The 53,462-nt window shown below is 37.1% G+C and overlaps 1 long non-coding RNA gene and 1 pseudogene across 1 annotated transcript; one reads left to right on the forward strand and one right to left on the reverse strand.

Moving 5' to 3' along the window:
- Positions 1-19,075: 19,075 nt before the first annotated feature.
- On the forward strand, positions 19,076-20,182 carry LOC113333984. The gene is made up of 2 exons (XR_003352489.1): positions 19,076-19,356; positions 19,973-20,182. It is a non-coding gene; the product is annotated as an uncharacterized LOC113333984 (long non-coding RNA).
- A 19,232-nt stretch (positions 20,183-39,414) lies between these two features.
- On the reverse strand, positions 39,415-39,595 carry LOC113334272 (annotated as a pseudogene).
- Between the last annotated feature and the right edge of the window lie 13,867 nt (positions 39,596-53,462).

Here is a 53,462-nt window from a genome sequence, read left to right on the forward strand (position 1 = left end):
CTTGAAAAGTGTATGCATTCAGCCTTTTTGCCATTTAACTATACCAGAGAACTGTATATTCGTTTACAAAACCTTCGTCAGGGTTTTCGTTCCATTGATGAATATACAAAAGAGTTCTATGATTTGGTCACTCGGTCAGGTATTACAGACACCGATGATCAGCTTGTCTCCCGCTATATAGGTGGTCTACGTGAGACTTTCCAAGACACACTAAATATGTTTGATTATTTTTCTGTGTCTGAGGTTCACCAACGAGCTCTGCGTTTGGAAAAACAATTATCCCGTAAGTCAATTAGAGCAGCTGTTGGCCGTCCTACTATTACTCCTTCACAGATTGCTTCCGCTCAACAGAATGTTAGTACGTCTCAAAGGCCTGGTCCTAAATGCTACCGTTGTGGTGATCCTGGTCACTTGGCAAACGATTGTCGTAAGGCTGGTCGACCCGGCAAAGCTTTACTTGTAGAGCCGACTGCTGCTGATGATATATTTGCTGATGCGGAGGAGACATCAACTGAGTTCGATGAAGTATTTCTGCCAGGAGACCAAGGTGACTGCTTGATGATTTCTCGACCATCGTTCCTGACGCCGAAGGTTGACACTGACGAGTCATGGCTCAGAAAGAACATCTTCCAGACAACGTGCACCATAGAAGGAAAGTCTGTCGAATGATCATTGACTCAGGCAGCTGTGAGAACGTGGTGTCTGAAGAGGCTGTGAGAAAACTCAAGTTATCGACAGAGAAACATCCTAGTCCGTACTCTCTTCACTGGCTGAGTAAAGGTTCGGAGGTAACTATTTCCAAACGTTGTCTTGTGAAGTTTTCCATTGGTTCTGTATACGAGGATGCTTTGTGGTGTGATGTCGTGGTTATGGATGCTTGTCATCTGCTATTGGGACGACCTTGGCAATACGACAGGGAGGTAATTCACAATGGTAAACTAAACACATATTCATTCTTGTTCAAATCGACTCGCGTCACGTTAGTACCTGCCAAGGAAACTGTGCACAAACCACTCTCTAATCTGGCTTCCAATTTTCTGTCTTGGCGTACGTTTGAGACCGAGAGATGGATGAGGGTATTGTGTTCATCCTGTGTGGCCTTTCTCTTGCATCTGCGTCGACTGTGGCGGTTCCGTCATGTATCCAGGGAGTATTATCGGACTTTGCAGACATTTTTCCCGTTGACCTTCCGGATGGGTTGCCTCCATCTCGAGCTATTCAGCACCGGATAGACTTAGTACCAGGATCGGTTCTCCCTAATCGAGCTCATTACCGTATGAGCCCAAGAGAACACGAGGAACTACAACGTCAGGTAGGGGAGTTGTTAGCCAAGGGTCTCATCAGGGAGAGTCTTAGTCCTTGTGCAGTTCCGGCGTTACTCATTCCTAAGAAGGACGGTTCATGGCGCATGTGTGTGGACAGTCGTGCTATTAATAAGATTACGGTGAAGTATCGTTTTCCCATCCCTCGTCTGGATGATATCCTGGACCAGCTTCATGGTGCTACGATTTTTAGCAAATTGGATTTGCGTAGTGGCTACCATCAGATTCGTATACGGCCTGGAGATGAGTGGAAGACCGCTTTTAAAACTAGGGAAGGACTTTATGAATGGTTGGTGATGCCGTTTGGTCTCTCCAATGCTCCGAGTACGTTTATGCGTGTCATGAATGAAGTATTAAAACCATTCTTGGTCTTACGCCAGCAAAATTTCTTTGCCGCTACAAAGAAGTGTGTCTTCGGTACAGATCGCATTTTGTTTCTTGGATACGTCATATCCAAGGATGGTATTTCCGTGGATGAATCGAAGGTTGATGCTGTGCGTACTTGGCCTTGTCCGCAAACAATCCATGAGGCCAGGAGTTTTCATGGGTTCGCATCCTTTTATAGAAGGTTTATTCCCCACTTTAGCACTATTGCAGCAGCAATCACCGATTGCATGAAGAATGGCAAGTTTTCTTGGACAGATGCAGCTACAGCAAGCTTCCTCTTACTGAAGGAGAAGCTTTGTTCTGCCCCTATACTGTCGTTACCAAATTTTTCTTTACCATTTGAGGTTCATACAGACGCCTCTAAGGTTGGTATAGGTGCAGTCCTCAGCCAATCCAGCAAACCGATCGCATTTTTTAGTGAGAAATTAAATGGCGCTAAGCGTAATTACAGCACGTATGAACTAGAGTTTTATGCCATCATCCAAACCCTTAAGCACTGGCGTCATTATTTGATTCATTCTGAATTTGTGTTGTTTACTGACCATGATGCTCTCAAGCACATCGGCAATCAAGACAAGATGAATGCACGACAAGTTAAATGGGCTAATTATCTACAAGATTTCACATTTGTCCTCAAACACAAGGCTGGAACTCAGAACCGTGTGGCTGATGGTCTCAGTCGTCGACGAAGTCTGCTAACGTCACTACGGACGGAGGTCTTGGGTTTGGAATCGTTTGCTGATTTATACAAGACTGACCCCTATTTTGGTTCAATTCTGGACGCTGTGCATGCTGGCAACAGTACCCAGTTCTCGCTGTTGGATGGTTTTCTCTTCAAGGGAACTCGACTTTGCATTCCTGACTGTAGCTGGCGTTTACGTATCATTCAAGAACTGCATAACGAGGGTCACTTTGGTCGTGACAAGACCTTCCAGTTGGTTTCAACATCATACTTTTGGCCGCGCTTGTTTAAAGAGGTACAACGTTTCGTTTCTCGTTGTCATATCTGTCAGGTATCTAAAGGTTCTACGACAAATGCTGGTCTTTATATGCCATTACCAATTCCGTCTAAGCCTTGGACTGATATTAGTATGGACTTTGTTGTGGGTTTGCCTCGCACTCAACATGGGATGGATTCTATTTTTGTCGTCGTTGACAGATTTTCCAAAATGGCGCACTTTATAGCTTGCAAAAAAACTACGGATGCAGTTCATGTGGCATTTTTGTTTTTTCAACACGTGTATCGTCTTCATGGTCTCCCAGAGTCCATTGTATCGGACCGTGATTCTAAATTTCTTAGTCATTTCTGGAGGTCTCTTTGGAAATTATTGCGTACGGAGTTGAAATTCAGCAGTGCTTATCACCCTCAAACGGATGGGCAGACAGAGGTTGTTAACCGATCTCTTGGGAACATACTTCGCAGCCTGGTGGGTTCTCACACTAAACAATGGGACAAGCATTTGTTTCAAGCAGAATTTGCCTTCAACAGAGCCATTCATAAGAGCACCGGGTTTAGCCCTTTCCAAGTGGTCTGTGGATTTAATCCGCGTTCACCCCTTGATCTTGCGCCTGTGCCAGATTTGCAACGAGTACATGCCACTGCTGATGAGTTGGTGCATCACTTACAGCAGATACATGACGAAGCTGCTCAAAACTTGGTGGCGTCCTCTACGAAGTACAAAACGGCTGCCGATAAGCATCGTCGTCACGTTGAATTTGAGGTAGGTGATTTCGTTTGGGCTGTACTTATTAAGGAACGTTTCTCTACGGGCACATACAACAAATTGGGTCCTCGCAAGATTGGTCCGTTTGAAATTATTGAGAAGATCAATCCTAATGCTTACCGTTTGCGACTTCCCAGTCATATTCATACTGCTGATGTGTTCAATGTCCGTCATCTCATTCCTTACCACGGCGACTTGTCTGATGATGATTTTTCTACCCTGCCTAATTCGGGGGCGAATTTCCTCTTTCCCGGGGAGAATGATGTAGTGCAAGATATGGCAGAATCCTACTTGGAAGGAAGGGATCGACGAAAGAATATCCGTTAAATATTTTCCTATTTGTTATTTTTGTTAGGAAATAAGAGATATCTTGCTAGTATTGGCATGATATTATATTTAGTAGGATTTCCTCTTTATTAGCATTAATCATAAAAGATATTGGCATATCCCATAAGGCCTATATATGGCCACGTTTGTAAGGAAGATCGGCAGATTTTTGAGAAAAGAAAACTCTTCCTTTGAGAAGTTTATTCATTGTGTGATTTCTAGTACTAACATTCTACACCAGTGGAGAATGCAGTTGCTGGACAAGTGGAGACGGACGAATTGTAGTCTGTCTAATAGAGGCTGTGCGATTTGACAGCACCGGAGGGATAGTGTAACGAGTAGAGGAAACTAGAGGTAAAGAAACAGACAAGGGAGAAGGTGAAGTTACCTATGAAGCAGTCGATGCCGGTGAAGGTGATGATGCGGACGCAAAGGAAAAGGTAGTCTCATCAAAAATAACATGACGACTGACGTATATTCTCCCTGTAGGAATATGAAGACACGTATAACCTTTGTGAGATGGACTATAGCCAATAAAAACACAAGGAGAAGAAAGAGGCTCCATTTTGTGAGACCTATACGGACGCAAGTGAGGATAACATAGATAACCAAATACACGAAGATAAGTGTAATCAAGTGGGAGACCAAATAGAGCTTCATATGGAGAGGAATTATTAACGGAAGTCCAAGAGACACGATTCATTAAAATAACAAGCAGTGTAAAACGAATCATACCAATATGAAGACGGCACATAAGCCATATTTAAAATTGTAAGACCAGTTTCATGAATATGACGATGACGACGTTCAACCAAGTTTCTGAAAATGCGGAGTAAGTTTGCGATACTCAGCAACATTGTCAGACTGAAATATTTTTATCTTTCGATTAAAAATATTTTCAACATGCTTTTGGAACAAAAAGAAAATAGAAAAAACAACAGATTTCTGAGATATAGGAAACATCCAAGTAAAACGGTGATGTAGATTTTAGATAACCAAAATTAATGATTAAATGAAACCCAGTTATATCCGCAAGCGCACAGGTCAATATTAATATAGATAGCAAATGCGGTTCGTTCCCACAGGGAGTGTGAAATACTCTACCAACTAATACCAAAAATTAAATAATCAACAAGATAATGTTTTAAGGATTTTTAGAAATTCGGAACAAAATGAAATGATAAATAATTTAAAGATAAACAAAACGAGTGTGGGTTATTAGGATTTTCGGTTTCTACCAATTAATTATGCAAACTCTGCTAATCTTTAAAAGTATATTCCATGCTTTTTCAAATATTATTTCTCCGCTATAGTTGTCTTCGCTTCATGAGTAGTGATTCTAAAGCATTACCTATCTATCCTTGCATACCACGTCTAGGTATTTAACCGAAGCACGCAATATCAATTCAAAAGCATAAATAATCTAGAAAATCACATCAACAATAGAATACCAAGCCAAATGAAGAAAAACTACTAACCAATCAACTCATTATTGAGCATATAAATATAGAGTTTTCATAATAAAATTGGGTTCTACCTAGACCCTAACATAGCTTTAGCTAGCCATGGCTTTCACAAAAAACCATAAAAAGATTAAAATCAAATAGCTAAGAAAAAATGGAGAAGAAAAACTCCAAAATCCTTCTCCTGTCTCTCTTCCCGCTCTGTGGCCGGGCGCCCCCCTGATATATTTTGAAACAACACATAAATGTAGCTCACAAATGAATTCACGTTTTTCTTCTTCGTCGCCACATCACCTCCCAATAGAAGTCTGCCACATGTCATGAAAATATAAATTCACCCAATAATGTTGTGCCGCGTGTCATAATATGACGATACATTGTAAAGTATCACCGAATCTCCACTTTCCATAGTATATGAATTTCATTTAGAAAGCATGATATTTTCTTGCATGTGCTGGGTCCCACCTTAACTGTATTTGCAAAATGACGTCATTTGGCTTCAAATATTCCTTCAGATTCTTTATATAAATATAGCAAGGGAACTTATGTAAGGACAAGATATATTAATCTTTCCTTTTTCTTCATTTGCACGTGGTCATGGAGGTGATATTCTTCCATTCTTATGCTAACAATAATAAAGTCACTCTTGACTAATCTTAAGTGGCATTAGTGTGCTGACATCGACTCGCTTCACCATGTATTAATTGAGATTAAGAATTGTCTGCCCGTTGTGAACTAGTGAGTGCCAACCCAGTGACACTAGCCAACTGAATTTTAATTCTGCCCACGTCTATAGGAATCATGAACTTAATCATGTACTCCTTTTTCCTTGCAAGTTCATAAGGCTCCGTTTATGTTTGGTGCCGCGCAGTGGTGCTGATACATAGGAATACCAGGCCAGCCACATTTACCCATTTTAGTCGCAAATGTCATTTGTTGTTTATTTAACCACTTATTTGTCAGGTGATTGGATTTGTTTGTAATTCCTGTAAAAGCCTTAAAACAATATTATTGGCCAAAATATCGAGTCCTAACTAATATAAATATGGGCATAAAATGTAGCACTTTCGTGCTTATCAAACAGCTATATGCATCAATAAATATGACATAATATTTGTGACCTTCATTAAATAAACTATGTGAGGGTCCCGATACATCCAAGACAATTAAATCTAATGGATTCAAATAAATAGTTGTACTGGATTTAAACGGTAACTTATGACTCCTATGCTCATGACAAGATGAACAAAAACTAATTGTTTGGTTTGAAACCAGAAGAGAAAACTGAGAAATAACTTTGGGAACTGTGCGCATCATTGGATGTCCCATTCTAGCGTGCCAGGATTGTAAACTAGCACGTTCTCCTATACATGCTTTAGGAGATTAAGACGAGTCATTGAGTTGATAAAGATTACCCTTCCTACTTCCGCGAAGAAGAACCTTCCCGGTACATCGATCCTTCACAAGACAAATATTTGGATGAAATTCAAATAAGACATTATTATCAGTATTAAGACGACAAACAGATAAGAGATTGTGAGAGATTTGTGGTGCAAAAAGAACATTTCGAAGATGCAACTTACGATTGGGAGTTCCCAAAATAGAGGAACCAACATTAGAAATTGGTATAGAAGAACCATTACCCAACTGTATTTGGTCAGGACCGGTATACTCAGTTGGAAATCGAATACGAGAGAAATCATTGGTGATATGATCTGTAGCACCACTGTCGGGAGTCCATGAGGGTGACGGTATTAATACAGGTCCATGAGCAGCATATGCGCGCGCTGCAGATGATGGTGGTTGACTCCTAGGTGGACGGAAGCTTCTGTCAAAACGGTTCCAACAACCCTGGGCTTTATGAGTTTTACGCCCACAAAGCTGACAGGGTACTTCAGAACGAGGAGGCCCACGTGGAGGATGTGGTCTGTTATTTCCAGAGAACTGAGATGGAGCAAACGTCGAACTATTTGGTGTTGGAGATACAGTTGGTGTAGCAAAACGTGATGGAGGCTGTCGAGATGGTGCAGCGATTTTAGCCACATGTAGAACATTCAACGTTTTTGTCTGATGTTCCATCCGTAACTCAAAAGTAAGCAGAAACGTAAGAAAGTCCTCAACTGTAAGAGAGCTCATAGTGGCGGTGAGGGATGTAACAATAGCATCATAAGAACTGTCTAAACCAGCAAGAAGACAGTGACAAAATTCTCTGTATGTAACTGTAGTGTTGGCAGCAGCAACACTATCGACTAAATCTCGAGCATGATCAATATATGCTCGCATGGTTTGAGATCATTTCTTAAGTGCATGCAACTCGCAGTGGAGATGATGAATTTGAGCATCGTATTTAGAGGCATATTGAGCTTCAAGAGAGTCCCAGATTTCTTTGGAAGTTGTGAGACGATGAACATGACGAAAAACAGCACGTGTAAGAGACGAGAACAACCAACTTACCAGGATTTTATCCTCTTTTGTCCATGAAGCAAATTCCGGATTGGGAGCGTCATCAGCAAGAACAGGTGCAATACAGGGTTTGTTACCGGTGACATGGCCATCTAAATCATAGCCTTGGAGATAAGGTAGAAACTGAGCGCGCCATAGGGAGTAGTTGTTTTCATCGAGTTTAACTGTGATAATATGGTGAGGTTGAGAAAAGTGATACCAAGCTAGAACTATTGAGGTTTTTGGTTTAACAGAAGAAGAAATAGACAGAGATAGGTTTAACAGAAGACAACTTCTTTTATTATTTTCGTACACAGTTTGTCAAAAGAGATACAAAGTATATATACATAAACTTCCTTGAACAGCAAGGTAAGAGTGTTTCCTAACTAAACTTGATTTCCTAAAATACAGTTTGCTTGACAAACAGGGTATCGTTTGTCATGTTGCAGATGATGAGTTAACATTCATTGACTGACTGTATAATATTTGGTGACCTAAATTTGTGTTGATAGGCGGCTATAATGACATGGACATGTCAAAAGTGGTTTTTTACCATCATGTTTGGAGCCAGACTAGAGTTTACATGTTTAAGGTCTGATAGATCATTACCTCATTAGCCATGGAAAATTTTGCTAGCTTTTGGTGGTAAATGTTTTCAGTACTTCTACCTAGCCCTTCATCAGGTTAACAGCATTACATAATTAATTTGTGCATCAGACTTAAGGACACTTATTGAAAATAAGTACAAGAATATGTTGAGATGTACTATAGTCGTGTAGTGGTACCTAAGTCAGGTTGCAACTCAAGTCAGCCATTTCTATGCAACTTATATGTATGCCTAGGGATAGGTCACCCATAGCCGATGGTGCTTTATTGAATCATATGCACATCTATTTTCCCCATTAAACTCCGTCACAATTCGTTTTCACATGCTGAAATTGGATTACTGCATTCAGATTTCATTTAATTTTACCTAGCAGCTAGGCTATGTTATATGACACATAAAACAAACATGTACAATTATGTAAAAGAGAGTGAACAAGCAAGATAGGCAGCAACAAAGTTCTTCGTAGCAGTAACCCTGTGTTGCAAAAAAAAAGAAGGCAAAATGGACAGTAGGTTAAACGTAATTATTTGTTAGCCTTGGCTTTTGATTAAAGCACCACCAAAAATGACTATTAGCTGGTTGAGCTACTCGAATGAAAACTGCAATCCTTGAGAGGAGTCAAATGAGAACAAATTAATATCTAGCGTAACGATCTTAGGTGGAGGCAATTCAACAAATTTTAAAAGGGTATGATCATTATTTGCATCTAACTTGAAACACTTCATTTACCCACTTGCTGGTGTCGATGGATGTTTCTGGCAAGCACTAGGCAAATTCTAAATTAAAGGAGCTTTATACCCATTTGGTGCTGCCTTATTGAATTATATGTGCAACTATTTTCTAGTAATATACCGAAATTGGATTTCGATATGCATATCCTCAGATTACAATTTCATGATTTAAAAACCAAAGAAAAAGAAAAACTGGCAATGACAGAAGTCATAGAACTAATACACCACTTGAGTCGGGTTAATTGATTGCCATACAGAAAACAAATTGATTAAACCAGCAGATTCAGTTTTTCTTCGAGAGAGGTGAAACTGAATCGTCAATTAGCTAGCCCACAAATGTGGAAACAGAAAAAGAAGACTGGAAAATCTTCAACTAGAAATAATCAGGAAAAACATGTGGATGAAGTAAGACAATCGGAAGAAAATTCAGAAAATTAAGATCTTGAGAGGAGAAATCATTTTGCTAATAGATGATGCTTTTTGTTGATTGCATTGAATTACCACCGCTTGCTTTTGTCATGACTTTGTAATTTTTTTCTTAGGGTTCGTCTCCTTTATCTACAGAGACGATGGGAGGCGCAGTTTTGGGTTCATCTGAAAAAAATCTATACTATGCGACTACTTATAGGGTTAGAGTCAAATTTAGGGTTCATTATTCCCTACTTACGGCTGGGATATGCAGTTGATAATGGAGAACTTTTAAGATATTGACCTCACAGACTTTTAACAGTTGACTGAAGTAGGCAAACCATCCAAACAGTCAAAATGATTATAACGTGGATGTGTCGAAATATTTTAGGGCAAAAAACTCAAAATTTAGGATAAGCAAGAACCTGTAACCTGCATCATTGAATTATCGTCTTATGAATTGCATGTGCTTTCGAAATATTTTAGGGCAAATCTCAGTCAGCAATGATATGGAAAGCACATATGTGGATAGGGTTCCCATCATTAGCTTCAGAATCCTGTCGGAAGAAAATGTGCAATTTAAATTTATGAGCTCATTTTCTTTTTTGTTTTAAAATGCAATTATGAGTTTATTTTTTTAATAAGCACACTTTCTGACCTGATGTTTTGTTCCTGACTGAGATTTGTGTTGGAAAACGATTAATCAAAAAAGATAATTTTTTAAAGTTTTAATAAAAAATTAATATTTATTGTTTTATTTTGTGAATGAAACTTTTTACTCCCACATCGTGGAGTTTCCAATTTTTAGTAGTTTTAAGAAACTATATAAACCTTTTAGTCCCACATCGGAGAGTTTTTCTTCTTAAGTTGTATTTGTCAATTATATAAAGAAATTCACTACTTTTGTAAAATCTATGGGAAAGGGGTTGCTTTATATTTTAGAGGGACCCCTAAGGGAAAATATTTTATAGCATTTCTTAAGAGTTCGCGATTTTCCTTAACAGTTTTTTTCGGAGTTGCCAAGCTCAAGTTGAACATCTACTACATATGCTAGTAGTAATGTGTTTTATCCTGGAGATATCCGTCCTGTGAAGGCTATATCATCACTCTTGAGTGTAGCCGGGCGCTAATGTCTTAAGGGCAACGTGTTGAACACGTGACTCACTCTGTTTTTCCAAACTTTTGCCTTGTTGCTGTTGCGGAGATATGGGGAGCTCATTCGTTTCATCAAATCGATCACTTCCATTATAAAGGAGCTAAGTATCAATAACTTTTGCTTATTTGATTTTTCCTTGTTTTTGATTATTGCACCCAACAATCTTAAGACATTATAATTTGTAATAATCGAAAATGGTTGGTTGGTTTGTGAATCATGGATGTTAATTGTGGAGTGAAAAACAAAAAAATTTTTGGTCAGTGTAGAGTTTCGAGATTATCTCTTAACCTAGAAGGAATTTCGATGAACCCTTTTGACACAACGTAGTAGACATCCTGATAGTTACCCACGTAAAATTTCAGAATTTTTGGAGTTGTAAAAGTATTTTTTTGATATTTTACAAAACAGAAATGTTCCTGAAAAATTCTGACGGGCAAATTTTGTTGTTAACTAAAGTATTTTTTATGGGGTAATCATGAGTTTTTTGATATGGTGGTTCAAACGAAGTTTGTAAATCTAGATATTATCTTCAAAACTCATATTTATCTTCCGTTTCGGAACTAAGGTTTGTGAGATGTGGTGTATTAGGTGATTGGGAAATTACCGTGTCCGTGGTCAGAGTATAAACGAAGATTGTGACATGAAATTGAAAAGGAACATGGCTACCAGGCGCATGTGGATGAACACAAGTCTTCCAAAGGACAAAGGCGGGAATATCAAACACAACTCTAACCGTAGTCTTCATAAGAAAGGTATGTTTCGTAAAACTGAATCCGGCGTTACTTTAATTAAGGGTGATTGTTATGTTTGTAAAATTCCGGCCATACGGTAGTAAAGTGTAGACAACATAAAACCTTAATAAGTAGAAAGTTAATGCTAATTTAGTTGAAAAAATTAGAACGAGTTCATTGACATGATGTCGGAAGTTATTTTAACAACCAATGTGAGAGACCAGAAGGTGGACTCTGGAGCCACAAGAATGTTTGTTGAAACAGAGACCTGTTCACCTCTATCAGAGGATAGGGGATGTCGAGAAACTTTTGAGTAACTCATCTGACAGAGGTTGCATAAAAGGAAAGGTCGAGCATAAGCTCATATCTGTAATACTCTCACATTGAATGAAGTTTTCATGTTCCAAGCATATGCAAGAATCTTGTATCTTGTTCTTGTAGATGGAAAAAGATTTAAGATCTTAATTTGTGGAAAACTTGTTGTAACAAGGCAGTTATTTTTTAAGCAAGAGTTATAGGACTTGGGTCTATATAAGCTTAACGGAAAAATGATGATGTGAACATAGTTGATTCTTGTGCTTTCTTTGTGATTGATTGTTTTATGGTAGCTTGTAACCGTAAACTTATAAGTCAATGCTTAACTGATATAGGCTGCGTACCCAAATTTAGTTTGGACTTTGAACACAAAAGTGAAATGTGAAGAATCAAATTGCTTAAAACCTTTTAGCACAAATGTTCAGAGTAATTCTAAGCCTTAGAATTAATTCAGTTAGGCCTAGATGACATGAGTTCAACCAAATCACTGTGGTAAAAGATGGTTTATAACTTCCGTAGATGATTGTACGAGGTACTGTATTTTATACTTGCTTAGGGATAAGGATGATGCCTTAGAAGCCTTAAGATGTATAAACTTGAAGTTCAAAACCAATTAGAAGCCTTGAACATAAAACTGTATCCTTAAGAAGATGATAATGTCATGTTGATTAGTTCAGGATTACCTGCGGCCTTGTGGGGGGGGAGGCAGTCTGTTAACTAGTATATCCTGAATAGAGTACCCTTAAGGATCAGATAAAACTCCATATGATTTATGGAAGGTAGATGACCTTCTTATGAATGAGTCGAAGTGTGGGGGTGTTTGACTAAGTTTCATTCTCTTCCTAAAAGAACTAGATAGAAACCAAAAATGTTGAGTATACTTCTACATATAGATTTTTGGTTGTGTGTTCTGATTTTTCATACTTTGGTGTGATTTTTCTGACTTTGTTGTGAATACTATTACATAATCTAGGGATGCTGAGTTCTTTGAACATGTTTATTCTTAAACCTGTACCTCATTAGAGATGTGTTGTTGATCCCCTAGATTTATTTTCAAATAGTCAGAACTTATCTTAAAGGAAGATGAAGTTAAGGTTGAGCCTAAGAGAAGTAAAACAATTAGACTTGAGACTTCTTATGAAGCCGACTTCATAACATGCCTAGCTTAGTCTAAGCCCGGACTTGTAAAGAAGCCTTGATATCTACTGAAACCCCATTCTGGTAAGAAGCTTCATTTAGTGAAATGGACTCAGTCCGTCGGAACCTGACTTGGGAGGTTTCCTCCAGAGAGTAAGACCATGAGATGTAAATGAGTCTTTAAGGAAACATTAGGTATATGGAACTGTAGAAAAATATTAGGCTAAGTTGGTAGCTAAAGGCTATAAACTAAAAGAAGGTGTATATTTCCTTGATTCTTATTCACATGTGACGAGATTTACTTACGTTGAGATGCTAATTGTTATTGCGTCATAAACAAATTAGAGATACATCAGATGGATGTTAAGACAGCTTTTTAAAATCGTGAATTAGATAAAGAAATTTACATAGACCAACCTGAGGACTTTGTAGTGAAAGGTTATGATGACAAAGTTTGTAAGTTGAACAAAATTTTGTATGGTTTATAAAATAAGCACGTAAACAGTGACATGGAAAATTTGATCATGTGATAATGTGTAGTGGATTTAAGTTAATGAATCTGACAAGTATATTTACAAGTAACTTGTTAAGGATGCCTGTGTGATTGTATGCTTGTATGTTGATGATATGCTTATACTTGATACAAACATAGATGTGATTAATTCCACTAAAAACATGCGCTGAATGAGAACGTTGACTTGAAAGACTTAGGCCCTGTTGATGTAATCTTAGGGATGAGGATTAGATAATCTAACATATAGTCTTAGTCATTCTCATTATTTTGAATTTGTGCTTAAGAGATACAATCAGTGTGATTGTAAGCCTGCTTGTACTCCGTACGATTATTCTTGTAGACTCAAGAAAAAGGGTAATGGAGTATCTTAACTTGAATACTCAAGAGTTATAGGATGTCTGATGAATTTAATGAACTGTAAGAGTCCAGACATTGCCTATATTGTGAGTAAGTTAAGTAGATATAATTATAGTCCAGAGCAATAGCATTCAGATGCACTGAGTAGAGTATTATGGTACCTAAAATACTCTATTACCTTTTATTTGATTTATCAAAGGTATCTTGCTGTCCTTGAGGGACTTTGTGATGTAAACTGGATAGTTGACTCAGAGGAGTCTAAGTCTACGAGTGGATATGTTTCACTCTAGCATCAGGGTTTGTTTTTGGAAGATTTACAAACAAACATATATTCTCAATTCATTATGGAATCTGAGAGTATTGAGTTAGATAAAGCACGAGAGGGGGCCGAGTGCCTAAGATGTTTTTTAGAAGACATTCCTCTCTGGCATAGGCCTGTGCCAGCTATATCTATACATTGTGTTAGCCAAGATATAATAGCTAAAGCTGAAAATAACTAATCTCAATCGGCGTTATTTCCATTGATTGGATAAAGTCCAAGGAGAATATCGCGCAATCTTTGACGAAAGGTTTATCCCAAGAGATAGTTAGAAATGCATCGAGGGGGAAGGGGCTTAAGCTCATAAATTAAACTTGCCATGAAGGATACTCAACCTTGCTGACTGGAGATCCCAAGATCAAGGTTTCGAATGAGACAACTAATTTGTGGTGGGTAAAGGTAAACACTATCAGAGAATTTTATTCTCTGTCCCTTCCCTATGGTGTAGACGTGATAGTGTGACTGCATGTGAAGGATGACTTTTAAGAAGTCTTAATGAGTTCTATAGTTTCAATTTAAGATTGAAGTGGGGTGTAGCAGTAACACTCTTTATGGAAACTCACCTATCTGAATGAGGAAGTGGGCCGCTTCCTATGAGAATATGAGCTTTGATTCTCTAGAGCATTCTGAGAAACAGGATATGTCCAGGGCCAAATTGGACAAAACGGCACGAGCTTGGAAGCAATCTTGGAGATATCACCCGTGGTTGTTATCGCGAATTACATCAAATGCTAGCAGTTCAAGACATAGTTCACTGTCTCTAGCAAGTAATTCCGGTAATATCTCACTAAGAAAAGGTTCAAGACCTCATGGACACCTCTACCTAAAATGGTATTTCCTACGTTTTTTATGTGATTTTCGTTTTGATGGTTTTGGTATTATTGGAACTTAGGACCTAAAGGTCACTAAGGGTTCACTAGTTCATGCTTTTTCACTTTGGTGAAAAATACCTATAGTCTCACCATAAAGATGAAAGCTCTCAATACTATTATGATTTATGCAATCCATAGTATGACCCTAGGGTCAACACACTTTTGTGTGAGGTAGAGGACGTAGAAATGACTAGTATGATTTCAACATTTGCACGATCAGTCTGTTTGGATTGTGAGGTTGGGATGTTGATTTACCAAGATCTATCTGTGTTTTCATGTTTTATTGAGTTTTCATTCATGTGGGGAATTGTTGAAAAACGATTAATCAAAAAAGATAATTTTTTAAAGTTTTAATAAAAAATTAATATTTATTGTTTTATTTTGTGAATGAAACTTTTTAGTCCCACATCGTGGAGTTTCCAATTTTTAGTAGTTTTAAGAAACTATATAAACCTTTTAGTCCCACATCGGGGAGTTTTTCTTCTTAAGTTGTATTTATCAATTATATAAAGAAATTCACTACTTTTGTAAAATCTATGGGAAAGGGGTTGCTCTATATTTTAGAGGGACCCCTAAGGGAAAATATTTATAGCGTTTCTTAAGAGTTCGCGATTTTCCTTAACGGTTTTTTTCGGAGTTGCCAAGCTCAAGTTGAGCATCTACTACATATGCTAGTAGTAGGTGTAGTAGGGTGTTTTATCTTGGAGATATCCGTCCTGTGAGGGCTATAGCATCACTCTTGAGTGTAGCCGGGCGCTAATGTCTTAAGGGCAACGTGTTGAGCACGTGACTCACTCTGTTTTTCCAAAGTTTGTCCTTGTTGCTGTTGCGGAGATATGCGGAGCTCATTCGTTTCATCAAATCGATCACTTCCATTATAAAGGAGCTAAGTATCAATAACTTTTGTTTATTTGATTTTTCCTTGTTTTTGATTATTGCACCCAACAATTTGTTCATCAAAGTCTCTCTTATTGCTTAATATTGCAGTGTGTCTCAGCTGAATTATTGGTTAGCCTTCGACATGCCTCAAAATTGAATTACATAACAACAGTCATAGTTGTATTCACACATTAGTTTTAGTGAATTATGTTGCGTTGGACTAACAAGAAGCAGTCATGGCGATCACCTGGTTTTCCAAGAACTTTGAGTGGCACCTGGGAAGCATTGTCATTGAGAAAATGAAGTAGATCCGAAGATTTAGCCAAGACAAGGATCTCCGTCTGCGTAAAGAACGGGCAACAACATTAAACATGTCATCGACTAGTAACTAGTTCATCATAAATTCATGAGAAGGCCTTACTGGATCATGAAACTGTTGATGGAAAAACATAGTGCTTGCTTTCAGGGTTAAATTTCTTATTGGATCTCCCCCTCAGCCTCTCCTCTTTTGTTTCACGCTGCTCCAAAATACAACCATAGCTAATTAGTTTTGATCATGGCTTCTGATGTTGATGATTAACAAGCATAAGTAGCATGCTTTAATTTATTTAACTATTTATTTACTTTTTGTTTTGATATAAATCTCTCCAGCCCTGGATCATGAGTGATAAGGTAACTAGAGAAAGGTCACCACGATCGGGGAACAATTAACCCATAGGCAGAACAAATTTGGGAGGTGGAGAACAAAGCGGGAGTTTGAGAGGTTGATCCAGGATTAGAAGCAGGGGAAAAAAATGTAATGTCCTTGACATAAGCCAGAACTTTATACAATGCCCCTGGGTGCTTCGTAAAGCCAACTGGAGTATGCTCGTGGTTCATTTGGTACTTCGTTAAGGCCATAAGAGAATCCAGCATGCCAGCCTCTGACCTTGTCCTTGTTTATATTCTCATCATAGCGTATTTTTTAACTCCTAAAATATCCATCGAGCCTTTCACCATTTTAATTTTCGACTTTGTGAACTTGGGGAATCTTTGCATTGATTTTGGGTACTCACTGTACACAATTGGGTGAAGAAAACTCGGCGGTCGGCTTTTGACTCTGTTAAAGGTTCATAACATGTAAGCTCCAAGAGAATTCTTATCACATCTTTTTGTTTTTCTTTATACTTTTGTCGGTACCTCTGAACTGCAGCAGCATGAGAAAACATGAGATGGCGTGCGGCAATGTATGGTTCAGTTGAGGAATCCCCTTGTGTGCAGTTTCCAAATGGTTCAGAACACCTTCCTGGACCAAATACTCCAATATGGTAACCCAAGGCCGCAACCACTCTTGGTTAATTGAGTGTCGACATCCGATTTTTCACTCTATCATCAGACATGTTAGAATAGAAATCAGCAGTATCTGCACATTCTTTCACAACATTGTGGCTTAATAACCCTTTAAACTTCTTCTCAAGTGCATAAGTAAGATCGTGGTGACACAGATTTGTATATATAGTGATGCGTTTCTTGAACATGTAATTGATCAACCCTTTACACAGATTTGAATCTCCTTTGAGGCCCAACGTATGTAAATTACTCATCCTCGTCGGAAACTTCTTTATATGTGATGTAAAAAAAGTGTAAGGATAATTAACTTCAGTCTTTATATTTACTCCTTGGTTTGTTAGGGTTTTTATAAGTTTATTGCTGCTCATTTTTTCTCTCACTCTCTTTGCTTTGCTTTTCAGCGCCGCCTCCAAAACAGCAGATCGGATCATGGTTTCTAAACTGATCGAAAAGCTACCAATGTCATTAGTCATGCTATCCAAAGTCTTCCTCGTCACCACCGGAAATTATCATGTGATCCAACTCTACACTGCCACCTAAAATATGCAGGTTAACAAAATATTTGCCAATGTAACTCGAAAACTACTACTCTCATTCAAAATTTACTTTATGACCAAAAATCATTACTCTAACCCTAGAAATTGGAATTCGGCGAGTTTGCCGGTTTGACATTTTGATCCATAGGGAGGATTTAGACCTAGAATTTCCTATTGCGACCAAAATCAAATATATGCTTTGATGACTCCAAAATATGTCTTCGGACCTAAAATCCGCACGATTTACCCCATAAATGAAGTTGCCTTTGTGGCCCAACTTATATGCCATGTAAACAAACTGTAAGGCCCGGTTCACTCATTTCTCTTTATGAAACCTATTTTGAGGCATATTGAATTTTTTTGAGGCATACTAAATAATGCTAAAATAGGGTCACTAAATAAAAAACAACATCATCCCTTATCCACTCTTTTTGATAATGACATAACTACCTTTACATAATTGGTGTTAATGATTATGATTAGATTTGATTAGCTAGGAATTTTAAGGATTGATTAAAATTAAATTATTAATGGTGAATTAGTAGATAAATCAAATTTATGTGAGAGAGTTGGGATTTTGAGAGGAAGAAGAAGAAGTGAAAAAAAAACTTGGGTTTTGAATTTTGAGATTTTAGTGATTAGAAGTGACCACAATGTGTGATTCAAATCATAGGTAAACTTCTATACGAGGTTTAATTTCTTTTTATAAGTTGAATCTGTCAAAAAATTGAATTTTTAAAACCCAGATCTACTGAACAGATGAACAGTTCGGCTGAAAAGTTATCAGCCGAACTTCACTCTGTAACTGATGAATTTTGGTTCGGCTGATTCGAACAAAGTCTAGCAAAGTCGAATTTGCCGAACATAGTGTTTCTCTAAATCATACACTAGGTTCGGCTCAAAATTGATACTCCAAGATCAGCCGAACTGATCTTCGGAAAACCTAATTTCATCTTTGAAATCATATTATATCCATGAAACAAACTAAAATCAATCAAAAACAAGATGGGTTTGTTACACATACATTCTAAAATACATGTAAGAGCAATTGAGATCTGGATTTCACACTCCAACATCGCTCACTTCGATTCGTGTTTGCTTTGCTTGATCAATTCCTTGATTGAATTGGAGTTCAAGATGTTTGAGTTTAAAGTTTATTTTGATTTCAGGTTTTTGAGGATAAGGGCACTCTAGTAATTTAAATTGTTTAAGGATATATAGGTAATTGCGCTACCTTTAGACACCCCTTATCAACCCACCCTAGACGGCATAATAAATGAGTATGCCTCAAAAAAAAATGAGTATGCCTCAAAATAGATTTCCTCTTTATATTTACCCTAGGCAGTACTGTATATAAGCATCAGTGTTAGCCTGTTAGGGTTCATTATTTCGTTTGGTTTTCTAATCGCAGCCTCCAAAACAACAGCATATCAAAATTCATGGCTGTTGATGTGATGATCAACACATACAACAAAGTATGTTGGCATGATGATATCTCCTCTCATACGAACGATATCGAATGACCTGGACTATGGAGCGTGTAGGTCTGCCTCCAAAGCTCTCTCCCTCTCCACCAGATTCGCTGTGCCGGTAACGGAAATGAACCTTTACCTCCTGACAAGGTCGTCATCGATTGTTCTTCTCGTATAACTTGTTCTCTTCGCCTTTTCTCAAAAATTCAAGATCTGAGGTAAAACAAATAATGAAAGAGTTTCGGGAAGAAATGGGTTCTGCTGATAAGTTCTTAGATTTCTATTTTAGTAGGACGGACCAATTTTGGATCTACATCATAAGTATGAGGTAATGAAATTAAAAATAGAATTTATGCTTAATATTTCTGCTGTTTAGTTTATTAATCGATCTCAAAGCTAATCAGTAGAATTTAAGATTTTTTCCAATTTGTGTATTGTATTATTGTAAAAATGTTAAATCTTTTAATTGTTTTTTAATATGAATCTTAATATTTCAATTTGAAATGTAGTTTTGGAGCAATTAATTAACAACTGAAAGATTAATCAGGTAGATTTTATTAGATGTGCTGCTTGTTTATTTGTGGTGGTACTTCTTGTTTTGTGCAACTCTCAATGAGTAATATTATGCAGATGTAAGTAAGAGGTGGCTATGTATATGTAGTTGGTGTAAAACACGTAATTGAGTGCAGAAAATCTTAGTATGGTTTGTTCCTTAGGAATTGAAATGTGCATCAAGATCAAGAGATTTTTTTTATTATGTTAGAATGAATTGGAGTGGATAAAAACATCACAACAATCCTTCATATCTAGTCTGTCTTAGAATACTTGGAACTCTTGACCATTAATCTCAACTTATCATATTGTTGCATGCCCATCATCTTCTATCTCTATTTACCTCGCGAGCGTTTTGCAATATTGCTTTGATGAAAATATCAATATTGCAGGTTGAACAACGTGGATCTGAGGCTGGTGTTACGCGACAGGTAGGTGGTGATGGAAGAGCGACAAAAGATTCTTATCAACATGATATTTTTCAATCGTTGAATAATTGCGGAGCTTCGCACATATTATCATTAAAATTTATCTCGTATTACATGATTATAATTAAAACTTATTACTTAAATTTAATAAATTATTTCAATATTTTTATTAAATTATTTCAATATTTTTGATCAAAAGTTGATCAAGATGGAGCAAATTTGAATAAAAATTGAAGAAGAATAATCTAAATTTCACTATTTATCAAAGTTAAAAAAAAAACTATCCACATCAAATATTTAAAATCATTTAAACGTCGCCAGTTAGACCAGGAATAACATTCTCCAAAACCGCATTTTTGACACTTCAGTTGTTATCAATCGAAAACAATCTGAGCATATTTGCAACAGAATCCATTACACAATCAAAACTCGGTCAATCATAATAAATCGGAAACAATATATCTATCTTTTGAAGAAAATTGGATCGCGTTGGACGAGTTTAAGTAAAATTGAAGAAATTGGAACATCATCCTTCCGAATTGAGACGGTTTCGAGTTGAGGCGGTTTGAATCGGAGTTGTGTAATTATATTAAAAAATAATAATTATAAACTTGACGAATTCGAGGAAAATCAACAGTTCTAAGAAGAAATAACTTATGACGACAGATAAACATAATATTAATTAACATTATTCAATTTCGACACTTTAATTGTAACAATCTTGAGTAAAATGGAATTTTTTTTTTGAATTCAATCAAGTCGGACCGAGTTCGAGCAAAAATGAAGAAACCGGAACTTCATCCTTTCGAATTGAGTAGATTTGCGTCAAAATATAGTTACATAATTAAGACTCGACAATTCGGTTGAGAATTTGACCGAGTTCGAGCAAAACAGAAGAAACTAGAACTTCATTTTTTCAAATTGAGGCGATCTGCGTCAATATTTGGTTCCATAATCAAGAATCGATAATTTGGTTGAAAATTTGACCGAACTAGAACGAGTTCGAGCAACACCGAAGAAACCAGAACTTCATCATTTCGAATTCAAAAGATTTGCGTCAAAACTTAGTTACATAATAAAGAATCGACAATTCGGTTGAAAATTTTGACCGAGTTGGAACGAGTTCGAGCAAAACTGAAGAAACCGAAACTTCATTATTTCCAATTCAGAAGATTTGTGTCAAAACATAGTTACATAATCAAGAATCGAAAATTCGGTTGAAAATTTGACCGAGTTGGACCGAGTTCGAGCAAAACCGAAGAAACCGAAACTTCAACATTTCCAATTCAGAAGATTTGTGTTAAAACTTAGTTACATAATAAAGAATCGACAATTCGGTTGAAAATTTGACCGAGTTGGAACAAGTTCGAGCAAAGCCGAAGAAACGGAAACTTCATTATTTCGAATTCAGAAGATTTGTGTCAAAACTTAGTTACATAATCAAGAATCGACAATTCGGTTGAAAATTTGACCGAACTAGAACGAGTTCGAGCAAAACCGAAGAAACTGGAACTTCAACATTTCCAATTCAGAAGATTTGCGTCAAAACTTAGTTACATAATCAAGAACCGACAATTCGGTTGAAAATTTGACCGAACTAGAACGAGTTCGAGCAAAACCGAAGAAATCAGAACTTCAGCATTTCCAATTCAGAAGATTTGCGTCAAAACTTAGTTACATAATCAAGAATCGACAATTCGGTTGAAAATTTGACCGAGTTGAAACGAGTTCGAGCAAAACCGAAGAAACCGGAACTTCAGCATTTCCAATTCAGAATATTTGTGTCAAAACTTAGTTACATAATAAAGAATCGACAATTCGGTTGAAAATTTGACCGAGTTGGAACGAGTTCGAGCAAAGCCGAAGAAACCGAAACTTCATTATTTCGAATTCAGAAGATTTGTGTCAAAACTTAGTTACATAATCAAGAATCGACAATTCGGTTGAAAATTTGACCGAACTAGAACGAGTTCGAGCAAAACCGAAGAAACCGGAACTTCAACATTTCCAATTCAGAAGATTTGCATCAAAACTTAGTTACATAATCAAGAATCGACAATTCGGTTGAAAATTTGACCGAGTTGGAACGGGTTCGAGCAAAACCGAAGAAACCGGAACTTCAGCATTGCCAGTTCAGAAGATTTGCGTCAAAACTTAGTTACATAATAAAGAATCGACAATTCGGTTGAAAATTTGACCGAGTTGGAACGAGTTCGAGCAAAACCGAAGAAACCGAAACTTCAGCATTTCCAATTCAGAAGATTTGTGTCAAAACTTAGTTACATAATCAAAAATCGACAATTCGGTTGAAAATTTGACCGAGTTGGAACGAGTTCGAGCAAAACCGAAGAAACCGGAACTTCAGCATTTCCAATTCAGAAGATTTGCGTCAAAACTTAGTTACATAATAAAGAATCGTGGTTGAAAATTTGACCGAGTTGGAACGAGTTCGAGCAAAACCGAAGAAACCGAAACTTCATTATTTCGAATTCAGAAGATTTGCGTCAAAACTTAGTTACATAATCAAGAATTGACAATTCAGTTAAAAATTTGACCGAGTTGAAAATTTGCATGAGATTTGTGTAATTGTAATAAAAACCCCTTTATTAATTGTAATTTAGATATAATATGTATTTTTTGAATATCATAAATAAATATAACAAATAAAAAGGATTAAACTCAATATTTTTATCATAATTTATTGAATACCTAAAGAATTAATTTCAACTTAGACCGGAGGTAAAAAATTCAAGAAGTACATTACAACCAAAATTCAAAGTAACAATTTTATCATAATGAAAAAATCCACTCAAAATCCAGTACTAACAAATTTTATCGCGATCCATTGTTGGGACGCTTACTGGTGTTTAACTTTCGCCTCCCCTAATTTTCCTGTAACATCATAATTAATAATCAGTACGACAAATCGATAAAATAAAGCAACAGTTTAATTCAAAAAACTTAAACTTACAAATGCATCTTCCGAATTATTGTTATCATGTAAGTTTGTTGTCGTTAGGAAAGTAATCCTTGTTAAGGAATGTGTCCACTCCTGTTGATGTGTATAAATAGCCATAGAGAGAACTAGAGAAAACACACCAGAACTAGTAAGAGTTCTCTTCTTCTCTGCTTGAGCTTTGTATATTCCAACCTATACGGTGATATATAAAATTGCTATTCCTTCCCGAGGATTCAACCTCGTTAAATACTTGTTCTTCTTGTGTGTGTGATTTTTTTCTTGGCAATACCGAGGTACCATTGTAGCAGTGAAACCTAACGCTTCCGCAGGCTTTGGCGCAACAATTGGTATCAGAGCAAGGAGACGCTCTTGGATACGGGTACTCGGATTGTAGTTGAAGTGAAGGTATTTTTCTGAATATTGCTTGAGGTAATACTAATCTCAAAGGTTCTGCTTTTATCTATATTTGGTTGTTTGTGAACAATGGTTGACGGGAACGACACAGTTGATCCGAAAAATCCTTTAGGAGAACATTCAGAGTCTACAAATAAAGATAAAGAAATAAAAGAAGAAATACTTCATTCACATAGATCACAACTCAAGGTAGAAAAGTTTACAGGAACCAATAACTTTGGTTTATGGAGAACGAACGTAATGGACGCTCTTGTTCATCTTGACTTAGAAGAAGCTCTAGAAGGTCAGCCAGTGGAGATGTCTAAAAAGCAATGGAACAAGATGAATAAATTATGTCTTGCTTCAATACGAGGGTGTTTAGCAACTGCAGTAAGAGTTAATTATCAGCACGAGACTTCAGCTAAGGATCTCTGAGAAAAGCTACAGAAGGAATACCTTGTGAAGAACGTGGCCAATAACACATCTTAAAAGGAATTTGTATCGCTATAACATGAAGAGAGGTGCAACCCTAACCGAGCACCTAAATTCATATAATAAACTTCTTGCTGAGTTGGTTAACTACGATGAGATGATCAACGACGAGGAACAAGCTTTGTGTCTGCTAAACTCTCTTTCTGAAAAGTATGAACCCATGATTAAAGCATTAATGCACGGCAAAGACAAGATGACATACGCAGAGGTCACTACAACATTGCGTAGTGAGAAGTTTAGGAAGATGGATCGTGAAGACCTTGCAAGTGAAGCTAACAATGACTTGCTTCTTGCAAGAGGTCGTCCAACATACAGGAGAAAGAAGACAGGTGTTTATGGTAAAGGTAGAGGACGTTCTAAGAGTAGAACACGACTGCATAAAGATGAGTGTGCTTGGTGCCATGACTTTGGTCATTGGGCTAAGGATTGTATCAAGCGTAAGGAAAAAGAAAGATATAATAGTAATACCGAGGTGAACATTGCTAAAGGTAATGAAGAATCAGATGATGCTTCTGATTTCTCGTTGACTGTGACACCATCAGCTTGTACTGTTATAGATGGTACATGGGTATTAGATACTGAAGCAACGTATCATATATGTCCATATCGGGACTGGTTCTCAAGTTTTGAAGAGCTTGATGAGAAGTACGTATGGGAAACAATCATACGTGCAGGGTGATTAGGATTGATAGTGTTCGTATCAAGATGCATGATGGTATGGTTAGAGATATGAAGGAGGTAAGATTTGTACCTACCATAAAAAAGAATCTGATTTCACTCGGAACTTTGGAAGCTAAGGGCTATAAGATATTCGCTGAAAATGTTTCCTAAAAGGTAATCTCTGGATCTATAGTAATCATGAAGGGCACACGTCATCATAACTTGTACTACTTGATTGGGAGTACAACAACAGGGGATGTGTCTATTTCTGAACACATCGAGAGTGCAGCTACCGAGAAGACAAAGCTATGGCACATGAGACTTGCACATCCAGGTGAGAAGTCGTTGCATAGGTTGATTCAACAAGACTTGTTGAAAGGTGCTATTGCCTGCAAGTTAGCATTTTGTGAACATTGTGTTAATGGCAAGAACAAGCTTTGGCACAGCTATCCACAATACTAGTGGAGTTCTTGACTATGTTCACTCAGATGTTTGGGGTCCTTCCAAGAATGCATCATTGGGAGGGAAACATTGGTTTGTGTCGTTCATTGATGATTATTCTAGGCGCGTATGGGTGTACACCATGAGGCATAAGGACGAAGTCCTAGAAATCTTTGTGAGGTGGAAAAAGGCAACTGAGACTCAAACTGGCAGAAAGATCAAAGTACTACGTTCGGACAATGGTGGAGAGTACAAGAGTGATACATTCTTGCAAGTATGTCAGCATGAGGGGATAAAGAGACACTTCACAGTTAAAAAGACACCACAACAGAAAGGGGTAGCTGGACGCATGAATCGTGCTTTTCTGGAGAAGGTACGATGTATGTTATCTAATGCTGGATTAGGTAAAGCATTTTTGGCTGAGGCAGTTACGTATGCGTGCTTCCTCATTAATAGGTTGCCATCAGCTGCATTAGATGGTAAAACTCCTTTGGAGAAATGGTTTGGTAAACCAGCTTATGACTATGACTCAATTCATATCTTTGGTTGTCCTGCGTGGTATCATGTTAGTGAAAATAAGCTTGATAGCCGTGCCGTGAAAGGAATATTTTTGGGTAGGAAGAGTGGAGTGAAAGAGTTCAAGATTTGGAATCCAGTTGAAAAGAAGGTAGTCATGAGTAGAGATGTCACGTTCGATGAGATGTCTATGGTAAAGTCTTGGGGTTCTCGGCTGGCGGAGGACAGAAGCACCCGTACTAGTGAGCCTTTGCAGCAGGTGGAGATTGATGCAACTCCACCAATTCCAGTTAAGTATGTATATGTTCAGAATACTTATGAAGACATTGGGTCTGCAAGAGAGGTAATTACTGAAGTTCCAAATGATAGTGACGCTGTTGAGGAAGAGGAACAAGAGTCAGTAGAAGATACAGAAGTTCCAAATGATAGTGACACTCTTGGTATGAAGATTCAACGTGACAGAGAGAAGAGTAAGGTTTGTTTGTCTCAAAAGGCATATTTGAAGAAAGTGTTACAGAAGTTTGGTGTCTACGAAGGAACTAAATCTGTAAGTACTCCCCTTGCTGCTCATTTTAAGTTGAATGCTCGTATGTCTCCCATTATCGAAGAAAAGCGAAGGTATATGGTCCAAGTCCCATATGATGAGGTTGTTGGTAGCTTGATGTATATGATGGTATGTACAAGGCCGGACATTTCACATGCAGTTAGTATGGTCAGCCGTTATATGCATTATCCTGGTAAGGGACATTGACAAGCTGTGAAATGGATTTTGAGGTATCTTTATGGTACGGTTGATGTTGGATTGGAGTTTGTGAAGGATAGAAGTAACAATCATTTGTGTGTTGGGTATGTGGATTCTGACTATGCTGGTGATTTGGACAAGAGACGTTCAACTACAGTATATGTATTTACCGTAGCAGGAGCACCAGTTAGTTGTAGATCAATTTTGCAGTCTACTGTGGCGCTTTCAAATACGGAAGCGGAGTATATGGCAGTGACAGAAGCATTTAAGGAGGCTATATGGTTACAAGGTTTACTAGATGACTTAGAAGTTGTGCAAGACCAACTGCCTGTGCATTGTGATAGTCTAAGTGCAATTTATTTGGCTAAGAATCAAGTGCATCATGCTAGAACCAAACATATAGACGTACAATTTCACTTTGTGGGAGAAATTCTTGAAGAAGAAGACATTCTACTTGTGAAGATCGATACCAAAGACAATCCAGCTGATATGTTGACTAAAGTAATATCTGGGATCCAGTTTCGACATTGTTCTAAATTGATCCACATCCTTCCAGTTTGGTAAGAGGCCCTTTTGGGGTAGAGGTTCTTAGGAATCTGGTGGAGGCCTGCTAGCAAGGACATTTCATAGAACTACCATCGGGTTTGATTCCTATTGAGGATACGTAGGCAGCCAATGATGGTTCAATCGACGTTGGAAGATGGAGGTGATTTTATCTATTGATCGTCTCATGCATGAATGCATGATCCGAGGTGGAGAATTGTTGGTAGGTCGGTCAAGGTCTAGATTAGGAAATCTAGTTGGTTAAGGAAACCAAGTACTTGTGTCCTAAGTATAGCAGCTTAAGAGGTTTGTCTCTTAGAGCTAAGTTAGGAAAACCTATACTTGTAGGAAAGTAATCCTTGTTAAGGAATGTGTCCACTCCTATTGATGTGTATAAATAGCCATAGAGAGAACTAGAGAAAACACACCAAAACTAGTAAGAGTTTTCTTCTTCTCCGCTTGAGCTTTGTATATTCCAACCTATACGGTGATATATAAAATTGTTATTCCTTCCCGAGGATTCAACCTCGTTAAATACTTGTTCTTCTTGTGTGTGTGATTGTGTTCTTGGCAATACCGAGGTACCGTTGTAGCAGTGAAACCTAACGCTTCCGCAGGCTTTGGCGCAACACTATAGTCATTATGTTTTATTTCTCTCGTTCTTTGCTTCTGTCTCTCTCGTTCTTTTCTTATTCTGTCTCAACTATTAAGGGCTGTTTTCAGTTTCCGGTTAAGAGAAGATAATAGATGCTGAGAATTTGAGAAGAAGATTGTGCTGCTTTCATAATGTCTGTATAGAAATCAAATTCCTTCAAGTAATGAAAGAAAACAAGTCCATGCCAATTTACAACACCACTGCTGTCAAGTTTGTAGCAGCAATGATCAAATACGTTTTCAGAGGTCATTGAAACTTTATCATGGGATTTGACATATTATTCTTGCCTAACAATGTGAAATTGAAGTAGAAGCAGACAGTGTCGACCAGAAGTTTGGAAATCCGGATGAGTACAAGGAATTACTGGAATGTTTTATCAAGAGATGAGCTGATAGGTGGTATCAGCCAAATGATTTTAAGAGTTGTATTAGGCTCAACTACAAACTAAAAGCAATTGAAACAGCCTAACATGTTTTTCTAATATCTCTAATATCAAAACAGTATAATGGAGAGTTTACCTTATAACAACAGGAAAGGTTCCAGGCATTAGCTTTGTGGTTACAAGTCTCTTAGACGACAGATGGTGTTCAATCTATTAGACCAAACGTCAAGCAACGATAAGAGTTCTTCATTACGAGTCTCACCCCTTTCATGCAATCTCTATCACGCTTGGTTCCGTTTCGTTTATGCATGCTTTCATGTATCATGATAGAAGCCTCGTACTACTTGTTCTCCGTAGTCCATCAGACCTCATTGCGATCTCTAAAGAGTGCGGCTTGCATTGATATCCTCCTAGTCCATGTTCTCCAAAGTTCATCCGTCCTACTGGTAACCTTTAATGAGTGTATTGCCGTCTCTTCCGCACATAGAGAACCACTTTTTGGAGCGCAAACTGGCCTTCTTTATCCTCACCACTAATGCAATCAGTTGTGCCTTCTATGACAATATCTCTCTGCTCAAAGCAACTGCGACGGTGTGCAATGACCCCATCTGGACCATTGTCAGCGGTCAATTTCGAAGAATCTTTACCCAGGGCACATTCCAATTGCCATTTCTCATCTGGTGTTGACATATCATTTTCTGATGCAAAGTGGGCCGATTCTGTGGGCCTCTTTTAGTGCTACATTGAAGTTCATACCCTTGATAAGGATAAGGGGCACACTTTAGGGTTTGCTTATAAGCAGGTAGCTGCACTCTCACTGAACCAACAGAAGCTTTCTAGTTTATTTACACACCTTTTTGAAGTGAAGATGGTTCAGTTAGACTTTGTTCCTACTGACCAAAATGAGACAGATATTTTTCCTATTGCTGCAAAATAAAGAAGAAGCTCTAGTGTAGAGCAAAAGAAAAAGCTCTATGTTCCTGCTAACCGACATCTGGGTTTTCATTTTTGCTCTTTTTGCATTTTTCCTTTTTCCTCTGGCTACCTTAAATTTGGTAGTCCTTCTGTGAGCTTTTGATCTCCTTTGGTTTATTAACACAATTTTTATTGATAGACACAACCATCTACTTCATATCCAAATCTCTTAGCTGAGGCAACAACATGGTCTTGTTAATCTCTTCAAAATCCTGTTTATATCGAGATAAGGATGTTGTTACATAGACCTTTTATACTGAAATTTGATAATAAAATTCAGATTATTTTAAAGTTTGTGTCGTCTTTCAAATTTTAACCAATATCGCAACAGATTCTTTAAGATTCATTCCCTTAGATTTGATGATTTTAAGCATCCATCTCACTGACTTGTGGTGAAGGGATACTGAACTTGTTATAAACAACAACACTACACTGGTTTCAGTGACTTTTCTTGAGACTAATGTTTCTTGACACTAATGTTTCTGCATTCAGTTCAGACCTTATGAAGTGCATCTGCTTTCGGATGGATACACATGCTTTTGATCATTCTAAAAGTACACCTCTTGGCACATTAACAAGAGCTTCTTTAGGATCTGCATGCACCTAGTAGTAATTAGAAATGGGATAATTTCCGACTGAAAAAAAAAAATTGCTTCAATCCTCGGAGGGGAACACAACATTTGTATATATGAAGGTCAATCTTATAGACTTCGATACAGCCCAAATAATTTCAAGCATTCTCTAGTGCATTGACATTCTAGGTTTGCAACCCAAAGTTTGGATTGCTAGTTCAATCATGTTGATAAAATCTGGTATTTGGTGATGCAGATGCTTGTAGTAAATTTGAATTTGGTTTTTTATCATACCGGACAATCATGAAATTTCCAAATAATTCATTGTTGAACTAAACTTTTTGGGTTTTGCACTTGTTGCTCAGAATTCATTTTCTGAAGGGCAAGGCTTAAGTAAGTGACAAGGTGAGGTGATAAAATTGGCCACTGCCACCAACAAGTTGAGACTATGCATGATTCCCATTTGCATTTCATTTAGGTTGCAGTAAGCGAAATTAGAGTACAGACCTATAAACTGAAACAAGACTAGTCCTGATGCAACTTCGAACATTCATGGTCATCCACGGACTCTCACAATAAATTGAGACTAGTTAAGATGGATTAATACATATAGATTAGAACAAACAAAAACAAAAATTATTTTTTGGGAAAATTGGTTCACATACATGATAAACTAGAAATGATTATACTAGCTGCAGATCACTTGTGCTAGACCTGATATAGACAATCATGATGCTGTTCCAAAAAAGGAAGCTTAAAATAGAAATACAGGAGGAGCAAAACACCAGCAGCTGCTCTTAAGAAGAAAACTAAAAAGGAGAATTCCATGTGCAAAGGGAAAATAAATTATCATTTTGAGAGGAGAAATCATGATGCTTGTTGTTGGTGATGCTTGTTGTTTCTGCCATGGTTTTGTTGCAGCTGATGGATGAAGGAGGAGCTATTTAGGGTTTGGTTCCTAGTAGATAGAAGATGGAGGCGCACCAGTTTGGATCCCATTTGGAAAAAAATTATGCTACTTATAAGGGATAACAGATGGAGATTCCCCCCTTGGATTTAGGGTTCACTTGTAAACAAGTCTGTTATGCGATCTAACGGTTGTAGAGTATTCTTTGACTAGCCGTATCCGGTGACCTATATTTGTAGAGGAAGCTCATGATGACTTGGACATGTAAATTAGATAAACCTGTTTGAATCTGGTAGATGGTAGATGATAAGATTGAGATGCACGTTTGAACATGAGACTTTGCTAGTCATTTGTTTTGAAAAATACATGATTGCCTTAATTATAGTACATGGATAAGTATGATTTGATAAGTTTGTGCTGTTTGCATTTCATGACAAGACTTCAAGGATCCAGACTGCTAATCACTTCTCTGGTGGTATGTGCAGTATTTGATGCCTCCCAATATCCATATTTTAATCATCTGTTTTAGATCTTACATTTTTTTTTTACGAAAACACGTCTAATGTTATCAGTAATCAGATGTATGTATGAGGTGGCTATGTAGTTGGTGTAAAACAAGTTATTGAGTGCAGAAAATCTTGGTATGGTAATGGTTGGTTCCTTAGGAATTGAAATGTGCATCAAGATCAAGAGATTATTTTATTATGTTAAAGAATGAATTGGAGTGGATAGAAACATCACAACAATCCTTCATATCTCACTGTTCTTCAAAACTCCTTGGCCTAGTCTCTACCCCATTTTCTTTAGCTGCGGCCGGGTATCTTTATGATTTGGCTCTATGCTTGTTTTGTTATACTGAAATTGATAATTGTGTCACCTCTCATGTATTGATTAGTATCTGAACTGTATTGATTCCTGGTTTTAAGCGTGCGTTTAATTGAGACTCTTATACTTAATTTGACTTCAATTCTCATATTTGGACATAATTGTCGCATGTTCCTAAGTTCAGGTTTGCGACATGAGACCAGTATATTTATTGGACATGATATAAAGAAAACTTAGGTCTCTATTTTGTACTTTGTTGCTGCTAGAAGCAAGCGTTGAGCAGCCTTAGGGTGACAGCATCCTTTTACCACCTTTTCTGTATACTGCTCATTGGCACTTTTCTGATAATCCAGCGTGGTTGACAATGCAAAAAGCTTCAAATGAAAAAGGCTTTTTCCTTCGTCTCACTCTATCTAGACTCGACGGCAAAGGAATCCTTAGATATTTCTACATTCCTGCTGGTGATTTTTGCTCAGGATGGTCAGCTATGGCATCTGCATTACACTCTTTACTTCATCTAACTTCACCCCATATGTATAAAGCAAAGACTTATATTATCCCAGATCCAACTAGCGAAGAAAATAAAATTTGAAACTTTCATGTTACTAGATTCAACGATGAAGTTGACTTAGTTTTAAGGTGTTGGTGCTGGGAAACTAGTGTTTCAATTTGATGGTACCATTTCAATTCCTTCTATGCCATCATCTGGTGACGAACGTTCTCACCCATTGGTGGTGTGGTCTTGTCTTATGAGTGGGCATCTAAATAATATACCCTTTTAAAACCAAGATGATATGAAAGCAGGCCACATCAACTTTTCACACATTGCTGGTGTCAAAAGGATGTTTCCGGCAAGCAATACCGGAGTAATATTCTGGTGGTGCTGTATTAAATTATATGTGCATCTATTTTCCGCATCAAACTCAATAACATAGGTAAAATACTGAAATTGGATTGGATAGCCGGCTAGGTATGATTTTACTGCATCCAGATTACATTTCAAGACCAAAAATCAAAGAAGAATAACTGGTAATGACAGAACTTCTCCACCACATTACAATTTTACTTACTCAGTTAATTTTTGAAATACATAAAACTAAACTATGGACATGAAGAAACAAAACCAAATGATTAAACTAGTAGATTCTATCACTCATTAACACTACTAAAGAGGAGTACCGGAAAATCCCCAACCATATCAGTAGATTAAATTGACAGAAAAAGAAGTACCAAAAAGCAAAAATGTAAGATTGAGATATTGAGAGGATAAATCATGTTGCTGCTTGTTGTTGATGCCATTGAATTACCACCACCACTTCTTCTTGCCATGATTTTGTAGCTGCAGATCTGTTTTCTTTTTTAGGGCTTCTATCCTCTACACAAAGAGAATGGGAGGCACAGTTTAAGTTTCACCTATAGTACCACTTATAAGGGTTATAGGATCAGCCGTCAAATTCAGGGTTCCCTTATAACAGATTATGGACGGCTGTGATGAAGAACTTTAAAGATATTGATCTGACCAATTAAGTTTTAACAGTTGACTAAAGTAGTCAAATCACCCCAAACAGTCAAATAACGATACTGCCTCTTGTACAGCTCTTGGCACAATAGGATTTAACTGCAGGAGTTTCATTCTGATGCTCATGCAGAAGCAAAACACCATAGAGGTTATCAAATTGCACAACCAGAATTATATGATGGGTTATCATTTACCCCAGAGTTTAAGGTCTTATAGGACCATAATTAATTGCATATCCGATTGCTTCTTCTTTTTTTTCGATTTGGCACCCATTGGTGGTGTGGTGTTGTCTTAATGAGCCACGATGAGATGAAAACAGGCCACATGCGACTAAAGATTTTCCACACATTACTGGTGTGGACGGATGAATTACACCGGAGGAAAATTCTGGTGGTGCTGTATATTGAATTATATGTGCATCAAATTATTCAATGACAATTCATTTTCCATAGGTAACACACTGAAATTGGATCTCGGTATGCTTTTACTTCACTCAGAGTACAATTTCATGATTAAAAGAAAGAAGAAGAAGAAGAAGAAGAAGAAGAAGAAGAAGAAGAAGAAGAAGAAGAAGAAGAAGAAGAAGAAGAAGAAGAAGAAGAAGAAGAAGAAGAAGAAGAAGAAGAAGAAGAAGAAGAAGAAGAAGAAGAAGAAGAAGAAGAAGAAGAAGAAGAAGAAAAACTTGCAAAGAAGAATAAATAATTTTATTTATTTGTTGGTAATTGGTTAACATACATAAAAGTAAACTACGGAGATGAAGATATTGTTGGCGCAATGCGGAAATGTGATGGGTTTATAGAAATGATTTTGAAAGAGAGGTGTTAATTGGAAAGTGAGGCTTTGATTAATATGAAAATGAAAATGTTACAAGAGGTTTGTGTAGCAACTTTGGCTTCCACTAGTTGTTTACAAAGAGGCACTTTGGCTCTTACTCTAACTCTAGCTCTCATTCTACTACTTGGTTACTCACTTGAGTTTTTGATGATTGTTGTTGGATGATCCCAAATGAATCCATCCTATGCCTATTTATAGGCTTCATGACCAACTCCTTACTTTTCTAGATAGTTCTATCTAGACTCTTCTTCAAATTAGATATTATAAGAAAATTCTAGAGAAAAGAATTCTCTAGATAATACTTGATGTAAAGAAGGCCTAGAAGATTCTAGTATATGGGCTTTACTTAGAGTAGATGATTATTTGGGCCTTACTATTGGGTTTTCACAAATTATGTTTTTAACACCCCCTCTTAATTTGTGATGTTAAGTTTTTCTCTAAAATGATTGAATTTGTCCACTGTGACTGCTTTTGTGAAGATGTCGGCATTTTGCTCTTGTGTTGGACAAAATTGGAGCTCAATTTCTTTGTTTTCGACCAGCTCTCTGATAAAGTGATGTCGTAGCTCTATGTGCTTCGTCCGTCCGTGAAAGACTGGATTTTTTGTCATTGCAATTGTAGACATATTGTCACAGTAGATAGTCGTCGGCTGCTTTTGCCTTTGTTGTAGGTCGGTCATTATTCTTCTCAACCATACTGCTTCACATGCTGCACTTGTTGATGCTATGTACTCTGCTTCGGCTGATGATAGTGCCACCGTACTTTGCTTTTTAGAACTCCAAGAGATAACTTTTGTTCCCATACAGAAAACATAGCCTGATGTGCTCTTTCGATCTTCAATAGAACCTTCCCAATCGCTATCTGTGAAGCCAATTAAATCATTGTCTTTTTCTCTTGTATACTTGATGCCAAAATTCTTTGTTCCCTTGATATATCGAAGAATTCTCTTCGCAGCGGCATAGTGTAATTTGCTTGGCTCGCTCATATACCGAGAAACAATGCTGGTTGCATTGACTATGTCTGGCCTTGTATTTGTTAAGTAGATCAGTGAGCCGACTAGACTTCTGAATAAGGTTGGATCAACTTTTGTCGCTCCATCATTTTTTACCAATTTCTCATTGGTACCCATTGGAGTTGCAATTGGTTTGCAATCCATCATGTTGAACCTTTTCAGTAAGTCTTCCGCATATTTTTCTTGGGAAATGAATATTTCTTTCGGAGACTGTTTTACTTGAATCCCAAGAAAATATCGCATAAGTCCTAAGTCTGTCATCTCATATTCTTTCATCATCTCCTTCTTAAATTTTTCTGCCATGTCTTGTTTTGTGCTGGCGTAAATTAAATCATCAACATAGAGACAGACAATTAGGAAGTCCGTACCTTGTTTTCTGATGTAGAGTGATGGCTCACTTGGACTTTTCTCAAATCCGTTATCTCGGAAATACTTGTCGATTTTGCTGTTCCATGTACGCGGTGCTTGCTTAAGACCGTATAGTGCTTTGCGGAGACGATATACCATTTTTTCTTTTCCTTTTCGGATATATCCTTGAGGTTGTTCAACGTACACCTGTTCTTCAAGTTCTCCGTTTAGGAACGCCGACTTTACGTCCAATTGGTAGACTTTCATTTTGAGTTGAGCTGCCAAAGCTAACACCATCCGGGTTGTTTCCATGCGAGCGACTTGGGCGAATGTCTCGTTGTAGTCAATTCCTGGTTGTTGGGAATATCCTTTTGCAACTAGCCTTGCTTTGTGCTTTTGAATTGACCCATCTTCATTATATTTTGTCTTGTAGACCCATTTCAGACCAATTATTTCTTTATCAACTGGCTGATTGACGAGCTCCCATGTCTTATTTTTCTCAATTACTCGCATTTCTTCGTCCATGGCGTTTCTCCATTTTTCTTGTTTTGCCGCTTCCTCATATTTTTGAGGTTCTAGTGCTATAAAAGCACAATTAGATACATTATAAATATCTCTTAGGGAACGCACCTTTCTAGGTGGGGCACATGAGTCAGATGAGCTTGGACTTTGTTGTGTTGGACTAGGAGATCTCGGGCTTGCTGGTGGAGTATTTTCTTCTTGGTGTGACAGATATGGCTCTTCTTCGATGAGTAGTGGAGACTCGTGGTTATCTGGTTCATCATTCCAATCCCAAGCTTTGAATTCATCAAAGATAACATCTCTTGATATTACCAGTTCCTTTGTATCTGGATTTAGAAGTCTATAGGCTTTAGACTCCTCGCTATATCCCATGAATATAAGCTTTTCTCCCTTTTCATCGAACTTTTCTCTATGTTGGGATGGAATATGTGAGTATGCTACACAACCAAAAATTCTGAAAGAAGTTACCTCAGGCTTTTTCTTATGCCATCCCTCGTATGGAGTTTTATTGTGAACCGCTTTTGTTGGCAAGCGATTAAGGATGTACACTGCTGTGTTGACTGCTTCCGCCCAGTAGGTGTTGGGTAGCTTCCTTGATTTTAGCATACTGCGAGCCATTTCCACGATCGTACGATTTTTCCTTTCCGCAACGCCGTTTTGTTGTGGAGTGTATCAGACGGTGAGCTCCTTTTTAATTCCATTTTCTTTGCAGTAGTTGATAAACTCTTTTGAAGTAAATTCTCCACCACGGTCTGTACGGAAAACTTTCAATTGATGGCCACTTTGCTTCTCTGCCAGCGCCTTGAATTCTAGGAATTTAGTGAATGCCTCGGACTTTTGCTCAAGAATGTACACCCACATCATCCTGGTATAATCGTCCACGAATAAGAGAAAATATCTTCTGTTGTTGAGTGAAGTTGTTCTTGTCGGACCGCATATATCAGCGTGCACCAAATCGAGGGGCCTTCTTGCTCTCCACGATGTCTTCGTAAATGGAAGTCTATGAAACTTCCCTAGAATACAACCTTCACATACTTTATCTCCACCGTCGATATTGGGAAGACCAATTACCATGCCTTTTGATTTTAGAACCTTTAAGGATCTGTAGTTGAGATGCCCGTATCTCAAATGCCATAGCTTTCCTTCGTCAATATGGTTGGTACTCATTGCACAATTTTCAATTGATGGCATAGATAGGGGAAAGACAAAATTTCCTGACATTTTTACTTTTGCCACCAATTGATTATTAATTTTATCGTAAATTGTGCATTCTCCGTCTTCGAAATGTAGTGAGTACCCTTTTCTTATAAGTTGTCCAACACTTAATAAATTTTGAGCTAGGCCAGGAACATAAAGAACATCAGATATGTATCGAGTTTTACCTGACCTTGTACGTACAGATATGACTCCTCTTCCTTCAACATTCTGGAACTTTCCATCTCCAAGTTTGACTGGAGGAATCTCTTGTTCCTCCAATTTTACGAAATATTCTTTGTTTCCTGTCATATGGCTGCTGCATCCGCTGTCGACGTACCATATACCTTGCGATTCTTGTTGCGAGGTGAGGCAGGAATAGAATACTTGATTCTGAGAATTGTTTTTCTCGGAATAGTTTGCTTCATTAAGCCAACAATCTTTCTCCATGTGATTTAATTTATCACACTTGGTGCACTTATACTTGCAATCTTCAGTTGCATGTCCAAAATTTTTGCAAACATTGCATCGGAGATTTGAGGAGTTATTTTTTCCGTACCTTTGATTGTTGTTTCTATAACCTCCTTTTCCTTTTCCACGTCCGCGGGAGTAATTTCTGGGTCCTTGATTTGACGTCGACCCTTTCTCATACTGCGAGTTGGATGATGATCCCCCTCTGGAGCTTTCTTTTCTGGCTTCCGTATTTTTCTTTTCACTGAAATTTATTTTTGTTTGAAACGCCTGCTCCAACGGTTGCTCCGCGAACTTATTTATCCTTTTCTCGTGCGCCTCGAGTGAACCCATTAATTCGTTTACCGAGAGAGTCGATAAATTTTTTGATTCTTCAATGGCAGCGACGATATGATCAAATTTGAATGGTAAGCTTCTTAATATCTTTTCTACCACTCTTTTATTTTCAATGGTATCTCCATAACTACTGATTTGATTTACTATGCCAGTAACTCTTGAGAAGAAGTTCTGGATAGTTTCATTTTCTTTCATAAGTAAATTATCAAAATCTCGCCATAAATTTTGTAGTTTAATGGAGATTACCTTTTCTGATCCTTGGAATGCTACTTTGAGAATATTCCAGGCCTCCTGTGAAGTTTTTGCCACCGAAATTCGAGGAAAAATAGCTTTGCTTACGCCTTGTTGTAGAAACAGTAATGCTTTAGCATCTTTCTTCTTATTTTCCTTATACTCCTTTTTCTCTGCGTCCGTCCATGACGACAGAGTTTCTGCCGACTCTGGTACTTTATAACCTTCTTCTATAAAATCCCATAGGTCTTGTGAAATGAATAGTGTCTTCATTTGTAGACTCCAATAATCGTAACTCTCACCATCAAAAATTGGAATTAGACTTTGGGCATAGTTGAAACCTTGAATATTTTGGTTAATTGCCATGAGTAGAGTTTTAGGATTACTGGGTTAGGTTTGCTCTGATACCAAATTTGTTGGCGCAATGCGGAAATGTGATGGGTTTATAGAAATGATTTTGAAAGAGAGGTGTTAATTGGAAAGTGAGGCTTTGATTAATATGAAAATGAAAATGTTACAAGAGGTTTGTGTAGCAACTTTGGCTTCCACTAGTTGTTTACAAAGAGGCACTTTGGCTCTTACTCTAACTCTAGCTCTCACTCTACTACTTGGTTACTCACTTGAGTTTTTGATGATTGTTGTTGGATGATCCCAAATGAATCCATCCTATGCCTATTTATAGGCTTCATGACCAACTCCTTACTTTTCTAGATAGTTCTATCTAGACTCTTCTTCAAATTAGATATTATAAGAAAATTCTAGAGAAAAGAATTCTCTAGATAATACTTGATGTAAAGAAGGCCTAGAAGATTCTAGTATATGGGCTTTACTTAGAGTAGATGATCATTTGGGCCTTACTATTGGGTTTTCACAAATTATGTTTTTAACAGATATAAACCGAATACAAATTGATTAAACTAGCTGATTCAGCTTTTGTTCCAGTGGTGGAGAAATTCTGTTGACAGGAAATCTTTAACCACATATGGAGATCAAATTGACAAGCACAACAATTGAAAAAAATGGGAAATTGAGATTTTCAGAGGAGATATCATGGTGGTTGATGTCATTGAACTACCACCACTTGCTTCTGCTATGCATGATTTTGCAGTTGTGGATCTGTTTTCTTTTTTGTTTAGGAGCTTCTATGCTTTAAAGAGTGTCTTGCCTTCTCTTCCGCACATAAAGAACCACTTTTTGGTGCGTAAAATGGCATTCTATATCCGCAAACTGGCCTTCTTTATCCTCACCATCCTCGTACAAGGAAAAGCTACACAAAAATCCCAATGCCATTCCTCACCTTGATGGAGCGCCCTTTGACCTAGATCATCATCATTGGACCTGCAGTGCATATCTAACGCAACCTCATATCCTTGGATATCATTTTGTACATGAAGGGTCACCCAGTTAAGCCATTTTGATGAAACATTTGAAACCAGAATCGAAAACACTAGCAACAATAATCCGAACCAGAAACAACTCTAATCTCCAGACTCCAGGCAGTCCACTGTCTGCACTGGCATGGAGAATGTTACAAAATCACCATGCCGATTCATTCCTCCTTGATGCAGTCAAGTAGAAAATTTATTTAATCTGACTAGTCGGTATATATATTATATAATGCAAAATCCTTCTTAAACACTTGTCGTCTATTCAGAACAAAAATGTAATAATGTCCTCGTCCATATGCCTGAATGGTTTGGTTTCAAAGCATGGAATTACAGCTTTCTTCATGGACATGAAACTGAAAATTATACTCAACTTATGGAATACAGGATGCAGTATTTTCATCTGACATAGAATGTCTATCTATCACCTAAAGTACTCCAATTTCATGTTCGTAAAAGCTAAGAAGGTTGTGTTTAAGCTCTCAAAGTTTAAATTAGTACTTGGTGGGGGTGCAGCAGTGCAAGGCAAGGGCGACGCCTGAGAACCTGACGGGAACTTCCCCGTGAAAAATATTAATTTAATATCGTGTGAGCCGATGGCTCACATATCAGATATTAAACTGATAAGAACAGATACCACACTTGATCTTAGCCAAAAGGCCGAGAAAGGTATGCTTCTTCGCAGCTTAAGCTTCTGCTTTTATACTGTCTTGTTTCCATACCTCTGCTCTGGACCAGTCTATGTGGGACTAAAACTTAAGCTCACTAATCAATGAAATGATGGATTTAGTGCTACATTGAAGTTCATACCCTTGATAAGGATAAGGGGCACACTTTAGGGTTTGCTTATAAGCAGGTAGCTACACTCTCACTGAACCAACAGAAGCTTTCTAGTTTATTTATACACCTTCGCCGTCTTTCGTCTTTCTCTGGTTTTTGATCTCTATCCAGATAAAAGCTCTTTCTTTTCGGTTTGTTCTGATTACGAAATGGATTATTGGGAAAAACCTCCTCATATCTACCTAGAATCGACGAGCACTATGATTTTTCCTCTCATAAATAAATTGGATGCGATGTAGATTAACCGATAGTGGAGGATCCTGATCTTATGTATTTGCGTCTCTTATTAGATGTTCTTGTTCTGCATGGTTCATAGCAGGGGAATTACAGGCTAGGGAAAGTGGAATTGTCTATCAATCAAACCAATTTTATTTATTTTGTAAAATTCCATATGTTAATCTTGAATGTTATTGAACAATTTGCATCTACAATTCTTGGGTATCTGTTGTTAATGTTACATCCTATTGCAGTTATGGAATCAAATTATTCAATTTCAAGCTCACTTATTTGAAGGAACTTCACATTTCTTACTCACTTTCAAAAATTCTACTCAAACAAATATGTTCAGAAGACTGTAGTCAGTCCGAGATTAAATATAAATTTGGATTTTCGATCTGAAATGTTTTAGGTTTCGCAAGATTTAATTGCAGGTTAATTATCATGTACTTCATATTTCAGTAATAATTTAGATATGCAAGACTTAGTGTTTCTAGATAATAATATCTGTTTCATCTGAATTCTCCATTTTGGGGTGTCTCTGTTGGATTTCTATAACTTTTTTAATAGTTAGATTTCTATTACATTTACTAGATGTTAATCAGTTGAGTAAGAAATTTAGATTTCATGCACATACTTGATCTTGGATTCGTTGTTTCACAAAGTTGGTCAAAAACACCAAAACAGAAAATTCCTGGGTGAAATAGATTCTTAGCTTTTGATACTGTTTATATAGCCAAAAATCAAAAATATACTGTTTATATGGCCAATTTGGATATTTCACCCAGAAAAATTAAAACAAAAAAATATGTTTCACCTAAAATACCCCTTGACCCTTTAAACTAAGTTTTTTACACCAAACAAGTTTGTCCCACGTACAAATTTCATCTAACATCAGTATCCCAAAATATTTGTGTATTTGAGTGGGACCAACAAAACCAAATCTGAAAAAAAAAAAATCTACCGTCTACTTGAGTCGTTGAGGGTCTACCGTTAAATGAAATTTCATCCTGAATTTTCCTTGCAAGAGGTTCTGCTTGATGCAAACTCCATTGCTTCAGATTCTTTGGCGGCCCCCCCTTATCATCAGACACTTGGTAGAAGATGTGGGAAAGATCCAATCTTAGTCCCACCAACATAATATGTTTCCCTTCAGAACTAAAGCAGTTCAAACAACGGGTTTTAAGCCTGTGGCCAATCTGTAAAACAGGCACATGTACCACAGCAAAAAATTTCCATGCCGCTGCAAGTGCAAAATATTGAGCATACAGAGACAGATCCTGATGTGAGTTCTACAAATAGATTCAAAATATCAACATCAGAGGTAAGAGAGGCTACAAATTCAGCTCAACACTTTCCTGAAGACTTACCATCTCAAGATGTGTCTGCATTCAGTGGTCGTAAAAAATTGCAAGACTGCTCTGATCATCATAATTTTACGTCCACTAAACCTGGAAATACCCATATTAGTACCCAGATGGCACCTTCTTAGTTTGAGCAGTATGGTGCCTACAAAAATGGAAAGATGCTACTAGTCAATAATATAAGGAAGCTAGAAGAAAGTAAAGGGCGTTTGCTTCCAGCGAATTCTTCTGAGAGTTTGAACACTCGTATTATGATAGAGCCTGCAAATGTTTTTCATACCAGTCAGAGCATAGCCACCACCTCGGTAGCTAGTGAACTTGTTTCTCCTTCTCACTCTCTTTGCACATGCTACACTCCTATTACGATAGAGCCTGCAAATGTTTCTCATACCAGTCAAAGCATAGCCACCACCTCGGCGGCCAGTGATCATGTTTCTCCTCCTCGCTCTCTTCCCTCACAGGTGACTTATCAAAGTTTGTCTGTAATGAAGCCAAAGAAGCGCAAAAGTGAAGGTTTGGTTTTTTTGCCATGGCATAAAGAAGTAATGCGTGGTTCTCAAAGGCTTCTAAATATCAGGTGTTTGTCACAAGTGGCACATGTAGTATCTATCTTTTTGTTTCAATGCAAGTCATATCATATAAATGAACACTAATAGTAACCATTAAATTGTTTTACTATGTACAGGATGGCAGAAAAACACTCATTTCAATAACTCCTACCTTTTCTTTAAACTATACACGATATAAGATGTTAATGCTTGGCTTCTTTCTGTAGGTGGAAGATGAAGTTCAAATGGTCGAAGATGGACAACAAATACTTTTACCGCGAAGAAGGCTTATTTTGACGACAAAGTTAATGCAGCAACTCCTTCGACCCTCACCTCCTGCGATTCTTTCTGCAGAAGCCACTTCCTCCTATGAGTCGGTGGTGTATATTATTGCTAAAGTAACATTAGAGGACGCGTGCAGCATGGTTCCTAGCACAGGAAGTGATTTGAGCTCAACAGTGGACAATAAAAATCAGTAAGAATATACCTCAGAAATATCGCAATCTTCCCTCAAAAGAATTTCACTAGATAATACCAGGACACCTGGAGAGCTTAAAATTTCTATGAACCCATTTAAGGGTCTACCGTTAAATCTACCGTCGTCTACTTGAGTCGCCTAGTGTTCAAGAACCAGCATAATAGTCTATAACTAGATGAAAATACAATTATATAATAGTCTATAACTAGATGAAACTGATTTTCATCCAGCGTAATAGTCCATAACTAGATGACAATACAATTATATAATAGTCTATAACTAGATGAAACTAGTTTCATCCTCCATATTTTGACAAAAAAACAATTATATTACAGTTTACAACTAGATAAAATTGGTTTCATCCTGAGTATTCTTACGAAATTAAGGTATATCAATATGCAAGTTATGTGAAACTGGTTTCATCCTGCACATTTGGCGAAAATACAGCTATAAGAAAGTTTACAACTAGATGAAATTGGTTTCTAGTTGAGTATTCTGACGAAAATGGTATATCAATGAATAAACTATATGAAACTAGTTTTCATCCTGCATATTTTGAAAAAAAAAAACAAATTTTACGAAAATGGTATATCAATGAATAAACTATATGAAACTAGTTTCATCCTATTTTAAACTTGTATAAAAACAAATTCAAAAGGCATGAAATCAGTTTCATCACCAGCAAACATGGATGAAAGCAAATTGAACTAAACCTAAAACATGATGAAACCGATTTTGAATAAAATATAACTTTTTCTTCTCTTTAGTGCATCTAGGTATATGAATTCAATCAATTTTGTAAAATGGAATGTATACAGAGACAATATGCTTATTGAAACAAGTTTCATCCTAGTTTTAAATCAGCTGAAACTGCAGATTAAAAAAGTGAAGAAAGAACCAAAGCAAAACAGCCGAAACTGAACATTATTTTCTATTATGCATTTCAACAAACACTTAGAAGTATGGAAAAAATTGAACATTTTATATAACACTTTAGAAATCAGTATATAAACTTCCCATGAGCTCAGGCTCAAATCAGTATTCCCTAATAAGTAACTTTTTAAGCTAAGTTTTCAACTCATTGTATGCAGCATTACGCCTAATTCTTATAAACTTGTTTGGGGAAATCAAAAGTAAAACAGAATGCAACGATCCAATAAAATTAAATGTAAACCCACATACGTCTCAAAAAGAATAAAAATGTAAGTCCACATTCCAAAACCCCTAACATAATACCCACATACCTGTTTAGAAATTTCTTTCTTGCCGATCCTTCGTTAATCAGTAACTAAATTCATCTGAATTCAAAACGATGCGAACAAATCAACTCGATAACGTAACTGTAATTTCGAAAAACCCAACTCTGATATGGTTTTCATTTAACTGTGGTGATGGCAGCGATGGAGAACGAAAGCTAGTAGCTTTCCAGATCTGGTTTTCGTGATGAAGAAGACGAGAAGTATTGTGATATGAAGGGTAGTAAGGTCTCTCCCATTAAAAAAATTCTTTTGGTCATTTGACTCTGGCCTAATATCTACCTGTCCATATGGCCCAGAAAATGTGCGCTTTTAGCTATATAGCCCATTTTCTGAAAAAACAAATAAGAAGAAAAAGTTGGAGTGACAGAATTTCTCCACCACCAATTGATAATTTTTTTAGTTATTGGCTCAATTGATTGGCATACATAAAACTGAACTATGGAAATGAAGAAAAAAACGAAATACAAATTGATTAAACAATTTAAACCAGTGGATTCTTTCATTGCCAGAAAAAACTACAAAAACGAATACAGGAAAATCTTCAACCACTAGAAGATCAAATTGACAATACAGAAAGAAGAATAATAAATGAAAGATATGGAAAATTGAGATTATGAGAGGATAAATCATGCTGCTGTTTGTTGTTTATGCCACTGAACAACCACCATCACTTGCTTCTGCCATGTTTAGGGTTTCTCTCCTTCTCTACACCGAGAGACGACGGGAGGCACAATTTAGGGTTCCTCTATGCTACTACTTATAAGGGTCAGAGGAAATGCCCGTCAAATTCAGGGTTCACTTGTATCATATTATTTGGATTATGGACGGTGGTGATATGCAGTTGATAATCGAGAACATTAAAATATTGATCTGACCAACTTTTAGCAGTTGACTGAAGTAGTCAAACCATCCAAAACACAGTCCAAATTAGCAATCCAAGTGCCCAAATTGTGGAAATTGTAATTGATAGAGCTTCTTCACGGCATAATGCGAATTGCTAAGGTTGTTGGTGATGCTACCTATTTTACTAGCATATTTAGTATTTCATTACGACTAAATATGCAAAATCATGGTAATACTGCAAAATCATTATCAGTAAATATATATACCTGACTGGTCAAAGATTTTAAGAGAAGATCGTAGGACTAAGATTTTGAAAATGATCATCAAGATAGTGGCCGAAATGGTAGGATTCGAATTCCTCCTCATGAATTTCTAGCTAGGAGATATCAAGGATTCTTATTAGTATGATCATTATCAGTAAATATATATACCCTTCATTAAACCACAATGAGATGAAAACAGGCCACATCCGACTAAATTTTTCACACATTGCTGGTGACAACGAATGTTCCCGGCAGGCAATACCGGAGGAAAATTCTGGTGGTGCTGTGTGCATCTATTTTCAGCATCAAACTCAATGACAGTTCATTTTCAATAGGCAACATACTGAAATTGGAAGGTATGTTTTTACTCATTCAGATTACAATTTCATGAATAGAAAAATAAAGAAGAAGAAAACATGGGAATGACAGAACTTCTCCACCGCTTGATAATCTTACTTACTGGGTTAATTTATTTGACATAACATAAAACTAAACTATGCAATGATTTTGTAGCTGCAGATCTGTTTTCTTTTTCTATGGTTTCCCTCCTTCTCTACACCAAGATGGTTTCTCTAATTCTCAACACAGAGATAATGGAAGGCACAATTTAGGGTTCACATATACTATCACTTATAAGGGTTATAGGATCTGACCAAGTTCCCTTATCACAGATCCAGTTACGGACGGTTGTGATGAAGAACTTTAATCTGATTCTGACCAAGTTCTAACAATTGACTCAGGTAGTCAGACCATCCGAACAGTCAAATATATAGTGATACTGCCTCTTGTATACCTCTTGGCACATTAGAATTTAACTGCGGGAATCTCAATCTGATGCTCAGGGAGAAGCAGATGACCATATGGGTTATCAAATTGCACCACCATACACCATATGCCAATCTGGAATCTTTTGAGTGCAAGGTGCGGAAAGAATATTTGTTGAGATATGGTGTTAGTAAGATAACGTTAAACTGACGTGGAGCAATGTACCCAAACGAGCAACCTTGTCGTACCAAAATCGAAACCTTGGTTTGGAATTCAGGGTCCAATAAGATGTTATTTCCGGTTAAGTATGTCACCGTGTGTAATAATGGTGCAAGTACGCCAAACCATGGGCCACTCGTTTGATTATATGCGACCTCAAATTTTACTACATTCTTCAGTGCGAATTTCAGAACAATTTATATCCGGAAGAAATTACACCTTTATGGCGTTTTTATCATTTACTTGTTATCACTGAGTTTCAAGGACACTAGTCCTCGCCTGGGTTATTCCTGGACAAATCCAAACCACGCAGATTTGATAAATTTCCAATGTTTAAGGAAATCGATACTAACATCACATCACTCTTGAAGATAAGATTGATTCAGTTGTTGTTCACTTTTTTTCACATCCTTGCTTATGCTTAGATTGGGGCACAACTGCATTATGGGAATAAATCACCGAATCGGGCTGTCTAGCATCCCTCGTGATATATACCGGCAAGAAGGGAATGAAGCTCGAATTACCGATAAAAATAAAGAGGATATGAAGCTAAGGAGAGATTCAAAAACATAGTGGAGAATGAACAAACATCTCAAACTTATTGTCATCAGCTGCAACTTTTACGACCCACACTCTAATTAGGCCCAAAACATATGATCCTTTTACAAAATATCACCTCTGGGAAAGCCAAGAAACAGTATACATGTAACACATAAAGCAATGTCATTCAAGGTGATGGAACATTCCACTCTATGTATCAGAGAAAACTAATTACATTGACCATCTAGACAAAAAACTTTGAATTATTAGTTTGTAGTGCATCATAGAGGTCAGACGATATATTTATGGCTCTCAAAACATGGGCACCCAACACTGGCTCGACGCAAGTTGAAAATGGAAACAAAAGGAAATTGGGGATAATGCAACGACCGTGAATGGTTACGCTCTTTCTGTTAACTGAGAACGTGAAGCTTGTCTCCTTTATAGAGGTCTTTTACTAATTGCATTGGATCTTTCACCGATGCCCTTCTTTCGACTTGGCTCCTATTGATCACCAGCCATATGTCCTAGAACGCATGACAAAAGTAATGATGTGAGTAAGTATACTAAATATAGAAATCAAAAACTAAATGTTCAGACCATAATAGATCAGACCTTATACAGGAAAACATGTATAATAGCATCACCTATTACAAAGTATTCGTTCCAAGAAATGACTACGCGATTGAAAAATGATGCAAACCGCACAAACTCATCAACCCATACTTATAAATGTATTATGATAAAGGAAATCATGTATTGTTCAAAACAAATGACTACCAAGATATTAAGTTGTAATGTATCAAAGAAATTAAGTTGATAATAGCAAATGTAACAAAGTCTACCTGATGGATTTTTCAGTTGTTAAACGACTTTTTCAGAAATTCATACATATACCGAATTCACTATTGGACAACCAGATTTGGATGTGATCCTCGCTGGATTGATCATTGATCATCTCCAAGTTTGCAACCACATCTGCATTTGAAAAGTAAGGATTAAGAACAACTCTTTTAAAAATTAAAGAAGATCAACCCTGACTATGATGTAGTACATCCTTTTCTTTACAACTGAGACAACTATGACAAGTTGATCCCATTCAACAGAAGCAACTTCGACAAGTTGCTTCCATTCTACAGAAGCAACCTTGACAAGTTGATTCAATTCTGAATCTATATTTAGTTTTACTTGTTTTACAAGTCTTTGCTTTCCTACTTTAGATTGATTTCCTTTTATTTTCTCTTAGTCGGTTCTTGTAAACCTATTTAAAAGCTTTTTCCTTCTTATTTTGGATTATCAATCTTATTATTGAATTATTATTATCAATCATTAAGACTTAAGTCTTGATATCTCAATCAGATTTGTTAAGTTTCTGACGGAACTTAAAGTCTTTTCTCATCTCCAGCAACTAGGTTGCTTTCACCTTTATCAATCCTGATTTTCATTAGTTGGTCTCAGACAAAGTTTTTAGATTTTCATCTGAAGACAGATCCTTAAAAACTTCAGCAACTCAAAACCTTAAAATTTTTATCAATAATCTTCGTTCTATCCTCGAAAGGTTCAATAGTAGATCAACCACTTACAAAAGCAGATCTTACTGAACTTAAAACTTCAATCTTCAAGGAGCTTAAAACATAATTTGAGACAAGAATCGCTTCTGTTATAGAAAAAACCTTGACAGAGAAGATCGAAAAATCTGTGACAACAAGGTTAGAGAAGGGACTTGACGGCATTTACACTTCTTAATTAAGTTGTTAAAAAACGCAGGGTTAGAATATGAAGGCATTCCAGGTTTGTCTGACAATAACGAAGAAAATACAGAAGAAGAAAATAAACCATAAGAACTTATAGACGATGAAACAAAAAAAGTGAAACCCAGTTCTTTTGTTAAGGATAATTCTATCCCTAAAGAAATTACAAATTTTCGTACGTTCCAAAAACAGTTTGAGAGTTTTCTTAACATTCCTTATAAAAAGCCTGCATCTGTGACTATTGATGGTGACGAGGTCAAGGGCGAGATTAAAGACGATCAAGCTAAAAGGTGAGAAGACGAGAAGAGATTAAAATCTTCTATGAACCCCTAAGGAACCCTACCAGAGTATAAGATGAAGTCTGATATACCGAACATTCATGGTGTTTTACAAGTTGAGGATTTATTGGATTTGTTTTATGAAATAGAGTCGTTTTTCAACTTCATGGAAGTATCTGATTCTTCTAAAGTGAAACTAGTTGCATATAAACTAAAAGGTGGAGCTGCAGCTTAGTGGAAAAATTATGTGATGATCGACGTAAGTATCTAAAACCTCCTAGACGTACTTGTAAAAAATTGCGAGAATTATTACGAGATAGGTTTTTACCTAGAGATTATATGCAGCAACTGATTATCAAACTTCAAAATTGTAGACAAGGTGCTAGATTTGTTGAAGAGTATATAGATGAATTTTATAGTTTGGTTGCACGTAATCAGTTGAATGAAACTGAATAACAGTTATTCGCACGTTTTATAGATGGTTTTAACAACTTAATTCAACAGGGGATAACACAGTCTTTGTTTACAATGGTTGAAGCTATACAACAAGCTATTAAAGTTGAAAGGCGTGTACTCAATACTTCCAGACAAGCAACTCCAAGACAAGCTCGTTATCAAAACTTTTACAAAGCTACCAGACGATATAATTTTTCTGATGGTAATCAAGGTGAAAGGGGATCTAAAGAAGTTGTTGATCCACAAGAGCACAGTTATGGTCGATTTCTGCACCAACTTCAAATAACCAATTTGATTTTCAACCAAACACCTCTTCCTGCGGACAATGCGCCTTTAATGAATATTACTTCTGCGAAACCTCTTCAAAGTACACAACAAAGAGATGTTGCTCCGAGTACTAGAAAAAGTGAATTTCAGCATCAGTTTCCTCCTTTACCAAAGCCTATTAATCCATATTCAAAGTTTCGAGGAGACAAGTGTAATCAAACTATCCATACTTTTATTAATTGTCGAAAGTTTCATGCTTATATTAATGAAACTCAAGAAGAATCTTAAGAAGAAGATGCACTGGAGGAGAATGAAATTAATTATATACATGAGCATGAGTGTTATGATGCAGATTTTTTGTGAGTTATTCGTCTAATACTGATCACAGAACCATGTCTTTCACAAAGGAATAGTATTTTCGAATATCAGTGTATCATCGAAGAAAATTTTTTGAAATGATAATTGACAGTGGAAGTACTGAAAATAATGTAACTGCAAAAAATTTGTTGAGAAGTTGGGATTACCAGTAACTCTTCATCCAAATCCATATTTTGTAGGATGGATAAACAGTTCTTCTACTCAAAAGATCACTCATCAATATTTGGTTAAGTTTTCCTTCCCTGGATATGAGGATTATATATGCTCTTTGTGACGTGGTTAATATGAATGCTGCAATTCTACTTTTTGGAAGGCCATGGCAGTATGATATTCGTGTAGTTCATAACTGCCATGATAAGTCAACTATATGTCTCCTTTCCCTTTGATCTTCCAAATTTTCATCTTCTTGCGAGTTTTCTTCAATGACTTCCATGTGTTTCCTTCGCCTATCATTTCTTCGATTAGATTGACTCTGTCTGGAAGAACTCCTACTGGATCTTGCCCTTGAGCGTGTAGCATTCCTTGACCTTTGTTCTTGTAATCTAAGATTCTCTTCTCGTAAATCATCATTTTGACGGATTAAATTCACACGCTCTTCTTCTTCTCTCTTTCTTTCAATTAGTAATCTTTTCCTAAGCTCTGCAATCGTCATATTTCCTTCACTCGCTGTAACTGGTTCTTCGTTCCCAATTTCATGTCTTTCGTCTGTTGAATCTGTCATTGCAGTATGGACACTCACTCTATCATAATCTATATCATTATTCTGTCCTTGTCCTCGCTGAGGTCCAATTGGAATTTATGTTCTTTTATGTTAATCCACTCTTTCTTCTTCTTGCTCAAGATTTGTAATTCGTCTTCGTTCAACAATTCTGTTACTTCTTCTCGTCGACATTCCTTGCTCCACAACAGATTCAATCCTTACCATTTCTAAATTTTTAGATTTCACTTTGTTCTTTAAAATCTATATACTATCAGGAATTATCATCCAGAGTTGTTTTCTAGCGCAAAAAATGTAGTTGTAAAAAATCTTACAACTACACTCCACTAAACTAATCCAATTTCTAAGTGATCATTATGAATTATTATTTGATTAAATTGAAGATTGATGCAGATAGATTCAAGTATTACAAAAATTCTACTTGAGATCTAAATTCACTTTCTCTCTCTCCCTATTTCTTGATCAAGACTTACATTAGAATCCTCTCAGAAACAATGACCTATCTCCTTTATATAGGATTTTACATAGTGGATGACATCTAAGAAACCCATTATTTTCGGGATCACTATGCGACACATTCGATCATATACAATTGCTCTTCTTCGCATAATTCTTCACACTTTACTCGTGACTTTACTGACATCATCTCAACTTTGCTGTGTGTGATGCCCTTCACGTAAGTTGTATTCTGGTCTTCGTGTAATTATTAACGTGTGCGATATTTAACTCCTACACAAAATGATATTGAGGTAGTCTTTCCTTATGCCCGAGATAGATGGTGCATAAGGCATGTAATGAAGAAAATTCTTGAAAAGTTCGGAAAATACACAGAATACAAGAAGATTAGTTATGCTATGAAAAGGCAGTGTATGATGCACAATATCCTGACGAGTTTGTTTGTCTTTGGGGTAAGATGCTTGAAAAATTTGATTTGTTCGATTGTGAATGGTTAGGTGGATTGTATACAGAAAGGAACAGATGGATACCGTGTTATCTTAAAGATGTGTTTTGGGCAGGAATGTCGTCAACTCAAAGAAGCGAAAGCATGAATGCTTTCTTTGATGGCTTTGTCCACTCAAAAACCTCTTTGAAACTATTTGTGGAACAATATGAAATTGCCATGAAAGCTAAGGTGGAAAAGGAACTTGAAGCAGATGCTAATTCATTTATAAAGAGTATAGGTCTTGCAACTCCTTATAAACTTGAAAAACAAATTCAAGAAGTCTACACCTCAGCTAAGTTTAAAGAATTTGAAACTGAATTAGTTGGAAAAATGTACTGTGATTTAGTGGAAATGGATGAGGAGTCACAACTGAAAAATGATTCAGAAGCAGATGAAGAGGTGGTAGGGGAACAGAAAGATGATGTGGAACAAATACAAAAATTGAGTTATGTCATTCGCGAAACAGAATTCATAGAAGGGTTTAAAAACATGATGAACTATGATGTAATCTTTGAAGGAACTCATGATGATTATGAGGTTTTATGTAGTTGTCGAATGTTTGAATTCAAGGGCATAGTTTGCAGGCACGTACTTTACGTGTTGTGCCGTAAGTCTTCCCGACAAGTAGGTGGAGAAAAGATATCCGCAGATCCCACACAAAGATGAAACTAAATTTTAGTAGTTGGAAGAATTCAGCCCTGCAACGTCGTTATAGGGATATGTGTACTAAATTTAGTGAAATTGCAGATCGGGTAGCGGCAAATGATGATGAGTACAGTGCCATGAATGATTGGTTTACTGAGACAATGGAATCTTTGAAAATCGTTGGCAGTTCGTCAACAAATCATTATTTCATGGCTAACAAAGAAGAGGAAGTAGAAGAAGAGAGCGATGATGAGTACGATACTGATGAGGAAGAAGAAGAAGGTTGCATCAAAGAACCATCACATAAAAAACGCAAAGGAAGACCACGAAGTCTGCGACTCAAGGCCCATACAAAAAGAAGCGCTGCGGAAAAATTGCAAGTGGGTATTGTTTTTAGTTTGTAGTATGCTGTTCTTATTTGATTTATTTATTTTTTGTGCTTGAAATACTTCAACTTTAATTGCAGGCCATTGCCGAAAGTGAAATCCAGAATAAAAATGCCACTGAAGATACAACCAAACAATGGGGAGTGTATGGACAAATTCTGGTAATAGTCTTCATGCCATGATTTCCGTTAATGTGATGTTTTCTTTATAGTTATCCCCCTGTTATGTCATCCTGTTTTACGCAATACCACATTTCATACTGTGCTCTAATGAACTGTTACCAATTTTTGTTTAGGAATCATTGATTTTGAAGAAACAATGTTGGTGGTGCTTTTTGCTTTTTTGGAGAACAAACATTGAAGTTGTCTACTGATTAGCTATGAGATCGACTAATAATTAAGCCTTCACAATAGTAAACCACTAGCAAAATCAGTATAATAATGGTGATCACCGGACTATATAAACAGTGATAAGAGAAAACGGTAGCATAGATTCAATTTTACGATCAAGCGTACCACATATGAGGTAAATTCAAGCTTCTTACTTTCAGAGCCATTTCATTTTTTCTTCAAATTGCAGAAAAGCAAGAACTAAACAAAAGCATGAGATGAGACCCATTTCTTCGTCACGAATTTTACAATTTCTTAGAAGACGGAAGATTTCATTGGAAAGTACGAAGGCTGAACTTGAAAGACAGCCAACCCACCTCCATTTGACCTTCCCTTAATCAGCCATTTCCATTGCCGCTCAGTAGGTCAAGTGACAGTTTCCCAGCCTCAGGTATGCCTCCAAAGCTGCAACAAGGTGTCTTTGGGGCCTCCTGGTTTTCATCAGCAGCAACAATTGCATCAGCCTCCATACCAATCGCCTTCTCAGCTACAGGCCCTGACTCAGCAAATGCATGCTTTACAACTAGCTTTCAGTCATCAGAAAAAGCATTCTCTCAGCTATAGCGAAAGTTGTATACAATACAGCAGTCTGGTCAGAATCGGTCTCAGCAGCTCCCAGGCAACTATGACAGGTCATTGCAAATATTGGATTTCTAAGCATCTTTACTTACCATCTTATTTAGTGTTAGTCTCCAGTTGGGTTGTACAGTTTTAGGAAGGCCCACTGTAAAGTCGAACTTTGGTGGTTTTATCCATTCGTATAGCTTTTTGACTGTAAATTTTTCGTTGCAGTCTCCATGGTCAGATGCATTCCTCAAGGGCAGACAGTTTCCAACGGTCTTGCTACTGCAGCTGCTGTTCCTGGGTCTTCAACAACAGCTGTTATGACTCCTTCTTTAGCACCTATTGGTGGGCAGGTTGCACTTCCTCTCAAGGGCAGACAGTTTCCAACGCTCTTGCTACTGCAGCTGCTGTTCCTGGGTCTTCGACAACA

This window comes from Papaver somniferum, unplaced genomic scaffold (assembly GCF_003573695.1).
Source record: "Papaver somniferum cultivar HN1 unplaced genomic scaffold, ASM357369v1 unplaced-scaffold_135, whole genome shotgun sequence".
In the NCBI taxonomy this organism is placed as follows: Eukaryota; Viridiplantae; Streptophyta; class Magnoliopsida; order Ranunculales; family Papaveraceae; genus Papaver; species Papaver somniferum.